This window comes from Chionomys nivalis, chromosome 13 (assembly GCF_950005125.1).
Source record: "Chionomys nivalis chromosome 13, mChiNiv1.1, whole genome shotgun sequence".
NCBI lineage: Eukaryota > Metazoa > Chordata > Mammalia > Rodentia > Cricetidae > Chionomys > Chionomys nivalis.
The window spans coordinates 56,956,865-57,028,443 of record NC_080098.1 but is presented as its reverse complement, the minus strand read 5'-3'; the positions used below and the strand labels follow the sequence as shown (position 1 = coordinate 57,028,443).

Genomic DNA, 71,579 nt, shown 5'->3' with positions numbered 1-71,579 from the left:
TTGGATAGGACAGGGCAGCCTTTTAACTTTGATAGTGAGGAATTTTAGAAGGATTCCAGGGTACACACCCCTTGATAATGGAGTATATGCAAGAAGGGTAACTACCAATTATTGAGATGGTTCATTTTGTATGTTTTATACACACATATATCTACAGAGAGAGAGAGAGAGAGAGAGAGAGAGAGAGAGAGAGAGAGAGAGAGAGATCAGAGTTAGTCTAAGAGTAAGCTAAGGACCTCAGTGGGAAATGACAGACAGGATACTGGAGGTTTGCACAGCATTCTGAAACCTGCCACACCACAGAGGCTATTAGGAGTGTGAGTTTCCCAAATGAACAAAAGAGTGAGCTGGAGGCCTGTAATGCACAGGCCTGCCTTTCCTTAGCTTGCCAGCTAAGGTCCCGATTCTCATTCTTAGCCTTTCCCCCTTTTCATTTTAGATGGTTAGGGAACTTCCCACAGCTGCGGGCAGCATCAAGAGGCTGTTTAAGTCGCTTCGGAATGGGGACTTAGAGAGAAATGTCTGAAGCTTACCCTACAGGCTTTTTCATAAATCAACTGATACATTTGTAAATCAAGTAGATTTAAAAATAAAATACAAATGCAAAGCTTTGCCCATGTTAAAGATTCTACGAAGTTGATGAACTGATGAGAACGTCTCTAATGTTGAGAGCTGGAATGTTTCAGGTCTGGAGCCAGATCTGAGACTTTATCCCCTTAGTTGCCATTTATTACTTATGGTAGAGTAAATCCTTCTGGGATGTACAAAGTGACCCCAAGTTTCCTCTGCCCCAAAGTCTACAAATGTTACCAAGTAGTATAAAAATACATTTCTGGGCCCATATAAGTACTTTCTGCCTTACTGTAGAACCTGCATACTGTTGTTTTCGCAAAGGTATTTTTCAAATACCTTGATTTATGCATTCCTTTGCTCGATTACTATAGAAACTTCATGAAACTGCTACTGCTCTGTTGGAACATGATATTGGGGGCAAAAAACAATGCTCGCTTGTATGTAGCTCCATAATAAATTATCTCTCACTTCCTTTGAGGTAAAAGCTGTGGTTTGTGTCAACGCACCCCTGTAATCCTAGCGCTCTGAAGACAGAGACAGGAGGAGCAACTGTGGCACTTTCTGCGGGTGGCTTTTCAAACATCAGTTTCCACCAGACAGCTTCTGTTTCGTGAATCACTTAGGACAGAAGTTCAGACCTGTAACTTGCTGCTAAAAGCAACTCACTACACAAACACATTGAAACTAGCACCTGTTTAGACACATTTCAACTAGCCCTACTGGTTTCTATGCTAACAAAACCAAACTTATTTGGATAAAAGAGTACCAATAGCACACAAAGTTAATCTACAGAAGCGTCTGTGTTTCCTAACAAATCTGGTAGGTTTGGTAGTCCTTAGCCCTGTTGCTAGTTATTCAGTAGCTAACAATATCCCTGTTCCTCGTGTGGAATATCTATGACTGTCTGCTGGACGCCCTGGAGATCCAGTTCTCCGATGAGGACACGTTAGTTGCCTTGAGTCTGTGAAATGCTACACTGCCAGGCAGTCACTGAACCAAGGGAGTAGCAAGCGATGACAGAATAATCCATGTCCCCAGTGACCTGCGTCAGTTTGTGCAAATGCCAGGAAAACAAATTCAAGGTGAGGCTCAGGAATTTGTCATAGATTGTAGATCAAAAGTGGTTGCTGACTGGTAATACCTCACAGTCTGATTTGACAATTTCTTGGGCTAGAGACATAAATTCCAAGTTATTTTCAAAAAGGTCAATATAGTCAGCAAAGGTAAAGTAAGAATGTCCAAAAAGGTAAATAATCCAACATCGTACAGACATACAACTGGAATTCCCCGTGACCAATGACTGATTGAATGTTTCCTAGAGGAAAGCCCAAATTAAGTAGAAATACATTCTAATATGTAGCTGTCCATTTTTACAAAGGGCAAATTCTCCAGTTTGGATTGGACATTTGCCATAGTGGGCTATCCCACTGTGGAGGACAATCCAACTGTCAATCAAGGTACCTAGGACCAAACAGCTCGAGTGATACTTTCTGCAAACCTCAACCAGGTAGGCAGAGGATTTACCTAAGTCATTCTGGCATCAAACCCAGCAGGCCCTAATTCCTGTGCCACTCAGTGGACTAGAATCCTGGACAGCTCAGGCCAGGAAATTCAGGGAGATTCCACATTGGAGGGCGTTGTCTGGAAAAACAGAACCAGTGGGAGACACTGCACATGCATGTGCACTCACACACACACACACACACACACACACCGGATAGTTCCCAGCTTACAGTGTTTTGACTTTACAATGGTGTACAAACAGAGGCATTCAGTAAGAAATATGGCTCTGTTTTCAATCTGTCCTTTTCCTGCCTCAAATACCTGGGGACTAGTTTTTATGACACTGAGCGATGACCTGAGCTCCCAGTAAAGCCACCTGAGGGTGATTTGCTGTCTTCTAGTGTGTTGCTAACCTAGGGTGCTCGGGCAGGGCATTGCCAGAACATTTACAACATACAATGGGGCTATTGGAGTATAAGTTCATCATAAGGTGAGCACCCATGTGCACATATATGCACACAGGTGTGTCGTGTTTATGTGTGAGTGATACACAAGCACAAAAAAAAAAGATCTTTTGATTTTGGTTTTGTTTTTTCTGGTTCAGATCCTTTGTTTTGTTTTGTTCTTTTTTGTAACTTAAAAATGACCGTGAGGCTAGCATTGCAAATGTCTATCACATTTTCATAGTCTCATTCTCCTCTTCATCATCATCCTCCTCTTCTTCTTTTTTTCTTTCTTTTCTTTTTTTTTTTTTTTTTTTTTTGGTGGTAACTAAATATCTGACAAAAAGTAATTTAAGATGTTAAAGGCTGCCGGGTGTGATGGTGGTGTACAGCTTTAACCCCAGCACTCCAAAGACAGAGGTGGAGGAGGAGGCAGAGGCCGAAACAGGAGGAAGTCTGTGAGTGCCAGGCCAGCCAGGGCCACACAGTGAGGCCTCGCCTCAAAAAATAAATGACGACAACAACAACAAAGTTGCTGTGTAGAGTTGGGAGCTGTCCCGGTCAGCAAAGTGCTTGCCACACAGCGTGAGGACCTGAGTTTGATCCCAACACCCACATGAACGTCAGGCATGGCAGTAGCATCTGCAGTGTGCACTGGGGGCCACCAGGGGGATTCCTGGAGCTCATCAATGAGTTTGAGGTTCAGCAAGAGACCCTGTCTCAAAGTGAAGGTGGAGAGCTGCTGAGAAAGACGCACAACATCCACCTCTGACCTCCACATGTACAAGCACACACTTGTACACCTCCACATGAACATGTATACACAGCACGCGTGCACACACACACAGAGAAACAGAGAGACGACAGAGACAACATAAGAATTGTTAATAACAAAATATAAAAGGGCTAATTTTATATTAGTGACTCAACTCAATTTGACGTATCCAATAAAAAGGAATCCACCCAATCACCCTCCTCTTGTTGGTGTCTGTGCTTGTCTTCTGTGCTGGAGAGGACAGTGCCTGGAGACCACATCAGCTTTAGGGCACTGAAATGTAGTGCCGCAGAAATCTCTGAACTGAGAATCGTTGATTTGGGGTGGTTAGATTATTATCTTTGAGGTTGACCATACGACTTAGATTATCCTGTAATCACCCCGAGTGTGGTTTCCTTGCCAGCAAAATGATGACAGCAAGCACTCCAACCACAGAATTGTTATATATCAAATATGCAAATGTTCATCAAAGTCCCACCCCCTCTCTAGGTGCCAACTAAGCTGCATCTTCAAACCTTTTTCTCTCTGTCTGTCTATCATCTATCTATCTATCAATCATCTATCTATCATCTATCATCTATCTATCATCTATCTATCTATCATCTATCTATCTATCATCTATCATCTATCTAGCTATCTATCATCTATCTATCTATCATCTATCTATCTATCATCTATCTATCATCTATCTATCTATCTATCTATCTATCTATCTATCTATCTATCTATCTATCATCTATCTTTCTATGGGGTTTCACTATGTAGACCTGGCTGGCCTGAAATTGACTCTGTGGACCAGGTTGGCCCTTGAACTCACAGAGATCCTCCTGCCTCTATCACCCAAATGCTGGATTAAAGACATGTGCCACCATGCCTAAGTTTATTATACTTTTGACACAAGCCTCATTAAATTGCCTAAATCAGCCTTCAACTCCCTATAAAGGTGAGATCTTACCTCAGAACAAAATGATAATAACAAACATTCACGAGTTTCAAATGAGTCACTGAGAGTAGAAGTGACTGCTGAAAACAAAAATCAGCTTTCCCTTAATTGAGAGAACCTGGGGCTGGGATATAGCTCAGCCACAGAGCACACACTTAGCCAGCTTGTTGTGAGACCCTGAAGTCAATATCAATATAGATGGGGTCAGGGTAAAACCAGTTCTCCATAATAGACAGCAGACACATTCCTAGGAATGTATATAAGTAGGAAAATAGCTCAAGACGACAAGGAAAAGCTGACAATAGAAAATCATCCAAGATGTCACAGATATTAGGAATAACAACAAGAACTTTGAAACAGCTGTTAGAAATATGAAAAGACAGGGGAGGGGTTGGTAGTCATAGCAACTAAAGATACAAGGGTTTTGGTGGGAAGCTATCTAAAATGGAAGTCCTTTTGAAAGTCCATCTAGAAGTCACAATGGGCAATGACTTTGGTAAAAGCACACTTGACAATAGCTGAAGCAAATGGAGGGGATGAAACCACACTAGGAGCCTCCAGCTGGGCAGGTGCCCAGCAGCGGAAGCCAGAAGCCGTCAGAGGAATATTTCCGCAGTGTGTCCCTCTGACAAGGATGCCCAGAACAGCCTCAGCATTGTAACAACTCAAGAGGGGTGGGGATGCAAGCCAAGCTGATTAAAGACAAGCAAATGATAAAAATTAACATTTCTCAAAAGCAGACATAAGAGTGGCCAATGTGTAAATGAAATAATATTCAGTATCAGAAAAATCCCAATGCAATTTCCTCCCACCCTGGGTTGAATGATTAGAAGCAAAACAACAGCAGCAGCAGCAGCAACAAAAAGAAATGTGGGCCAGATAGAAAGAAAGGAGAACTCATGCACATATATATAATATATAGGTATTATATACATTTATTATTATATTATCTATAATTATATAATTATATCCTTCTATAATCATATGTAATAATAGATGCCTATATAAAATAATGATATACTATATAAAATTATACATAAATTTATATATATCATAAACCATAATGTTGCTATACTTTATTATATAATGATATTGTATACTATTTCTACTTATTATATGCATTATGTTATCACTGTATATGTTTTATATATACATACATATATATGCATGGGAAGGTAACTTATGGCCCTGATGATGACAGTGTAGGCGATCCTTAAAAAGCTTAGTATAATGAAATTACCATTACAAGATGACCACACCATCCACCAATTCTACTAGCCAGTGTCGCCTCACAGTAAACAAAGTCAAAGTCAGCTCGATAGACCTGTACTGCTCTTTACTGCAGTGCTGCTCCCAGTAGCTAAAACATGGGATCAGACGATCACTGTAGAAAGACAGGTCGTGAAAAGGTGATAGCATACGTTGGGAGCATTGCTCAACCACAGAAGGATGAATTCCTGCCTTTAGTGGATAGAATGGGGTGGTATTACATTAAGTGAAATAAAGCATGGGAAGACCAAAACAAAAAACAAAAAACAAAAAAAAACATGCATTCTGGACTTGACTGGATTCCGGTGGTCTCTCGGGGGGGGTCTCAACTCGGGCACAACAATCTCCCAGGTAGAAAGTTAAAACATGGGCTTCATAGAAGGAAGATTATGGCTGCTGGTGTCTAAGGAGGGGTGGGGAGAGGGAAAATAAAATGGATCTTGTTGTTGGGGGATATTCGATCACACTGTGAACCCCGAGTTAGCATTTGAGTTAATTAAATAAAACTAACCCTGGATCAGGAGGCTGAGTTAGCAGCTAGTTGACAGAAAGTAGTCATAGAACATCAGAGGGTGTCTGGAAGAGACAGAGCAACATACAGGAAGTAGTAGGAAGGGATTTCCAGTGGTGGTGGTGGTGGGGTTTGTTTCTTAGCTGCAGTAACGAAGCCGGTGCCTGCAGGAACAGAATTCCCACCTAGCCCGTGGAATTCCCTGAGCTACGGGGCAGCTACCAGAGAAGCAACCAGAAACTGCCGTGTCACAGTCGCCAGCTAGAATAGCATAGATTAAGGTTTAGCCACTATGCCCAAGATAAAGCATCTGGTTATGAACCTAAGTATAGTTCTGACAAGGAAATGGTTCGAGAAGGACTTTTAGCAACGATTTAACAAGTGCTTTGCAAATAACTGAAAAGGAAGTACCAAAGGGCTCCCAGCATGAGGAAATGGCCAATATTTAAAGGGCTGTGTATGCCAGTTACCCTAACTCTGCTATGACACAGAGTGTACGTGAACCCAACTATCGTGCTGCACCCCCTAAATACGTACAGCCAGAAAACCCAAACAAAAAAGGCTAGAACTGAACATTAAGCTGCTGAAATGAAAGCAAACAGAAACCAAATGCCACCACAGGGCAGGTAGACAAAAGGTTGGAAGAAGTGTCCTCAAATGTGAAGTTCTTTTTATAGACATCACTCGCTTGAACATTGCTTTACAGAAAGCCAAGAACAATAAATATGTCCATTAAGTGAAATATCAGGCCAAGTGCTATCGATAACCAGGAAAATGTGAATTAAAGCAGGGATTTTGGGGTGGGGGGTGAGAGAATGGCTAATTTGTTGTAGTGAACAATGATGAATATTGACAAAGTGAAGGACTTGAACTCTTAGCATGACTGGCAGAGTCTCCCCACAATGCAGACATCTTTTTTTTTAAATATTTATTTATTTATTTATTTATTATGTATACAATATTCTGTCTGTGTGTATGCCTGCAGGCCAGAAGAGGGCACCAGACCGCTCTACAGATGGTTGTGAGCCACCATGTGGTTGCTGGGAATTGAATTCAGGACCTTTGGAAGAGCAGGCAATGCTCTTAACCTCTGAGCCATCTCTCCAGCCCCAATGCAGACATCTTAAACCATAAACCATTCAACCTATGCCCATCATGACCCAGAAATTCCAGAGACATCCCCCAAACAATTAAAAATATATTTTCACAAAATATGTAAAGGGTTACCATGGCAGCTTTGTACTAACCCAACACAGACCAACAAGAGGCAATTTGGACCAGGGAATTCAAAAATGAGCTACGGCTCACCGCAGCTATGCAGGTAACCTCCAAAAATCATGTGTTGGGGGAAAGTCATGAGACATAAAAGAGCACAGGCTCTATGAGTCAGCTCTTGTGAGATTATACAGTGAGTTGCCATGGGTAGAAAGGAAGAGGCACATGAGCGCTCGCGGGCTCCAGGAATGTCAGGGAACTGTGGCAAGTCCGCCTCCTGACCAAGGTTGTGGTGACCTGGACACACAACTATAAAAACACAACAAAGTCTGTACCCAAGATCTGGCATCTCATTGGACTTTTTATTTCAATTTTTTAAAACATGAATTCTTTGGGTTTCCCAGAAGGAAGCAGTAGCCTCTTTATGAACAGTCATCCTCCAGTTAAATGAGTCTAGAGAGGCGGAGTCTAAAGTCCTCCCATCCTATTCCACAGGTGTTCATGAGAATTCCTAGATGCCTGGTGAATTAATTTTTAATGTATTTAACTGGTCAAGTTAACACTATAAACTTTCTTCCATAAAGGACTATAAATGTCCTTAAATATTACAAACCTTTAAAACCTCAAAATGGTGTCCTATAGAAGCCACGCCAAAAAGGCTTGTGCAATGATTCCTTTTAATGTAAAAGTCAGAGTGACTTTCCACACTGAAAAAGAGCTGCATAGGTTTCTGAGGGTGCTTCCTTCAAAACGTATATCCCACAAATCCCATTATGATGCAACTCGAGAATTGTTCATTTTAAGAAATCAGAGAGGCTAAGGGTGAGAACGAGCATTTCATCCATCACTAAGTTTTATCACGTCCCTTGAGTAGATTTTAAATCGTATTTCAGAGCCCTTGAACTTTCTCTGGGGCAGTGACTGGATATCATGTTACTGTAAATTTTTCTAAGTCAACGAACAAAACCATAAACAAAGTCAATGGCCCTAGAAACACGTTGATAACGATCAGTTCCACAGTGTCCTTTTGACAGAAGCAACATACTTGACGTGATATAATTTATGACTTCCTCCCAAGCAGGACAGCCTGGGGACTGATTTGGAGATGGAAAGAGGTGAGCCAGACAACGATGCACCTGCTGCTGACAGGCGAGGCTCGGGTTCCCAGCCCTCACCTGGGGCCCCGCTGAGATTCCAGGAGTGTCCCTTACAGATGTTTTTGTCTGTTCTACCAGGTGTTTTGGGCTGTGTCTTTTGATCTTCTAAATATAGACCCGCTCTGACTCTACAGCCCTGGGAACAGCATAAGACAGGTGTGGAGGGTCCCAGTTCTGCAATGCCATTCAACAGGGATGCTGTTGACTTTCCTTCTTGCTCTTGTAAAAACAGCAAGTATGAACACCAGTAAGAATCAACATACTGTCGGTAGAGTGAAAACCCTCCTCAAATGGGGAAATGAAGTGACTTGTTTAGAAGTCCTTTGGGAAAGGTTTGCACTTTCTTTTAAACTTTCTAACCATTGACCTAGAACTCCTTATCCCTCACACCCCTCTAGCCTTGGTAAACCCGTTCTTCTTTCTACAGTATTTTAGACACACTATCACAGTGGAGTCTCATACACTCCTCCACTCCTGTGCACACACAACACACACACACACTCTTCCACCCCTGTACATACACACACTCTTCCACCCCTGTGCACACACATGTACTCCTCTACCCCTGTGCACACACATGCACTCCTCCACCCCTGTGTGCGCGCACACACACACATTCTTCCACCCCTGTGCACACACACATACTCCTCCACCCCTGTGCACACACGCACTCCTTCACCCCTGCATGCATACACACACTCTTCCACCCCTGTGCACACACATGTACTCCTCTACCCCTGTGCACACACATGCACTCCTCCACCCCTGTACACACACACACACTGCTCCACCCCTGTGCACACACACACTCCTCCACCCCTGTGTACACACACGCTCCTCCACTCCTGTGCACACATGCATTCCTCCACCTCTGTGTGTGCACACACACTCCTCCACCCCTGAGCACACACACATACTCCTTCACCCTTGCACACACACGTACTCCTCCATCCTTGTGCACACACGCCCTTCTCCACCATGTGCACACACACACTCCTCCACTCCTGTGAACACACACACACACTCCTCCACTCCTGTGAACACACACACACTCCTCCACTCCTGTGAACACACACACACTCCTCCACTCCTGTGAAAACACACACACACTCCTCCACTCCTGTGTACACACACACACACTCCTCCACCCCTGTGCGCACACACACACTCCTCCACTCCTGTGAAAACACACACACACTCCTCTACCCCTGTGCGCACACACGCACTCCTCCACTCCTGTGAACACACACACACTCTCCTCCACCCCTGTGTACACACACGCACTCCTCCACTCCTGTGAACACACACACACACTCCTCCACCCCTGTGTACACACACGCACTCCTCCACCCCTGTGTGCGCGCACACACACACACACACACACTCCCTCACCCCTGAACAATAAGTACATAAAAGGCTTTTTTATTTTAAGAAGAAAAAAAAAAGACATATGTGATCAGCCAGATAGCTCAGCAATAAAGGTGCTTGCCACCAAGCGTGGTGACCTATGCACCAGCCTTGAGACCCAAAGAGTGGAAAGAGAATATCAGCTCCTGAAAATTGTCCCCTGACATCCACACCCACTCATGGAATACACAGAGAGTAGGTGGAGTCAAAGAGACACCATGTTGCCACCAGAGGGGAAAGGCATGAGCTGTCAGCTGGAACCTTGCTGATAGGTCACGAGCCTCATGGTAAAATATAAAATAATGGAAATAGGTTAAATTAAGATGTAAGAGCTATCCAATAAAAAGCTAGAGATAATAGGCCAATCAGCGATTTAATTAATACAGTTTCGGTGTGGTTATTTCTAGTCTGGGTGGCCAGAAACGAACAATCAGTCTCCTACAACAGAAATGAATAAGTCTCTTAAGTCTATGAACACAAACAGTGGAAGGAAATGTTAAAACAGCTAAAGACCTGAAAGTGGAAATAGAATCAATAAAAAAAACCCAAGCAGAGGGACATCTGGAAATTGAAAAATTTAGGAATTGGAATAGAAGCCGGAGAAGCAAGCATCACCAACAGAATACAGAAAATGGAAGAGAGAATCTCAGTCTTTAAAGACACAATAAAATAAACAGATAACCTTGGTCAAGAAAAACTTTAAATCTAAAAATTCATGGCACAAAATATCCAGGAAATCAGGGACACTATGAAAAGACCAAATCTAAGAATGACAGGAGAAGGAACAAACCCAGCTCAATGGCCCAGAAAATAGTTTCAATGAAATCATAGCAGAAAATTTCCCTAACCTAAAGAAGGAGATACCTATAAAGGCACAAGAATCACACAGAACATCAAATAGATTGAACTACAAGAGTAAGTCCATAGTAATTAAAACACTAAACATACAGAGCAAAGAAGGAATGCTAAAAGCTTCAAGGGAAAAAGACCAAGTAACATAGAAAGGCAGACCTATTAAAAGTATATCTGGCTTTTCAGTGGAGACTTTAAAAGCCTGCAGGGCCTGGACAGAAGGACTACAGACTCAAAAAGACCACAGATGTCAACCCAGACTACTATACCCAGCAAAACACTCCATCACAAAACACGGAAATTACAAATATTCCAAATTTAAGCATTATCTATATACAAATCCAGCCCTACAAAAGTCATTAGCTGGAAAACTCAAACCTGAAGAAACTAACCACACTCGAGAAAACATAGGAATAAATCATTCCAGACCAACAAACCAAAAGAGAGGAAACACACACGCAGTCCACAACATCAACAAAATAACAGGAACCAACAAACACTGTTCATTAATATCTCTCAACATCAACAGTCTCAATTCCCCAATAAAAAGACACACTGTAACAGAATGGATGTGAAAACAGGATCCAGCTTTCTGCTACATCCAAGAAACACACCTTACTGTCAAGGTAGACATAACCTCAGGATAAAAGGATGGAAGAAGATATTCTAAGCAAATGGATCTAAGAAGCAAGTTGGGGTAGCCATTCTAACATCTGACAAAATAGACTTTAAACTAAAACTAATCAGAAGAGATAGGGAAGGACACTACATACTCATCAAAAGAAAAATCCTCCAAGAGGACATTGTAATTCTTAACATCTATGACCAAACACAAGGGCATCCAAATTCATAAATGAAACACTATACGGCTTAAATCACATATTGACCCTCACACATTGATAGTGGGAGACTTCAGTATCCCTACTCTTGCCAATAGACAGGTCATTCAGACAAAAACTATCAGAGAAATGCTGGAGGTCTCTGATACCATAAATCAGTAGTTCTCTGGTTTAGGATGTCCTGCTGTATATGTGTTGTTTTTATTCGTTAATGAATAAAGAAGCTGCCTTGGCTTGTGATAGGGCAGAGTAGAGCTAGGCAGCGGAGGGGGCTGGGGGTTCGACACTAAACTGAATGCTGGGAGAAAGAAGGCAGAGTCGAGAGATGCCATAGAGCCACCAGAAGAGAAAGATGCAAGCTGCTAGTTGGAACCTTGCCGGTAGGCCACAAATCTCATGATAAAATATAAAATAATAGAAATGGGTTAATTGTACATGTAAGAGTTTGCTAGCAATATGCTTAAGCTATTGGCCAGACAGTATTGTAAATAATACAGTTTCTGAATGATTATTTCGAGATTCTGGGCAGCTGGAAATGAACAAACAGCCTCTTACAACATTTCTCAACCTTCCTAATGCTGCGACCCTTTAATGCAGTTCCTCATGTTGTGGTGACTCCCAGCCATAAAATTATTTTGCTGCTACTGTATAACTGTAATTTTGTTGCTGTTATTAATTGTAATGCAAGTGTCTGATATGTGGCCTCAAAGGGGTCAAGACCCACAGGTTGGGAACCACTGTTATAAACCAAATAGACTGAACAGGTATTTACAGAATATATCACCCAAACACAAAAGAACTGTCTTCTCAGAACCTCATGAAACATACTTCAAAACTGATGGCATACTTAGACATAAAGCAAATCTCAAAAGACACAACAAAATTGAAGTATACCCTGCATCCTGTCTGATCAACACAGATTTAAACTGGATATCAACAACAGAAACAACAGAAAGATTGCATACTTATGCAAACTGAGCAATTCACTACTAAATGCAAAATGAGACAGAAATTAAGAAAGAAATTAAAGACCTTCTAGAACTGAATTAAAATATATACACAACATACCTAAATTTATGGGACACAATGAAAGCAGTTCTTAAAGGCAAGTTCATAGCACTAAGTGCATACATAAAAAAATTGGAGAGATCTCATACTAGTAACTTAACTCCACACCAAAAGTTCTAGAACAGTAACAACAAAAGAATTCCCAAAAGGAGGAGATAGCAAGAAATGATCAGGGCTTAAATCAATAAAATAGAAACAAACAAAAACAATAAAATGAATAGGTTTGTTCTTTGGGAAAATCTGTAAGTTGGACAAATCCTTATTCAAATTAACTAAAAGACAAAGAGAGACTATCCAAATTAACAAAATTAAAAATAAAAATAAATAACATCTAGGGCTATTTGGTGAGTTCCAGGTCAGCCTGGATTACAGAGTGAGACACTATATCAAAATACATATAATAAAAATAACTAGAAGAAGAGGTCATAAATTCTAGAGGGAGTTGGTGGGGGACAGAGGAGTAATTTGAGGAGAGAGAGGCAGGGGTGGGAATAACGTAAATACAGTGTACTCATATATGAAGGCTTCCAATAAGTCAAAAGAATGAAGAAAAGCAAAACCTCTCCTTAAATAAATCTGTGTAACTTTCCCAAAGAGAGAGAGAGAAAGAACAAAAGGAAGGACAGAAGGAAGGAAGGAAGGAAGGAAGGAAGGAAGGAAGGAAGGAAGGAAGGAAGGAAGGAAGGAAGGAAGGAAGGAAGGGAAGAAAAACAGGGGAAGGAAGGAAAAGAAAGGGGAAATTGTGTAGAACAGTGCCACCTTGTGGCCATCTGGGATATAGCATGTACATAATTGCCCAGTTTTCTTACAACTAATAATCTTCTAATAATTGTGACAGGTACAATTAGCTTGAACAATTCTTAAGAGAAATATCAATAACACTTGTACACTATGTAACCATAGTGAGGATGAACTCCTTCCTCAGGCAGGACTGAGCAGCCCATTTGTGAAACCATTTGTGCTACCGTTTTGGTTGGACACGGCTCTTCTAAAGGTTGGGATCCCTCAGGGCACTGAGGAGGTGGCTCAGGGGAGAGTGCTTGCTGCTAAAGCTCCAGAAACAGAGTTCAAATCCTTAGGACCCACAGCAAATGCTAGGTGTGGCCACACGTGCCCGTAACCCCAGCGCTGTAAGGAGTGGAGACAGGAGGACTGGGGCCACCTGTGGTTCAGGGTTCAGTGACAGACCTCCAGTAAATAAGTCAGAGAGTTAGAGAATGCAGCACCTGGTGTTCTCCTTTGGACTCAGTGTGTACGGGCGTGTGCATCTGCAGATACAAGTACACACACACGAGAGAGAGAGAGAGAGAGAGAGAGAGAGAGAGAGAGAGAGAGAGAGAGAGAGAGAGAGAGATTTAGAGCCCAGTGTGTGTCACTAGTGGAAGGCAGTGGAAGCTTTAGAGGTAGAAGTCCAGTGGGAGAAAGTTAGTGTTCTCTCTCTCTCTCTCTCTCTCTCTCTCTCTGCCATTGATTAACAGTTCCTTCAATGTGTACCTACTTCAGCACAGACCCCAAGGCAGTGAGACAGGTGGCCATAGAGTGCACCCCCAGAACGAGTTAGTGGAAATCAGCCTATCCCCTTTCCAAACTAAGTGTTCAGGGGCAGGAAGCTCAGCACCCAGCATTCATTCTTTTAATGAATAAATGAAAAGAGAAGCCACATGAGAGGAAAAAAATAGATCCATGAAATTGAGCAATATAAACCTGAGACGGAAGAGCATCTATAGGCACACACACCCAGCAAGCACAAGGCCTCTCTCCTGCTGTGCAGACTGAGGACCCAACTTAATGAATCAAGACTTTGCAGAATGAATCCAAGGAACACCAGAGTAAAGGGCGAGCCAAAGAAATTCTGATGCCATGATCAGAAAAGGTAATCAGGATTCCCTTTTCTAGGCCAGCCTGGGCTACATGGTGAGTTCCAGGCAAGTCTTTACCTCTCATCAACATCAAAACACATCAAGGTTCAATAATTAAAATTCATTATTTTGACGAACCTAATTAACATGCCCAATCAGAACTTACCAACACTCCCTAGTCATTCTAACACAGACCTCCCTTTTCCCTTCTTAAAACCGATGCTTGCAAAATTATTTGCTGCTCTTTCTGCCCGACTCAGACTCAGCCACCTTGTCTCTGCCTTGCTTAATAGAAGATCTCTTTGTGTTTGGTTTGTATTTGGAAACTGGTGCTTGAGTGTGGTCTGTGCCCAAACCAGAGTCCACAGGGGGGCACCCACAGTATGTAGGTCCCTTCAATGACTGTTTAACTATGAACAAGGACAACAACAATAGACTTGCCAAAGTGTACGGGGTTGGGGGTTGTGTGGGAGGATGGGCGGAAACCACAAGGCTTCAACACTACACAAAAGACTCCGGGTAACTAAGGGATGCTGAGAGTCGGGGACATGGTCCTCCCGGGGGAAGAGCGCATCTACTGTTACCTGATACCAGGCGGCCGGCACTGAACACAGACATAGTAACTTTACACAGATTGAGCAGGTTATGTCTAAACATATTCATGTGTATCCATGTATGCCTGCAACATCAATCAATGAAAAAAGAGGTCATGAATTTGAAAGAGCAAGAATGGTTATGGGGGGTCTATAAGGAGGAAAGGGAAAGGATGTGGTCAATATTATAATCTCAAAAGAAACAATTTAAAAAGAAATTGATTTTCAAGTGTCAACTTTCTCTTTGTGAACACTCTTTTTCTTCAGCTCTCCTCCACACCCTATTATAGGTGTGCCTGCCTACACACTCTGCCTTCCGGGATCTCCCCACTGTTGCGCCCTCTTCTGTCTTCAGTGCATTCATTTAGCTGCTCCTGTCCTGGTGTATAAACAACACTTCCTATACAGAACTCAGCACCTTATTTATTACAGCCACATGACTTGTAAGCTGTGCCAATTATGTCGTATAAGCTATGCAAATTACTTCATATAAGTCATGCAAATTACTTCATATAGGAGTAAACATTTCCCTTTAAAGATGATTTATCTCATTCTGCAGTATTTAATGGGTAATCTATGCATTTTAAAGAGTCTAACATTTGTGAGTCAATTCATCCTTTGATTTACATATCAATGTAAAGTCTAGTTCTTAACCTGTAGCCACTTAGGGTTTGTTTGTGGTGGGTGGACCACGTACATTTCTAGCACGCTAAGTCGTATGTACCCAAGTTCTCTATCCGGTGCTCTAGCTTGTCAGTTTCAAGGTATTTCCTAACAAGATCTGAATCACCTTACACATTGTGAAAGCCAACAACATCTAGAAAGGCCCTATTATAGGGGTGAATTATATAAATATTCATATTTTCAAGGTGACGATTGTATAATAAGAAATGTTTTAAGAATAAATAAATATTATTAGTCATTTAAAGAAAAAAAGATGAACCGGTAGAATAGACAGGCGGTACCTTCGCAGACGCGGTACTTAGGGTGGAGGGCGGAGCGTGTCGCGCTCGACCCCGCCCTCTGTGGGCGTGGTGTGAGCGGGGTTAGCGGTGCGGGCAGGCGCGCCCTGGCCGTTTCCTAGGATACGAAACACACACGGCGCTGGAGCTTCACAAGGGAGTGAACGAGGTAAACTGCCGGCGCCGGCGGGTAATCTCGAGCAGGCTGCGGGACCCAGCCCGACCTGAGCATCGAAGCCACCCGGCTTGTCGCCTCGGCGCTCCGTCCAGCCAGGGCCACTCTCCGCCGGGAGGCGGGACCTGGACGCCGGTACGGGCGGGCGGGCGGGCGGGAGGAGGATCCCAGGGCGGAGCGGTGGGCTGGGGAACAGGACGCGGGCAGGGGCCTGGCTCTCAGGGCTCCTTAAACTTCCCAGGGTCCCTCAGGCTCCCCAGGACTCCCAGGACTCCCCAGAGTTCTCCAGGCTCCCTAGGGCTTTCTAGGACTTGGAGCTGTCCTCCCTTAACACGGCTGCAAAGAGATCCCTAGGCTGAGCTGAGTCCCCTACACATCCTGAGGATATTCTGGATGAGTGGAAACTACATTTAGGAGTGAGGCACGGGACTGAATCTGAGGGGAAGCAGAGCCGAGTTCAGATCTCATAAAGTAGAAATGGAGGGAGGTGAAGGAGAAGGTCCAACTCCAGACCTGCTCGGAGCATTCAAGGTTGCAAGCAGGTGAGAGCTGAGCTCTTGCACTGAGGGGCGGTCTAGGTGTCCTCTCCAAGCCCAAGCCCGGGAGACCCACCCTCCAGGGTCAGAACCCCCTCCTTCCAACCCCAGTGACATCTGCTCCTAGAGATTTAGCTCACAAGGATTAAAGTGCGCCAAACAAAGACTGGCTCTTTATCGCACTTGGGCCTTTAATTTAGGCACAGATGTGGAGCACAGGGACTAATGTCATTTGTTGACACTATGTCATTTGCTAATAGTAAAGGATTCTCATAGAGGTGACCTATTTTAATCAAAACTGGCCTTGTGCAGGGTGTTAGAGCTCTCCATGCTGTGGGTTCATTCATTAATTAACTTTTAAACAGTTTGTGAATGTTAGCACAGAGCAGTCTTTGTGGCTTTACAATCTGAGGCAGAATCTTTTCCTGCCTGGTATGGTGGCTCAGTCTATACTAACACCAAGAATTCAAAGCTATCATGAGCTAATAGCCAAATTCAAAGCCAGCCTGGGCTACATGGGATTTGGGCTGGGGGTGAGGGAATATTCTTTTCCCGTTACAATAATCCCTTTTTTGATTTCTATCAATAAGTCTGCCACTTGACTAGTGTGGATTCTTTTCCTTTTCCTTTTTTTTTTAAATTCCTCTATTTTGTTTTTAGCTGATACAAAAATTCTTAAAACACTACGGTTTAGTTTAAAAAGTTAATGGTGGCTTTGGAATGTTATGATAATGTGTTCTCCTAAGACATATCCTAACCGTTTCTGTTGGGTGACTGGAAGGACCCATTTTACCCTCCATCCGCCCTCCACACTAATCCTTTCTAATCTTATCTAAATCCCGTATTAGCTAGTAGAGAATTGACAACTCCTGTGCATTTGTGCTGTGATGATACACTGGATAAAAGTAAATAAGAGAGAATGAAGATTTTTGCAGTCCTTTGGTTGGAAGTCTAAATGAATGTTCTTTTCAATGTCAGCATGGAATATGTGTTTAACCTGCAGGAGGGTCGATGAATGTTATGTCTGAGCTGTTGAAAATTCGGAGTCCTTAACAACTGTGTTACGTTCACAGATTTAGAGCAGCGATGTTGTGTGTGAGATGAAGACCCAGGGGCAGGGAGCTGTGCTTTTACTTAAATTAGATATACTGCTTATTTGAGTCGTAATCAGTTCAGGTCCTTGCTGTGCTCTGCTGGTAAAAAGTAGCTATTGATATGCAGTCAGCAAGGCAGTGCATGGAAATATTGATTTCTACCTTCAGGGATGGGAACATGCTTGCCCCACACCACACAAGCATGAGGTTCTGAGTTCAGTCTACGGAATTTATGTGAGAGGAAAAGAAAAAAGCAGACAGACACACACTTGTAGTTTCAAGGGCAAAGACAGATGAATCTTACTGGTCATCTAGCCTTGCCAAGTTGGCAAGTCCCTGGCCAGTGAGAGACTCCATCTCAGAACAAGATGGACAGCATCCAGAAGGACACAGGGGCTGACCTCTGGCCTACACACACGCTGCCTTCACATCTATGCTGCCTTCTATTGTGCCATTGTCCCTCTCTCTTCAGAGAGTGGGAGGAATGGGAAACACCTTCCGGCCCTGAAGACCTGCTTGTTTTATAATTCACATAACTCGGGAGAAAGCCTTGCTAAAGCTTTTGGTTTTTGTGTCTTAGGAAGTCTAGGACACAAGCACATTTTACCTAAAGAGTAGGTGAGGTTTGAAATGGATAGATTCTCATGGATCTGATCTTTTCAATATCTAGTGGCATCCACATAATCTTCACTTCATCCCAAACACACCACCAGGAAATGGCTATAGTCCCTGTTGACTAATCCTTACCTCTAACCATAGCCCTTGCTGTCACTGTCCCCAAAATAGACTTTTCATTTCCATTATTTATCCGGAGGTTGGTTAGTCTGCCTTAAAAATGAAACTTCTAGAATAGCCTTGTCAAAAACGGTTTAGCTTCCAGAGCAAGGCAGAGAGTCATCGTTGACTGGGTTGTCTGTTTGCTGTGATACTGGGCACAGAGAGACAAGGTGGCCCTCCCCTTCAGGGTGGTGGTGATGGTGGTTAATGGGCCTCGTAATGGAAGGATGAGGAGCGGTTGGAAAGTGGATGCAAAGTGGTTTTTGCTCCTTATTCAGGTACCCTCTTACCTTCTGTTTCTACTTCCTGAATACCATCCACCCCTGAAGCCCACCCTCTCCCCTCCACTTTGCTTACCAGTGTTGCCTCTTGTATCCTCTCCTAAAACAGTGTAGGCATCTTCTGGACCATGACTGTCCTCTTCCATGCTCTCAATGCTTTGTGCTTGGTCAGCTGTTTTCAGGAGAATAATCAAGTTAAACAATGTTGTCACCATGCCTTTATATCTGCGTGTGCGCTGTGTGCACAGGCTAGAGAAGAAGGCAGGTGTCCTGCTGTGTCACTTTCCACATGAGACAGGGTTTCCCTACGGAATCTGGACTAGGCTGGCTGCCAGGATACATCAGGGATCCTCCTGTCTCTGTCTCCCAAAGCTGTGGGGTCAGAGGCACATGTGACCACACCCAGGTTTTCCTGTGCTCGTTAGGTAGCCAGACTCAGGTCCTCGGGGGTCCCTAGGCCTTGTTCTTACTCACTGAGCCATTTCTCCAGTTCCCACACCAGCGTATTTTAGAATTATATTTTAAAATTTAAATTTTTAAGATTTACTTCTTTTATCATGTGTGTGAGGAGTTTGCTTGCATGTATGGCTGTGTCCTGTGTATCCTGTAACTGGAGTTGTTAACTGATATGCGGGGTGCTGTGACTCAAACTGGGGTCCCCTGAAGGAACAGCAAGTGCTCTTAATCACTGAGCCACCTCTCTGGTCTCAGAATTATGTTATTTTTATGGCAATGCTTCATGTAGATTTTTCTGCCTTAATCGTCCAGGTCCTAGTGTCTCGCACGTCCTTTCTTGTCGCCGCTTCAAAGGCTTTTCTAGTGTCGTTCCAGAGGTCAGGATGTTCCAGAGGTCAGGATGCTCCAGAGGTCAGGATGCTCCAGGCGCAGCTCCAGGTTTCAGGGTGGGGAGTGGCTGGTATCACAGACCCCTGTCCACTGACGGCCACAGGCCCGTGTCCACTGACTGCCACATGACCCTGCCCATTGACAGCCACAGGCCCCTGTCCACTGACAGCCACAGGTCCTTCCATTGATAGCCACAGGCCCTTCCATTGACAGCCACAGGCCCCTGTCTACTGACAGCCACAGGCCCTTCCATTGACAGCCACAGGCCCTTCCATTGACAGCCACAGGGCCCTGTCCACTGACAGCCACAGGCCCTTCCATTGACAGCCACAGGCCCCTGTCCACTGACAGCCACAGGCCCCTGTCTACTGACAGCCACAGGCCCCTGTCCACTGACAGCCACAGGCCCCTGTCCACTGACAGCCACAGGCCCTTCCATTGACAGCCACAGGCCCCTGTCCACTGACAGCCACAGGCCCCTGTCTACTGACAGCCACAGGCCGCTGTCCACTGACAGCCACAGACCCCTGTTCACTGACAGCCACGGGCCTCTTCTATTGACAGCCACAGGCCCCTATCCACTGACAGCCACATGACTCTGCTCATTGACAGCTTTATGCTTATGTTTCAAGGAGAGGAACTGGGCTAGGAGTCTTATTGTTGTGCTTTGGTATGGAGGCTGTGTAGCTTTGGAACAAAGGGGATGGTTCCTTTATGAAGTGCAGCAACTGTAAAGCCAAAAATGGTGGTTATTGTTGGACATCACACGCAGAAACCAAAGAGCTTCAAGCCTAACTTGAGCATCGAATGGACTCCATCCTTTGGTCTCTGGTTGATCACAAACAGTTCGTTTCATTCCCTGTGTGTTTGTTTTACATTCTTACTAATGGAGGAATGTTGTGATGTAGCTTTCTGCCTAAACAAATTCTCTAGCTGTTACTTAGCCAGAAAGGATCAGTAAACCTCTCTCTAGAGAACTCATTTCCTCGAAACAGGCGTGTGCCCCTGAGCAGGGGTAACTGGGAGACAGGGTAGCAGTCCAGTGTGCTGTCATAATCTGCAGAAGCAACTCAAATGCAAGCAAATGCCCTTTAGTCTGTGGGTGGCTAACCCAGCAGGGAGCACAGAACAGAACAAATATCCCCAAACACCTTTCCCAGTTGTGTTTGCTCATGCAGGAAAAAGAAAACTGAAGAAAAGTACATTTCAATTAAGAACCATCTTCAGTAATTTTTCTACATTAATAATACCTTGATATTTTGATTGGTATCTGAGTGTATAGTATAAATACAGTTTAGGAAAACTCATTTCTCCCCCCCACCAGGCAAACCAGAAGCCATTTGCTGGCATTCCTTAAGACATTTCACTTAGGTATACATTGAGGAAGATAAAGAAACCCTAAATATAAATGGCATTATCTTAGGGTTTCTATCGCTGTGAAGAGACACCATGACCACAACTCTCTTATAATGGAAAACATTCATTGGAACAGGCTTAGAGTACAGGGGTTTAGTCCATTATCATCATGGCAAGAAACCTGCTTACATGCAGGCAGACAGGGTGCTGGAGAAGGAGCTGAGAGTTCTACATCTTGATCCACAGGCAGCAGGAGAGACTGTGTACTGGGCATATATGAGACCTCAAAGGCCACCTCCACAATGACACACTTCCTCCAACAAGGTCACACCTACTCCAAGAAGGCTATACCTCCCAAGAGTGCCACTCCCCACGGACCAAGCATAGTCTATGGGGGGAGCATTGTTATTCAGGGGTCTTACAATTACAAGATCTTACCTTGGAGTTACACAGCCTGTTTCCATGTGTCTTTAAAGGAAATGTTTCCTGTAATGTCCGTACTACTTGTAGGTCCGTACTACTAAGTGTACTGTGCCTGTACTGAGGAGACGGTTGGCACTCCGTGTTCTATGCACTATTCACGCTACATTATGGTATGGTATGGGAGCCAGGCAAGGGGCTGGAGATTGAAACACACAGAGACACACAGAGACAGAGTCATGGGTCATTCTTAAAACAAGAATGCCAATCTGAATCAAGAATGCCAACTTTATTGTGTTCCAGGGCAGATTAGATAGGGCCTTCCCTGGCTAATGGCCACGCCCTAACACTCAGGATTCTTCGGCTGCAAGTCACCGGTACTCAGAGCAGCTGCAAACACAGGAAAACAAATTGTTTTGTTCAGAGCAGCTGCAAGCATAGGAAAAACAAGTTGTTCACAGGAAATTCAGGGTCTGGGGGTCCACAGTCCTCGACAGTTTACTCTCTGAAGAAGAAGTATTAAATGCATAGATACTCTTCTTATCTAAAAGCCCTAAAGCATTCCAAATACATCCCGGAAAACAGGGAACTATGTGATTTTTGCTGTGCATGTGTGTGTTCATGGATGCTTCTTTCTCAAAAAAAAACTTGCTTTGGTATGCTTTGGGGACTTTGACAGCTATGACACCTCGTTGTTGGGCCTCAAGTACCATCTGTCAGAGAAAAGCATCTCTTGAGTTCTACCTCATGAAAGTGGAAGCACTCTGATGGGAGGAAAATAATCCTAGAATGCAGGACCAAACCAGAAGGGATATTTCAAAGCAAGCTGTCTTCTAATGGTGCTATTCGGGAACCAAGCATAAAGTCTCTGTTGTGCACAAGTTGAGACCCCCACAGAGACCACTGGAATCCAGTCAAGTCCAGAATGCAAAAGCAAGGTTTATTTCTTTTGCCAGCTAGCTGGGAGTTCCCCATTACATACAACGTAGCAGTAGGGAGAACTCCTGTTCCTCATTTGGGGTTGACACGTATAGGCAAAAACCGCAAGCCAGGTTTACTCAGGGTCAAGGGGGTTGGTTTTGCTCAGTATAGGGTATGGACTCCTTCTGCATACCCTCTTCCTCCTGTAAGCAGCTACTTCTGCTTCTGTGCATGCCCCCCACCATCTCCCCAAGCAATTATTTCTGCTCCTGTCTAGACCACAAAGCTGGGTGTTGACTGGCTGCTAGGGACAGTTGGTCTGTACTTTTGCAAAGGTTCCTGTTTCCAGCTAACTCTTGATGCTGCAAAGTTTCTTGAACCCAGTGCCTTAACCAGCTCCTGATCAACCAAAGTTTCTTAAAATTTTCCATGTCCTTGCAGTCTCTAGCACAATGAGAGATTTCTGGAAGCCAAGAACGATCAAGAGACACCATTTAAAAAACAGTTACCCGAACTGAAAGTAGAACAATGGAGGGATTGTGAGTTAGGTTGTACCTTATTTTGTTCAATTACAGTAACAAAGTCAAGACCCGCTGGAGCCTAGGAGTCTGGCAGAACCATTCTAATATTTTCACATCTGTGGTTTTGAAGCCCACAAAACTCTGGAAAATGAAATTTTAAAAATAAAGTTGCGTAAACTTATTTGTGATAGCGGGAGCCGAATGGTCTGAGGCCCCTCCACTTTCCGTCTGCTTTGCTCTTTCTTTCCATAAGTTTGTCTACAGGTGTATGACCATGCTTCTTGAAGGCATCAGTGACATAGATATGACCACCATATTGCTTTATTAAAATCTGAAAATGTCTGTATTCCATACTCTCCCAAGAGTTTCACATAAGCATTAGTGAACTTTTGTTGGATTTATGTATGTCAATACACTTCTCATTTGACTCATTAACAAATGTAAATTAGCAAATAATCCAGAAATAAGGAGTCCATCATTTCACAAAAATCAACTATTTTCTTTTATTTTTTTATTATTTATTATTTACTTTATTTTTTTATTTTTATTGCACTCTACATTTTTCTCTGCTCCCCTCCCTGCCTCTCCTCTCCCCTCCAACCCTCTCCCAAGGTCCCCATGCTCCCAATTTACTCAGGAGAGCTTGTCTTTTTCTACTACCCATGTAGATTAGATCTATGCATGTCTCTCTTAGGGTCCTCATTGATGTCTAGGATTGTGATTTGTGGGCTAGTTTTCTTTGCTTTATGTTTAAAAACCACTTATGAGTGACTTCATGTGATAATTGTCTTTCTGGGTCTGGGTTACCTCACTCAAAATAATGTTTTCTAGCTCCATCCATTTGCCTGCAAAATTCAAGATGTTATTTTTTCTGCTGTGTAGTACTCCATTATGTAAATGTACATTTTCCTTATCCATTCTTCTGCTGAAAGACATTTAGGTTGTTTCCAGGTTCTAGCTGTGACAAACAAAGCTGCTATGAACATAGTTAAGCACGTGTCCTTGTGGCTCGATTGAGCATTCTTTGGATATATACCCAAAAGTGGTATTCTGGGTCTAGAGGAAGGTTGTTTCCTAATTTTCTGAGAAATCGCCACACTGACATCCAAAGGGATTGTACCAGCTTGCATTCCCACCAGCAATGCAGAAGTGTTCCCTTTTCCCCACAACCTCTCCAGCATAAGTTGTCATCAGTGTTTTTGATCTTGGCCATTCTTACAGGTATAAGATGGAATCTCAGAGTTGTTGAACATTTCCTTGAGTGTCTTTCAGCCATTTTAGATTCCTCTGTTGAGAGTTCTCTGTTTAAATCTGTACTCCGTTTTTTAATTGGATTATTTGTTCTTTTGATGACTAATTTCTTGAGTTCTTTGTATATTTTGGAGATCAGACCTCTGTCTGATGTGGGGGTAGTGAAGATCTTTTCCCATTCTGTAGGCTGTCGTTTTGTCTTATTGACCATGTCCTTTGCTTTACAGAAGCTTTTCAGTTTCAGGAGGTCCCTTTTATTAATTGTTTCTCTCAGTGTCTGTGCTGCTGGGGTTATATTTAGGAAGTGTTCTCCTGTGCCAATGCATTCAATTGTGTTTCCCACTTTCTCTTCTATAAGGTTCAGTGTGGCTGGCTTTATGTTGAGGTCTTTGATCCATTTGGACTTGAGTTTTGTGCATGGTGATAGATATGGGTCTATTTTCATTCTTCTACATGTTGATATCCAATTATGCCAGCACCATTTGTTAAATATGCTTTCTTTTTTTTTGTTTGATATTTTTTGCTTCTTCGTCAAAAAGCAGGTGTTCAAAGGTGTGTGGATTAATATCTGGGTCCTCAATTCGGTTCCATTGGTCCTCCTGTCTGTTTTTATGCCAATACTGTAGCTCTGTAGTAGAGTCTGAAGTCAGGGATTGTGATGCCTCCAGAAGTTCTTTTATTGTACAGGATTGTTTTGGCTATCCTGGGTTTTTTGCTTTTCCATATGAAGTTGAGTACTGTTCTTTTGAGGTCTGTGAAGAATTTTGCTGGAATTTTGATGGGCATTGCATTTAATCTGTAGATTGCTTTTGGTAAGATTGTCATTTTTCTATGTTAATTCTACCTACCCACGAGCATGGGAGATCTTTCCACTTTCTGGTATCTTCTTCAATTTCTTTCTTCAAAAATTTAAAGTTCTTGTCATACAAGTCTTTCACCTGTTTGGTTAGAGTTACTCCAAGATATTTTATGCTATTGCACAAAAATCAACATTTTTTTTGCATTGAAAACTGCACACTTTACCATCATGTGACAGGTCACACTCAAGCCTGAAGCTCACCAAAACATCACATAAAATTACCTTCAAACTGTGTGTTGAAGGTGTCCATGAAACATGCATGTATTTCAGGTTTAGAATTGAGTCCCATTCTTATGCTACTTCAACATATATATGTAAATATTCCAAAGTCCAAAAACATTTAAATCCAAATCACTACTGTTCCTACACATTCTTAGGAGAACTCCTGGTCTGAGGCCACACTCTGTCCCTTGATTGTTTTAATACATTTCTGTATTTTTGAAATTTAAAAAAAAAGGTGATATAAAGCAATTCTAATTCAGAATTTATTTATTTATTGGTTTTTTGAGACAGGGTTTCTCTGTGAAACAGCTCTGGCTGTCCTGGAACTTGCTTACTAAACCAGGCTGGCCTTGAACTCCCTTGAACTCCTAGAGCTGTTTGTGCCTCTTGCCTGGGATTAAAGGTGTGTGCCACCACTTCAGGGCCTGAGTTTATTTTTTAAATAATAGTTTTAAAGTAAATTTCAGTTACTCAGGTCGTAATGAAAAGCTCAAGTACAGTTACCACACACCCGAGAGTGGTTACCTTGTGAACTACTTCAAACTGGTCACTTGGAAACGCTCTAGCCACTTGACCCCTAATGCAGTAAGTTCATTTGCAGTAAGTAAGCCACACGACCACTAAATGCAGTAACCGACCACAGCCTGGATTCTCTCCTGGAGAGGGAGGTGCAATTCAAGGACATGATTGAATCAGTGGAGAGCATTGGAATAGGGCTGCCCAAGTATGGTGTTCATCTTCAGAAGATATGGAGGTGGCTGTTAGATATGTATGTTAACCTTAGGTGTTACAGAAAAAGAGGTCTGCATGTGCCCGCAGGATGTGTGTTTGGAGAAAGCCCTCAGATAGTGGATAGACCACCCAGTGCAGGGACAGGGAATTGTCAAGCGGCCTGTGAGTGTGTTGTGTGTAGAGTTCCTTCCACACCGCCCGAAGGCCTCCAACAATGGCCTTTCTATCAGCTCTAATCTTTCTGTGTCTAGGTTGTCAGTGAATGTGCTGTCGGGACTCTCTAATGAAGCATTTTGGTGTGCTTTTTCACAGGGTGTCCATAACAATGGAAGCAGTGTCTCTCGGCCAGATTCCTTATTGCTGTATCTCATGTGCCTAGCTGATCTCGAGGAAGAGCCGTATTTAATGATGACAAGCCTGTCACCAGTATAGCAACAAGAAGGGAAAGGACCACAAATAAAGAAGTATTTAGATTTCTATTGCACAAGGAAGATATCTCCGTGAACAGCCTCTGCTGCACTACCTTTTCCCAAGATGAACCGATACACAACCATGAGGCAGCTGGGGGACGGCACCTATGGGAGTGTGCTCATGGGCAAGAGCAACGAGTCCGGGGAGCTGGTGGCCATCAAGAGGTGCGTGCGCGCACGCCACCGCGGAGTTTCCGTCCAAATGTTGGGTGTTTGTTTCCCTTTGCTTGCCTGAGAACCTGCAGCATCAGGGAGAGGGTTTCAGTTCAGACCCCAAAGTAGTTTGAGTGGTGAGGGACACTATTCTAGGAAACAGAAAGTTAACAAAAAGGAGGAGTCTTACATGAAGGAAAAGTCTGCATGACTTTAATGTTCTGCTTTATTCTGATACATAAATAAACCGCATAAATCTGAGGGCTCTGCATTTTATGCCTGATGCATTTGGGATAAAACTGGAAGTAGTGAATATTTCTCAAAGTTAAACATGGGGAACAAAATAGAACTTTCTGTTTCTTTAAAAACAATTGGCATCAAGATAAGGTTGGACTTATAATGTCAAAGTGAATTCTGAAAAGGATACGCCATCTCAGCATCCTCAAGCAAGATCAGATACTTTCAAAATTCTGAAATCAATTTGTAAAGAATTGGCATCTCCTATGTACACTTTGGGATGAATGCAATCATTTTATTAAACTAGTTTTCCTGTATGGCTTTATTTCAATTGATTTTTGCTTTAAAGCCATTATGTTAGCTCTGTCGTTTGGGAAGTAACAACTTTCTAGAAACCCATCGCACTACAAAGTGCCTTTAGGAAAGTCCTGATCTTCACCAAACTCATTCCCAAAGCTTCCTTAGAGAGCCTGAAGGACTCTTAAACGAAATTCTAATTCAATGAGGATACTTTAAAAATAACAGCAATGATACCCTTCATGTCTCATGATGGTTCATAGAAAACTCAGAAACAAAAGAACATCCACTAAGTTTTCAATATGCTTTGTAATACAGTAGCACATGCCCCATGGGAAGGCATTTGAGCCACAGAGAGGCTGTGTAAGGCCATCCATCCATGAGCAGGTGAGCAAGGACTTGCACCTGGCTTTACAGTTCCACAGCCCATATCTTAACTCCCTCTCACTGTCAGTCCCTTACCTGGTTCCTCACGTGTGCGCTCTGACTTTACGAGGCCCTGCATTTTAGAAATTAGGCCACATAATCGAATCACTCTCAGTTTCCTGGTAGTCTACAAATCACCAGTAGGAGATTGTATCATTTTCTCCCTTCTGTGACAAAATGCTAGACAGAGGCACCTATGGGCAGAAAGGCTTATTTGTGCCTCATGATTGGAGAAGGGGTACAATCTGTCATAGCAGGGGAGGCCTGGCAATAGACTGGCCACACTACCTCGGCTGTTCTGAAGTAGACAGAGATGAACTCTGGCATCAGCTCACTTTTTCCTTTTTATTCAGCCCAGGATCTGTAGGTTGGGGTCACTCACATTCAAGGTGTGTCTTCCCCTCTTCAGCTGAACTCTTCTGGGAACACCCTCATACACACGCACTCAGAGGTGTGTCTCCTTGGTGATTCTGAAGCCTGTCAAGTTGACAATAAAAATGATCACAGAGACCATACTACTAAGTGCAGTCATGGACATAGTTGGGTGGTTAGGTTTAGGGGAGGGAGGTTTTGTTTTGAGCCAAGACCTCACTATGTAGTAGCCCTGGCTGTCCAGAACTTGCTATGTAACCCAGGCTGTTTGGAAGTCACTGTGTAGACCAGGCTGGCCTCATTCAGAGATCTGCCACCTCTGTCCCCTGAGCACTGGCATATACCTCCACGCTTCGCACGTTGTTGTTCTTGTCCCGTTCCCTTCAGTGACTAAAACTTCATTCACACAGAAATATGCTCCATCTGTTGTCTGAGCAGCGCAATTGCTTCCTATGCTAAGCATTCTACTGTGTCTAATAGGGTCCCGGGTCAGTCCCCAGCCACCCCGACCCCATGAGGAAAGCAGAAAAGGAAAGACTAAGTCTGGATCACCTGTGGGTTTGGTTTGGGTTTTGCTTATTTGTTTGTTTTCCTTTCTCTCCCTGATTTAAAGTATTTCATGACCCCTTATCCAAAGAACTAGTGATGTAAATGTTGTTAGATTAAGTCCTTTGCTGAATTTGCTGCCAAACTTTGTAACTCTCACCCTGTCCCGCTTCTGAGGTATAGGGTTTGGGTTTATCTTTTAAGTCCCAGAAAGGAAATGTACACAGGGGACTTTAAAAAAAAATAGTCCCAGTTAAAGAACTCACTGAGAAGGGAAGCTCAGGGCAGCAATACTGTGCTGAAACTGTAGTGAGGAGCTGAGGGCCACTTCCCGCCACCCGGCTAGCTTTACCCAAAATAATTACACGGAAATTGTATTCTTTTAAACACTGCTTGGCCTTTTATGTCTGAATCTGTCCTATTGTGAATCTGTAATTATTTACTGTCCAGGAGCACTTCTTAAAATGCTAAGCGCTTCTTTAAAAACTTTAGCTTGCGCCACATAGGGGTAATGCAGTACCGCCTGTTTCCTGCCCAGTCTAAACCTTAACTGCGCTATTATTATGGTAATTATGATAGTTCCTGCCTGAGGTCAGCACAGTTCAGCATGGCGGAGTTGAGCCGCTCCTGCCTCAGAGCCATTTGGTGTCCCTGAGCTGCGCACAGTTCTAGGCACATAGCAATCCACATTGCCATCAAGCAAGCCGTAGCACTTTACTCCAAATGCTCCATTCAAAAGCTCTGTCTCCAGCAGGAGCCAGACAGGGATCATGATGCAGCACAGCCCAGAAAGCCGGCATTTTAAAACAGCCAGTTTTTTCCTGCTGCTGAGTCAGGACAATTTCTTTGTGGTATGCAACCAACAAACAGCAAAAAGCTGTCTTAAATTGTCTTTCTCTCCTTTTTAAGCCCCCTCAGGTTTTACGTGGCATTAGTTAACCACGTTGAGCACCACTCTGTAGTGAGGAGCTGCAGGCCACTTCCTGCCACCCGACTAGCTTTACCCAAAATAATTACACGGAAACTGTATTCTTTTAAACACTGCTTGGCCCATTAGCTCTAGCCTCTTACTGGCTAACTCTCACATCTTGATTAACCCACCTCCAACAACCAGGAAGGATCCTAACCTGCATCCATCTTGGCAAGGAGAGCTATGGCGACTGCTTTACTCTGCTTCTTTCTCCCAGCATTCTGTTCTGTCTACTCCACCTACCTAATTTTCTGTCCTATCAGGGCCAAGTAGTTTTCTTTATTAATTAACCAATGAAAGCAACAGATAGATACAAGACCCACCTCCATCATGAAACAGAGTGGTGGCCCACCCGGCACACCTGAGCTCAAACATGGCACCATGAGGTGTAAACAGAAAGGAGGGGGTTTCCTTCTGGGGAGGAAGAGTGGTCTCTACCAAAGTGAAGCCATAATCAAGAACACCAGAGGTGGTGAAATTTGTTTCTTGCAGCCTTCACTCCTGAACACTAACTTTCCCTCATTTATTTCAGGATGAAGAGGAAGTTCTATTCTTGGGATGAGTGTATGAACTTGCGAGAAGTTAAGGTAAAAAAGTCAAGACTCCAACAGGACACCATCTCCAAGGACAGCAGCTGAGATCATTCCGTTGTAGAGCAGTGGTGTTCAGCCTTCCTAATGATGCGACCCTTTAATACAGTTCCTCACGTTGTGATCCCAACCATAAGATTATTTTCATTGCTACTTCCTAACTATGATTTTGCTATTGTTATGAATCATAATGTAAATTATCTGATATGCAGGATTTCCCATATGCGATACCCAAAGGGGTTGTGACTCACGGGTTGAGAAGCACTGTTTTTGACTCTTCCAAATGCCTCCTGATGATAACTGCATCTGCCCCTTCCTTTCCATTCCTTCTTGCTCCCATGTTAGTGGGGAACAGAGAATAACCAGGCCGTCTTCTACTTAAAGATGACCTTAAAAAGCTCACACTCCAAAAGGGAAGGCAGCTTTTGAAATCATGACATGCCTTTCCCTTGTAGTCTATGCTGTGTGGCTTAGGTGAGTTTTTAGATACTTTGCGTGGAGTCTGACATGGGTAAATCAGAAAGAGACAGTTAGACCTGCTTTGGAAAATGAGGAGGGAAAGTGGCCGGTGGACCCTCCAGGCAGCTACTGTCGCCTTGGTTGCCCCCTTTCACTCAGCACTCTTCGCTTAGATCATTTAATGTTTGCTTTAAATTGGTGCTCCAAGCACTTTTAAAATAATGCAGATATTAGCACGTAATGCGTTAATGAATCTAAGAGAAATGGACAGTTACCTGAGGTAACTAGCTAACACAAATGAGGTCCCGTAGATTTCTGTAAATTTGCTTTAACAATGGCATTGCTCCCTGTTTTACAGTCCCTGAAGAAACTCAATCATGCCAATGTGATTAAACTAAAAGAAGTTATCAGAGAAAATGACCATCTTTATTTTATATTTGAATATATGAAAGAAAACCTCTATCAGCTAATGAAAGACAGGTATGTCTTTATTTTATGAAAACTGTCTTTCCCTGTCATTTTCCCCATGAGTTCCTTGGATCCTGTCAGTGCATCACACTTGATGAAATTAATTGAGCTGATACAGTTATTTCATCACACGGTAGCATTTGACACTGAAGAACCAGCTATGAGGTCGCTCCACTCTTCCACTGTAATTCCTTAGCAGCTAACGTGAAGACATCATACAAACTCACCAGCCATTCCTCCCCTTTTGAATTACTGGCGTCAGTGGTCTTATATTCAAAAGTGAAGCTGGGTTTAGGTAAAAATGAGGATGCTGTCTTCGTTGTCCTCTTAAGCATCTTATGGAAGAGTTGTGGACAATGAAGAAAAAGGGTAGCTTTCAAGATAAGACAGGGGGAATGGCTCAGTTGGTGAAGGGCCTGGGGACAAGCATGAGGACCCGAGTTCTGATCCTCAGGGGCCACACAGGAAAGTCAGGTGGATGGCTGTGACCCCAACATGGGAGAAGGGAGACAGGGGGAGCCCTGGGCCTCATCTGTCAGACAGTCTGGCCAATGAGTGAGCTCCTGATTCAGTGAGAGACCCTGTTTCAAGGAAGAGGGTGTTGAAGGAGACTCCAACCCCGACCTCTGGCCTCTACAAGTAAATGCTCACACTCTGACATCCACCCTGCCCCCATCCAGAGGGTCTGATGAACTCATTCATTAGAGATACATGAGTGATGAAAATTAATGTTACCAGCCTGAAGCACATTCTCACTCTGATGTTCAGTTGTTGATAATTTTAGCTGATAGTCTGACAGAAATTAATTTTTGGGACCTTACCATGGATATTATCTAAAGACCACATCTAAGGTAGTAGCCACTGGCCTCATGTGACTTTCAAGCCCTTAAAATGATTAAATCGAACTGTGCTATAACGCAAAATAAAATTATACACCAAGTTTGGAAACTTAGTATAAAAATTATTGATAATCTTTATATGAACCAGGCATGGTACCTTCACACCTGTAATCCCAGCACTTGGGAGGTGGAGGAAGGAGGACAAGAAGATGCAGAGTCGTCTTCAGCTCTGCAGCCCCTTCAGGGGTATCCTGGGCTTCATTCATAAGACCGGGTCATCTTCAGCTCTGCAGCATCTTCAAGGGTAGCCATGGCTTCGTTAAGACAGGGTCTCACAATTCTAAGAATAACGCAGTATCAGCAACAACAACTGTGTGTTGAAATAAATGCACCTTTTAAACTAAGGTGGAAAGACAGAGGTGAAGAAAGACCAGTAAGAGGATACTAAGAAGTGAAAGGTTCTGGAGTTTCCATGGTATAATAATGGCTGTAAGTAACTGCAAATTGCATAGTTCAAAAGATAGAAGAACGAATTTTGAAGTTTTTACCATAAAGAAATGATGAGTCTTTGAAACATCAATATTCACTCTGATTGAACATTATATTGTATATACATACATGAAAATATCCCATTATATGCATTTTTTGTTTTATATTTATATAAATATGCACTTTATACTTATGCACCAGTCAAAATAAACTTAAAATAAATTTTTAATTAAGTTTAATGTTTCCTTTTTGTTAAATGTAGCTGCTAAAAAAATTAAACATGGCTTATATTTACCTCTTAACTGTATTTTTATTGGATGGTGCCAATATGCAGTAGAAACTGAAGCATAAAAGAACCTAATACATGCAGGCCCTACTTCTCAAAGTCTATGTAATTATTTTTTTGATACTGATAGTTTTCCAGGGTGTTTTTCTCTTATTGGGACAGTTTAGACTTTAGCTCTTGAGTGTTTATGTAAGACATTCGCTTTTGGATTGGAGGTTTTCTGAAACAGCAAAATAAACCAAAAAAATCAAAAAAAAAAAAAAAACAACAACGCTATTTTCCCATTTTAAACCTTTTAATTATGCCTTAGCCAGCAGAGGTTACAAGGCAGCAGAGTATCAGCCTTCTTCACTTCTGGTTGGTTACCAGACTCTTCATTTCTTCCAGAAACAAACTGTTCCCTGAGTCAGTCATCAGAAATATTATGTATCAGATACTGCAGGGGCTGGCCTTTATCCACAAACATGGTGAGTTTCCTTGTGGTCGCATTGCCCTGTGACTTTATTATCAGCACCACACATAGGAATAAGATCTCATCTGCTAAGTTATGCCTAAGCACACTGATGCTGTCATTTAAACATTATCATTTTTGTAATTGTATATAGATATCTATTATCTATAAGAGACTTTAAAGACGTTTGATCAATATCCTGCCTTATACCCCTCCCCCAAAACTTAAAAAAAAAAATCTGTTACGGTGTTTTGGGCAGGCTAGGGAAGGAATTCTCGTTTTAGACAGAAGTAGAAAGTAAACTGTTTTATTTGACACACTGCACGAAGAACAGCAAGCGCGGAGGTAGCGTGAAGGCGCTAGGCTGCAGGGGAGCCACCGTGGCGACACCCTGGGTGGTGTGCCTGCGGTGCCCTCTGTTTACTCACAGAGGGCAGCAACGTGATCTGGGGTTGTGGCTGATTTGTTTTTCTTCATTCGGCTGCTCTGTTTGTGCAAGATGGAGCTGTGGGTTTTTTTGGGTTTGTATTTTTTTTGTTGTTTGGTTTTTGTTATTTTTCTTCTGTGTGAGGGATGCACTCTGGGCCGGGCTTGCCCTGGAGGACCTGTTCCCTTCTGTTCTCTCAATGACAGTCTTCCCTCCAAACTTGTTCTGGAGAAGACTGAAGCCCTTGACGAAGCTGGGCTGCTCATGGGGATTTAAGAATGTGCAGTGCTGTGCGGTGTTTCGTGGTTGTCTTTGGCATTTGCATTTAATTATCTCTATTCTCTGAGTGGAATGGAAGCTGGCATTTATTTTTTTCTGAATCTCTTACTCATTTAGTTTTATGTGATTTTGTTTGTCCATCGAACCAACAGAATTATTGGCTCAGAAATCTAATATGTTTGCTGTTAATGAGAGTCTGTTTAGGATCACTGGCCATTTGGGTATTTCGTTAGAAAGATGTGTAGATTGTGTCATGGTATTGCTGCACTTGGAACCTAGGCAGGCAGTGGTTTAAAACACTGATGCTTAGAGAGCCAGGCCTCAAACCTCCACCAAATGTGGTCCTAACCACAGTTCTTCTCCATAGTGGGGCCTTTAGGATCTGACGCCCAAGACCACCTTAGGGAAGAATCCCCTTAAAGCTGATTTTCATGGAGAGCCCTCGCGGCTTCCCTTTTCCTGCCCGTTTCCACAGAGCTGCCCGTTAGCCCCTGCTACTGACCATTATTTTATATATTGAATTGGTAATAATGGGCATTTTCATTACTGGGTTCTTAGAGGCTTAGCCGCCAGGGAAAAGTGAACTATTAAATAAACAAGGAGATTAGTTAAAATATGTGGAGCTCTTTTGTCCAGTGGACCTTTCAAATATGTGATTAAACTCAGGGAATCTCGTGTTAAGCCGCAGAGTAGCAGCATGAACGAGACCGGCTGAATCAAGCCGAATCAGGAAGCGATAGCCAAGCTTCTATCCGTGCCTCTTCCTCCTTGTCTGTTACACAGTAGTGATAATAGTGCATCCCCGTTCCACAATGCCGTGGAATAATAGGAGGTAGTCCCATTGTGTCCATAGCTATCCCTCCTAGGCATCTACTGAAGTCACAAATTAAAAACACGTGTCACATGGGCAATTCTTTTTAATGACCCTCTGTGTTGTGTGCAAGCCCCCTCCCCCTGCTACTTCCTTCACAGAAAGCATCTCCTCCCCTAACCCCATGTTGCTGGTAGGAGGGCTCAGTGCTATTGATATAAACCCGGGGTTGTGTGATGGTGATAACCCACAAGCTGACTTACTGCCTTTCTCCTCTCTCCCTTGCGTAGGCTTTTTTCACAGGGACATGAAGCCTGAAAACTTGCTTTGTATGGGTCCAGAGCTGGTGAAAATTGCTGATTTTGGACTCGCAAGAGAATTGAGATCCCAGCCACCATATACTGACTATGTGTCTACCAGATGGTAACAATTATGTAGAAGTTTTTCTATGTTGAATAGTTAATGATCTTTCCAAAGGTTCCATATTTGGTTTTTAAAACAAAATATGGAGATTTTATGTTCTTAACAGAGGGGGATGAATTGGCTCCTGGCTATTCCAATAATGAAATAAGAAAAAGTAACTTTTCACTCAATTATTCATTCAACAAACATATCGAATAACCTACCATATGCTAAACATTACTGGACGCAGTGGGAACACAAGGCCGTGAACAAAACAGAAGAGAAGTTCTGTGCAGCTAACATGACAGCCAAGACACAAATACGCTAAACAGTATGAGTAACCAAAATCCATGTCATGGTCCCAACTGCCCCTCAACACAGGACATTCTACTCAAGGGAAGGCTATTCAACAGGAAAAAGGAACAGTCTACAGTGACATATAACACTGTGGCTACTTCTCAGAGGTCACACAGAAAGAGAGCTTCTATGGAATGCCGTCAGTTGTATGAAGTACGAGACTAGAGAAAGCTGCGGGTTTAAGTTAGAATAGTGATTGCTTGAGCCTTCGAGGATACCAGGAGCATACCTTTCTTGATCTGGTTGTTGGGCCCCTGAGTGTGAATCTGTGGAGACTTCACCAAGCTGTACCTGTGAATTTAAGTGCATTTTCTTGTGTGTATATTTGTAAAAGCAAGTGTGTATGTCCATCACATGCCAATACATTATTATAAACAAAATAACACACGGAGAGGTGATGGGAAGTTGGGTCAGTGAGGAGCGAAAGGATGGTGCTGTTATAATGGAGTCCCACTGACAACAGCCCTGAAGGAGATACTAAAAGCAGATGCTGAGGGAAAGGCCTCGGGCAGGAGTATGTCTTAATAAAATCTGCAGAGTAAAAAAAGGCAGTTGTGGGAAGTGAGGTCAGAGCAGCTGAGGGGTTGTTGGCCACATGGGGCCTTTTGTAGACCATATGAGGACTAGCTTTTTAAATGTATGTATATATATGTGTGTGTGTGTGTGTGTGTGTGTTTATTTATTTATTTATTTATATTGTTTTGCTTGCATGTTTGTGTGAGAATGTCAGATCCCCTGGGACTGGAGTTACAGTTATGGACTGTCATATGGGTGCTGAGACTCGAACCCAGGTCCTCTGGAAGAGCAGCTGGTGCTCCTAACAGCTGAGCCATCTCTCCAGCCCTGAGGACTGGCTTTTGAACCTACACAAAGCAGAAAACCATGGAACAGCTGTGTGAAGTGGTGTGCTGTGCTTGGCTGGGATCTACAGTGAAAGACTTTTAGGAAGTCAAAGACAAGAGTAGAGAGACCATCCGCCAGAAAGCAAATAGTATCGAGCTGGACCCTCCTGGCTGTGGAGGGGATGGGGTGTGTGGGATTCTGGGTCTGTGCTGTGAGAAGTCAGATGAGGTTGGAGGAGCTGGTAGAGAGGAATCAAAGACTCAAAGGTTTTTGTCCTAAGGACCTAAAAAGATGGCTCACCACGAAAAACTGAGATGAAGATCTGGAAGCTGACTGCTGGATCGAGGATTGAGATCTTGGGCAAGTGTTGGGCTGGAGTCCTCGGTGCAGAGCAGATGGTACAGCCGGAGACAAGAGGCGATCTGAGGACTGAGTCTAGACAGAGCAACTGACAATCCTGGTTTGCCCAGGTTGCTCCTAGCCAGTGCCATTACCAACTGCTTGGCTGAATTAAGCTGACGGATCTGGTGGACCTCTGCTGAGTGTGTGATCTCCTTGAAGATCTAACCTGTTGATGTTAGAGACACACGTGACACCTTGACACATGCCTAAACATGAAAGATGACTACAATTTCCCATCTCTCCTTGTTCAACATTTTCCCCAAGTCTGTACGACAGGAGTGGTCCTCCTCTAGCTCCTCTGGTCGGGTGTTGGCAGAAGTGCTTGATATGGCTACCCTCTAGCAGGCACACGGAATACCGGCCCCATGCCACAAGCCTTTGAAATGTCAGTTGGTGACTTCATGGCACTAAGTGCTGCCTGAATGTTCTGTCGACAAGCATGAATCTACTGCGATTTCATTATTTGGTGTTATAGGTTACGTTATGTTCCCCTAAAAGATACTCTGAACCTCTAACCCCATACATATGGCCTTATTTGGAATTTAAGTCTTTGTAGATGTAATTAAGTTAAACCAAAGTCAGACAGGAGTAAGATGTCTTCTTCACAGCCTGGATTTGCCTTTGCCCTAGACTCTTCTGCGATCACAGTCATTTCACATCTTGACATCAGAGCTGTCGCTCTGGGACCGTTAAGAGAATAAACTTGCTGTTTTCAGTCATTGAGGTTGCAGTACTTTGTAACTGTAGCGCTGTAGTGAGGGATATATGCTTTCTGAAGAAATTATTTGAGGAAATCTCACATCAACAACAGTTGCAGAAACAAACCAAGTGTTCCTCCAGTGAAAAGCTGGCACTTTCCTGTTTGTCAAAAGGAGCAAATGATGAACAACCACTCCTACTCGTTACCATCTGCTTTCTACCACAGGGGCCATTGTTGCTGACGTAGTGCAGACCAGAGTACCCCAGTGTCCTGGGTAGTGTCAGTATGCATTTGAAAAGTTAGTGAGGGGAGGGAAAAACTAAATATACACAATGGAGCTGTGAGTATTGCCGGGCGGTGGTGGCGCACGCCTTTAATCCCAGCACTTGGGAGGTGGAGGCAGGCGGATCTCTGTGAGTTCGAGACCAGTCTGGTCTACAAGAGCTAGTTCCAGGACAGGCTCCAAAACCACAGAGAAACCCTGTCTCGAAAAACAAAAAAACAACAAATAAAACAAACAAAAAAAGAATGAAATTATGTCATATTTAGGAAAATGGATTGAGCCGAGATCATTGCATTAAATGATAGAAGCCAGACTCAGGAAGATCGGTGAGGGTTGGGGAGGGTGTTGCAGGGCCTTGCCACTTGCCTTTGCTCCTGTAAAGTAAAAAGAGTATTGTCTACATAAGAAAGTATAATGATAGTATGGACATTTTCAATCAGATATTTTAAAAGGGAAGGACATGCACTATTGAAGGATAACCCTTCCAACTTTCCTTCCCTGACCTAAATGTGGGCACCTGATGGTTTTGTCCATGGTTCTTCCCAGATAATTCAGAGAGTACTCACCTTCCCGATTATCTGTATGAAGACCCACCTTAAGCCACATGGACATTTCTTCTACATTTGTTGCCAGTCAGGAAGTAGGTGTCACACAAGTCCCTTGGACACAGAAGGCACTTTGTCCTTGGGCCTTGCTGGAAGCTATGAGCGAGCAGCTAACCCCTGCTGCCCATCCATCTGTGACGTTACCCTGGAAACCACTTTCCCCACACTGTTTTCTGTTTTCACAGGTATCGTGCTCCTGAAGTTTTACTAAGATCTTCCGTGTACAGCTCCCCCATTGACGTGTGGGCCGTGGGAAGTATAATGGCCGAGCTATATACATTTAGACCGCTTTTCCCAGGGACAAGTGAGGTTGACGAAATATTTAAAATTTGCCAAGTGTTAGGGACTCCCAAGAAAGTAAGTATTCTCCTAGTTGTCATGACCTTTGGGGACCCCTGACTTGCTACTTTATTTTTTTTGTTTTAGGACTGACTGTTTCTCACTTTAGCAGAGATATGAGATATTTTCAGTTTCAAATAACTTCATACTTTAATAGCTTTCTTACAAATTTTTTTTTTATTGAATAACAATAAGGATTGGAAGAAGTCAGAATCCCACCGGATTTGAAGGGAGAAAAGGTGTTTGTTTTTCCTTAAGACAGGAATGGGGAGAGTCTGTCTAGATCTTCAGTTTGGGCTGATGTTCACGACTCCAAGATTGCCCACTAAGACTGTCCTGCTCGTTCTGTGGATGCCCTTCACCCCTTCACTAAGCCCTGGGACCCGAGACCATATTTTCTCTTAGCCTCTTTGTGGTTTCCATTTCTATCGCTACTGAATTCTGAGTACCTCTCTATGGCTATTGGCTTTGGGGTAGGCCTTATCGTCTAAGATGCAGTTAATAAATATAACGTGTAATTATAGCTTAGTGAAGCCAGCATTGGCCTCTCAGTAGACAGGTAAATGCTAAGGCATGAGGTTGATGGCCATTTCCCAACTATAAGTGCTTTAATGCTCTGTTGGGTGGTGGGGTCTCCACATGTTGAGGTCTCTTTGTAAAGCTTCTGTCTTTATTTGTTCAGGCACCAAGTTGTCACTGAGACTGAAAGCCAGAAAGAGTTTGATATTTTGAAACCTGTAGATGTAGTCTTTCATTTTTACCGCTTCTCAGTTCAAAGTCATTTCCATAAGGCGTAGGGTCTGGAATTTTTTTTGTACATTTGTTTATCTTACTCAGCAGTGAAGTTTCCCCACATGAATGGTTTCTTTGTCACTCCTGTGTTTTTATATTAATTACAAAAATTCATTTTCTCTTTGTGTATATCCTTAAACAGAGTGATTGGCCAGAAGGGTACCAACTTGCATCCTCCATGAATTTCCGCTTTCCCCAGTGCATTCCTATAAATCTAAAAACTCTCATCCCCAATGCCAGCAGCGAGGCTATTCAGCTAATGACAGAAATGTTGAGCTGGGATCCAAAGAAACGACCAACCGCAAGCCAGGTGAGGCAGTTCTCCCAGGGACAGCTTTTTACAGTTGTGGGGATTTTTAAAAATTATCTATTTTATGTGTATGTGTGTGTGCCTCAGTATATGGAGTGTACTACATGTGTATAGGAGCCTACAGAGGCCAGAAGAGGGCATCGGATCCCCTGAAACTGGAGCTGTAGAGGGTTGTGAGCCACTATGTAGGGACTTGGAGCAGGCTTTTTCTTGGACACCAACCAGCGCCCAAATCATGACACGGAGACTTATTATTGGTTATGAATGCTTGGCCTTAGCTTATACTTGTCTCTCTAGCTCCTATAATTTATATTAACCTGTTTCTCTTGATCTACATTTTGCCTCGGGATTTTCTACCTTCTCCTGTGCTGTATGTTCTACTTGTCCTGCTTCTGTCTCTCTGGCTGGCTGGCAGCTGCCTGGCTCTTGCCTTCTCTCTCTCTCTCTCTCTCTCTCTCTCTCTCTCTCTCTCTCTCTCTCTCTCTCTCTCTCTCTCTCTCTCTCTCCCTAGATTCCTCCTAAATTCAGCTTTTTATTAGACCAATCAGGTGCCTTAGACAGAGAGGGTAAAAACAGTAACACATCTTTACATAATGAAGCAAATGCAGCATAAACAAAAGTAGCACATCTTTATATCATTAAAGTAATTTTCTACTCCACAGCATGGGCTGGGAACCAAAAACCAGGGCTTTCGGGAGAGCAGTAAGTGTTCTTAATTAACTACTGAGCCATCCCTCCAACCTCTTAATTTGTGAAGTTTTGCAATTTTACAAAGGCATCGGTTCTCAACCCGTGTTTTACTAAGATGAACAAGCACTGCAGCCCTAGATGCCCACTGTGTGCAGCGAAGCAGGAGTGAGGGGTGGGCGGGTTTGGAGCGCATTGCAAGTGCAGTCACTGCATGATGGTGTCACGGTCCCAACGAGCCAGAAGGGGGCCACCACTGACGGCGATCCCATGTGACCTGTGAGGTGGGCAGATGCCTGCTCAGGGAACTTCTTTGGTTGAGGAGCATGATTCTTGTTCTCGGTGTACATCAAGAAATTGGACTGGAGTAATGGGGGTTTAACCCCTGACTCCCACAAGAGGGCAGCATTGTGGCACTTTGTGCCACAAATCTCAGGGCCTTTAAAATACCATCCCTTTATTTGCCAGAGGCTTAACAACTACCCAAAACAAAATGTTGAATTTTACTATCTTCTTTAAATTTAGTATAAATTCCATGTACAAATTACCCACACACACACTTTTAAAAAGAATTAACTTATGTGTTTTCTAAAAGCTAGATATGAAAACAAAAAGAGAGGAGGCTGTAGAGATGGCTCAGTGGTTAAGACCATTGGATGCTCTTTCAGAGGACCAAGGTTCAATTCCCAGCACCCACGTGGCAGCTCACAACTGTAACTCCAATTCTAGGAGATCCAACACAGACATACATGCAAGCAAAGCATCAGTACACATAAAGTAAAAATAAATGAATCATTAAAAAACAAAAATAAAAGAGAAAGATTAACCCAGGCAAATCTGAACACAGGCAGGGAATTAATTAGAGAGCAGTGAGATCGTAAAATGACCTGTGACGCAATCACCATAGCAACAGTCCTGTCATAAGAAGAAATCACAAGAGGCTGCGTGACTCCTTAAAAACCAAGCCATTAAACCAACAGAAGGTGTGTGTGAATACCTGATACCATGATGAGAAAAAATGTGGCTACAAAAGCAGTGGAAGAGGGGCCAACAAGATGGGTCAGCAGATCCAGGTACTTACTGATGTCCTGAGGTCAACCCCTAGCACCCACATGGAGTCATTTATAACTGGGCTGAAGAAAGCTCTCAATGCATTCACCTTGCGTATAGCTTATTTTAAAAGACAGGACAAAACCCGAAGAATGTGCACCTGTGGATTTAGCTGTGTGCTTCAGTTACAGGAGGCGGACTTTCTCCCGGGAAGTTTGTCTTCTGGCCTCTGTTCTCAGCATTGCCCAGCCGTGTATTTCCCACAGAGATCCTACTTGCTTGGCTCTCCTTAATACAGAGTTCATGGTTAGCGTATAAGGCCATGGGTTCAATACCTAGAACCTTGACCAAGAAAATCATTGTTAATAATGACACTATGCCCTACCTTAAGGATGCACACAATTTAAACTTGGAAATAATCTGATTAGCTAAACATCGCTGTGATGTGATGTGTTGCATGATATTTTCTTGCTTTTCCAGGCATTGAAACACCCATATTTTCAAGTCGGTCAGGTATTGGGCCCTTCCGCACACCATCAGGATGCAAAACAGATTTTAAACAAGCAGCTGCAGCCACTGGAACCAAAGCCATCTTTCTCTGAACGGGATCCTAAGCCTTTGCCAAACATACTTGATCAGCCTGCTGGGCAGCCCCAACCAAAACAGGGCCACCAACCACTGCAGCCTGTTCAACTACCACAAAACACAGTGATCCAGCCACCTCCAAAGCAGCAGGGTCACCAGAAACCACCACAAACGATGTTTCCAAGTATCATCAAAACCATGCCAATGGTGAGTAGCCAGGAAGGATCCCTTAGCTGGCATGACCTAGTGCAGTTTGGGTAGGAAGTGGCCAGAAACCACACATTAAATTATTGATGCAATTCTAACTATGGAGAATGTATGGAGTTTGTCCCAAGTCCCTGATTTCCTTGATTGAGATTCAGCAAGAGATAGGTAATATTTTAAGATGATGAGGAGAAATGTCCATAATAAAGGAATAACATTGTTTGCTGCAAGCTTCTTTTAAGAATTCATAGAAGGAGCCGGGCGGTGGTGGCGCACGCCTTTAATCCCAGCACTCGGGAGGCAGAGGCAGGTGGATCTCTGTGAGTTCAAGGCCAGCCTGGTCTACAAGAGCTAGTTCCAGGACAGGAACCAAAAGCTACGGAGAAACCCTGTCTCAAAAATCAAAAAAAAAAAAAAAAAGAATTCATAGAAGGAATTGGACACCCTAGAGCACTGATCCTAAATATTAAACATTTTCCAAAGAATTTCATACTGTTTTTCACTGATAATGAATACAAGCAGACTAGAAGGTTTTAAAGAACATTTTTATTTACTTTTAATCTTTGAAATTATGCTATGATTACATTATTTTGTCCTTCACTTCCCTCCCTCCAAACCCCCACATGTACCCTTCTTATTCTATTTTAAAATCATAGCCTCTTTTTCATTACTGGTGTGTGTATATGTGTGTGTGCATATTCTGAAATATATAAATACAACCTATGCAGTCTGTACCTGTACGTTTATGTTTTCAGGGCTGACTATTAGTATTGGACTGCTTCCCACACAGATCTTTTCAAATATTGTATCTAATTCCTGGTCCATCCCCAGCTCTCACCATTTTAATATGAGCCCTCCCATCTCACACTAATACCAAACCCGTCCTATGGAGGCACTAATTTATGTTTCTAGTATTGTTGTAGAGCATTTTCCCTTCTACTGGAGTGCAAGCTCTGTGACATCAGAAATAGGTCCAATTTGCTTATCAGAGTCTAGAAAGTGCCTACTATGGGAAAAAATTTAATATTTACTGAATAAATGAAGAGCCTTCAGGGTCCAGAAGAGTCTCCATCCAGCTCTGAATATTAGAGACTGTGGTTCTCTGTGGCTAGAATAGAAGAGAGAATGTGGTTCTCCATGGCCCGTAATAGAAGGGAGAATGTGGTTCCCCGTGGACTTTAATAGAAGGGAGAATGTGGTTCTCTGTGCCATATAATAGAAGATATCATTCTTCCGGAAAGGCAGCCCTGCAGAAATTTGAAAACAGCCCTGTATCATCTGCCCTCTGGGTGAAACATCCCCAAGTCCCTCTGACTCTTGTTCTGACAGGCTTCCAACCCCTTTCCTCATTCTGCTGGCCACTGAGAATGGAGCTTCCTGAACTAGAGGCAGACAGACATACCAGGGAGGGTAAAGCAGGAAAAATGGCTTCCCACCTCCCCAAAACTGAAGGGTCTCTCCGGTCCCTGAGGGTTGCATTTCCTCTTCCCCCTTCAGAACGTCACCGGATGCTGGTGCACACTGAGAGGAAAGAACAGTTTGTATTTATCGAGCAGTGTCTAAGAACTGTACACTGTGTTCAGCCCCTGGGCATATCCACCAAGTTATAACGCCTACAACTAACCCTTCATCTTTATGTAGCTAACGTATCCAGAACTGCGATGGAATGTTCCTGCCATGTTACTAGATGTTTCGGCAGCTCACATGTTCTGCACTTTGGTCTTGCATAGTCCATCTCTAGGGTTGAAAGAGTTTAAAAGCCCAGTTACCCCCAAACCGTCTTATTCTGACATCCTTATTTTGGCTCCAGGGTTTAACAGTCCTGACGTCTGTGGATTTATTTAGTTGTCTGTATCTTGTCCTGTATCCACATGATGAACAGAAAAGCAGGATGCTCTCGGACAGCAGCGAGAGAACCTTCTAGGCTGCCATCAATCTGCTGATCACTCGTTAAATTATTAAACTACATACTGATCCACATTCACTGGCCTCTAATTGCTTCATCGTTGGGGGCAGCGTGACATCTCGTGACACGAGTTTGACTGCTGCTCACGTGTACTTCCTGCCACATCCGATGGAGTTACAGCTCTCTGAAAAAATGGTGGCTTATATGACCCACCAGCTTCCTAGAATTTTTACCCTCATCCTATGACAAAGTATTGATAAGGATTGCAAACTTTCACTTTCCTTTTAAAAGCCTTACTTATATCTGCCCCCTTCTAGTCTTCCCAAACGTGCAGGGTCACTCTGTACTTACTGACGTGGCTCGGCAGGGGTCAGCATTCAGCTTCACACTAACAGGCAGTCCAGCTGAGGAAGGTCCAGACCCAGCTGTGTGGACTCCGTGGATCTTTTCACTCTGATTGGTTTGGAAAGTGTTCCTCCTGGCTGAGTAAATGACGGTGCAGAAGTTGGCAGGGACCAGTTCCTGCCATTGCCCATCCAGATGTCACCAGCTCTGTGCACTTGCGGGCCATTCTTCCAGCATCCTCATGCCGTGGCTCAGCCAGCCTTCCACACTCCACTCCTTATTTTGAGCTGCTTTTGTGGTTTTCAGTTCACAGGTCACATGCCACTCTATCAGTCTCTAGGAGACCAGCTTACTGTCTGTCCTAAGCTGCAACTTCTTCCTTGCTCTTTATCCCCATTAATAGAACGCTACTCAAAGATAATTAGACTTAATTTTTAAGATTTTAATACACGTATTTATTTATTTATTGTGGAGGGGTGCTCGTGGAGTTTCCAGGACAACCCACAGGCATCTGTTCTCTTTCCTTCCTGCAATCCCCAGAATGAAACTCAGGTTGTCAGGCTTTTCAGCAAATGACTTACATCCCAGCCCACCCCAGCCATCTCAGAGGCCCTAGCTTTAAAAGTCCTTGCTGAAGGACACAGGGACATGACAGCCTCAGTGTGCTCCATAAGGCAATTTCCACTTAATGAGAAGGGCAGGAAGGCTCACAACTACGTCCCGGTTTTCCAGATTCTGTCTATGAAGGGTCACCCCAGAACCTCAGACCTCTAGTACCGGGTGGTGACTAGTTTTAATTGTCAGCATTATACAATCAGCTGGGCCGAGAGTCTCAATTGAGGGACTGCCTAGATCAGGTTGGCCTGCACGTATGTCTGTGGTGAATGATTGCCATTATATTCACTGATGCAGGAAGAGCCAGCCTGAGACTAGGTGGCACTGTTCCTTGGTTTGGGGTCCTGTACTGTATTGAAAAAGAAGAAGCAAGCTGAGCAGCCTGTAGATGTGCACGGTTTATTCTCTTTCTGCTCCTGAATGGATGTAGTTAGCTGCTTCAAGTGCCTGCTGCTCTTCTCTATTTGTGTGTGTATGTGGAAGGGGGGTGTTACCAGGTAGCTGGGTTGGATCTGGGCCCTTGTGTGTGCTACAGATGTGCTCTACCGCTAATCTGTATCCCAGCCTCTTGGCAGTACCTTGTCTACGTTTACGTATGCCTAGATACACAAGTAGTAACCATCCCCCACAGTTCCCAACAGTACTCAGAATAATACATTTGGAACACATTTGTTGCCTGTGAATTAAGAGCTGCATGGTGGAGCAGAGCACCTAGGTTTTTGTAAGTACATTCCATGATGTCCGGACAATGACAGTTACCTGTGGATGCATTTCTCAGGACATGTCCTGTCCTTAAGGGACATGTAATTGTAAAGGGAAGAGTGACTGAGAATTGAGACACTTGATGTCCAATTGCTTGTGCAAATCTTAGATAATTTAGGACTTTGGTGGCTCGTCCTTTTTCACCACAGAAGTCAGTCAGCACACTGGGCCATAAAGGAGCTCGGAGACGCTGGGGCCAGACGGTCTTCAAGTCTGGAGACAGCTGTGACGACTTTGAGGACTGCGACTTCGGAGCCTCCCATTCCAAAAAGCTGAGCATGAGCGCCTTCAAGGAAAAGAAGAAAGAGTCTTCATTTAGGTAAAATTGCACATTCCCCAGAGAAATGTATTTTTATTGCGCATCAACTTTATTTCACCCATTAATGCAATGACAAAGATGAATACTTTCTTCTACAAACCCCAGAAACCTTTATTCATACCTCCAGAAAGGTGAGAATCTTGGCTTTCACAGTAATGAATTAGCGGTGTGTGTACATGTGTGTGTAGGGCAAAGTTGTTTTGGGGCCTTTATATTTTTTGTGGTTTTTCTCTTTTTTTTTCCTCTCTCTCTTCCTTCCTTCCTTCCTTCCTTCCTTCCTTCCTTCCTTCCTTCCTTCCTCCCTCCCTCCCTCCCTCCCTCCCTCCCCCTCCCTCCCTCCCTCCCTCCCTCCCTCCCTCCCTCCCTCCCTCCCTTCCTTCCTTCCTTATTTATTTGAGACAATGTCTAGCTATTTTGCCCAGGCAGGTCTCAGACTTACAGACTGGAGTACTCCTCCCACCCTATCTCCGGAGTAGCTCAGACCACAGACCACAGGTACAAACCAGCCACATCCAGCTCACTCTAGTGACCTGTGACTGCCTTTATCCCCACCTAAAGTTCACATTTCTGTGTACAGAATGCAGAGAAGCACATACATAGTTAATGGTTTCCTCTGATGATGTTTAGGGTTAATTATTAGATTGCTTCCTGTTCAAACATTTGAAACTCATTTTCTGACCCTTTCCTGCAAGTTCAGTGTCCAGTGGGTCCTTGTCTTCAGGGCTTAGGTCGTCATCCAGGCATTATTCGGCTCTGATCAGGGTGGGCTCAATTGTGGTGAACATCTTGGAAACATACTTTCATTTTCTTTTCTGCCTGGAACAGAAGCAGTAAAAGGGACAACCATGTCACAAGTGAAGAATGTTGGTATTGCATAGTGCAGACACAAGAGGTCATTCCTCTGAAGACACACAGAGGCTGTCAAGGGCACACACTGGTGGTCACCCCTCTGAAGACACATAGAGACTGTCAAGGGCACACACAGGTGCTCATCCCTCTGAAGACACATAGAGACTGTCAAGGGCACACACGAGTGGTCACCCCTCTGAAGACACACAGAGACTGTCAAGGGCACACACGAGTGGTCATCCCTCTGAAGACACACAGAAGCTGTCAAGGGTACACACAGGTGGTCATCCCTCTGAAGACACATAGAGACTGTCAAGGGTGCACATGCATAGATTCCTCTGGCTCCCAATCTAGACTCACACGTTTTCTTCCCTACAGCACTTGAACTTGGGAAGAACTCCATTCAGTCCCATTAAGCCAAGTTACACAACTCTGTCACCATAGGTTTTATGTGGTCCTCGGATGGAATTCTGAGGTGCTAGAAAAGGCAGAAGTGAGAAGCCCAGCATAGGCCACTCCAGAGGCTCGGCTGGAACTCCGTATACATCCTTCTTCTAAGGGGAAAACCTATAGGAGGACATTTTGCTGACACCTATAGTCCCAGCTACGCTGGAACCTGAGGAAGAAAGATACAAAAGTTCAAGACCAGCCTGGATTACATAACTATATAATCTATATAACTATAGATTGGTCTCAAAAAAGAAACAAAACAACAACAAAGAACCATCCCATAAAAGAGGCTAAAACAATAACAACAATGAAACGAAACAAAAACAGGCATGATGACACATACCTCTAATTCCAACACTTGGAAAGTGGGACAAGGGTATCAGGGATCAGAACTTCAAGGTCAAAAAGCCACATCTTAAAATAACAACACCACACACATACACACACACACACACACACAGAGAGAGAGAGAGAGAGAGAGAGAGAGAGAGAGAGACTCCATATAGTACACACTGTAGTTCCAACTACTCCAGAGGGTAAGGATCACAAGTTCAGGGCCAACCTGGGCAACTTAGAGGCATCCTGTCTCTAAGTGAGAAAGGGACTGGGGTGTAACTCAGTGTAGAGTGTTTGCCTTCTATGTACAAGAGCTTGAGTTCAATCCCCTGGGAGAGGTGGGGGGAGGACAAAGCATGAGTAGACCTTCCATAAAGAGTAAAACTATAGTAGAATAAGGGGGAAAGAAGCCAGGAATGGTGGCCCACCTCCAATAAGACAATGCCGCCTGTGTCTAGAGCTCCCCCAGAATAGGTGTCCTGTGTCCTGCCCTAAACAACCTTCCTAGAGAGAAACAACTTTAGTAGGAGGCAGAGATAGCCGTGGCTGCCATGTGGTCTTCCAACCTTATTAATCCACGACTGCAGCAATTCCAGAAGAGGCAAACTGGATTACAGACCCACAAACCGCTATAGAGGCTCTGCCACATCTCGTCCAATGTCAGCTATGACCCTGTGCTGGCAGAGATGTGAAGGGAGTTATCACTTAGCAGTCCTGACAGCAAAAGGCCTCGTGGTTTGGCATCATCTCACTCGAGTCACTGAAGGAGGTGGGGAGGTCTGCTGGTTTTCACGCTGTGACTGCTGTGTTGTGTTGACTTTCAAGGCTCCCAGAGTCGGGACCCCCAGGCTCCACCCACTCCAAGGGGGAAAACAGGAGTTTACACGCGGCTGTTTCCCTGAAGTCCGATACAAACTTGTCAACCGCTTCAACTGCTAAGCAGTACTATTTGAAACAATCAAGATACCTCCCAGGTAAGTGGAGAAAATTGACCACTTAATATTCACCACTCAATTCCAGCACTCAGAAGGCGGGAGCAGGAGTATTAGGGATCCCAGGCCAGCCTGAGCTGTCTGATACCCTGGTCCAAAACAACACAAAGGGTTAATGTTCATCAGAGTCTTGATAGGGTAAAGGGCCACGGTATCTCCGAAAAGAGGGGCCAGGGAAGGAGAAAGTAGTGTCCCAGGACTCTGACAGCTGTGCCTATTGCCATGAGCTTCCTGTCTCTGTGACCAATGGAAGTCTGTTCAAGTAATACAAAGCTGGAGCCGGGCGGTGGTGGTGCACGCCTTTAATCCCAGCACTTGGGAGGCAGAGGCAGGCGGATCTCTGTGAGTTCGAGACCAGCTTGGTCTACAAGAGCTAGTTCCAGGACAGGCTCCAAAACCACAGAGAAACCCTGTCTCGAAAAACCAAAAAAAAAAAAAAAGAAAGAAAAGAAATACAGAGCTGGGAGCTGGGCAGTGGTGGCATATTCACCTACTATGCCCAGGCCCAGCTTCTATACCCAGCCCCCAGCACCATCAAGAAAAAAGAGAGAAAGAGAGAAAAAACACAGAACACCAAATGATACGCCTACTTCCCCAAAGCCTCTCCAACCAAAGCTGTCATTTATTTGGTACGTGCTCAATTTTATTAAAGCAATTGGGCACCCTCATCCCAAGTTTTTACGAAACATAAATTTTAAAAAGTATTGTTTCCCAAACGATGTGTTGTGTGTGCTTACAAGCTTCTCCCAGCCGCTAGGAAGAACAGGCTAGAGGCCCAAACAGATGGAGAGACTGTCAGAATGCTATTGCCTGTGTCCACAGCAGAGGCAGCAGAGGGAGAAGCGGGTATGATGTGGATGTGAGGGTGAGCCATGGGTCTTGCTGGTAGCTGAGCCATGGGTCTTGCTGGTAGGTGGGCCTGGGTGAAGATCCTGAACACGACGAAAGAGTAGGTTTGCGTGTAGGAGGATGTGATCCCTTGCAAATGTAGAAACTGATGATGGGGAGAGGAGGAGGGGATGGATGGGGGCTGAAGTCCTTCAGAAAGTGAGAGGAGCCGGGACGAAGTGCAAGTGCTGAGGTTTGCCTTAGAGAGCGGCACAGCACTGGAACCCTCAGTGCTAGCAGCTTTGTAAAGCTTGGTGCTGGAACCACGAGTATCCCAGGCTGACAGCAAAAGCACGGAGGCAGCGGGCGTTCCAGAACAGACTCACGGGGAATACTCCCCATTGGAAAAAGTATAAAGTGGGGTGGTGGTGTCACATGCCTTTAGCCCCAGCATTTGGAGGCAGAGACAGGTGGGTGCCTGGTCTACAGGGTGAGTTCCAGGACAGCCAGGGGTACACAGGAAAACCCTGTCTCGAAAAACCAAAATGAAAAATAAACAGAAAAGAAATACACACACACACACACACACACACACACACACATTTGGCATTTCAATGACTGAAGTTTAGCGCCCTCTGGTGATCTCTCACTCTGTAAGCCTTAGTCCTCCCTTACTGAAAGGCAAAAGTATGTAGCGCTTTGTCTCTCAGTGGTGCCCTCTGATCTCACCCTGAAACTAAGACTCCGTGCAGGAGCCAGTGTCTCCACGGCTGGACATCAGAAAGACTCATTCCATGGTACTTTTGAAATCCTGTTCCGTGGAACCTTCTTTCTCCCACTGTTCACTCGTCATCCTCCCGTGGAGCCTGTTAATTCTGTGCCCTTCGACTTTCCTGTGTTGCCCCCTTGATCCCTTTTAACACAGGCCACAGAACCTGCTCCCTCTCCATCACTCTGTCCTTGCTGCCTCTGGACTGCGCATCTCTTAGCTCTCTCCCTGGTTAGATCCTTGGCTGACCCAGATGACTCACCCAGGAGCATGCCACCAAACCTGGTTGTGATCGTGGTTTAGCTTAAAATTGCTTTCCGCACTATTAGTGTGATTTTTTTTTTTTTAGAGTGTGCACATGTGTGGGTTCCCTCTTTCCACCTAGATCAGCTTCAGCTCTCCCAGCTTACTTGGCAAGCCCCTTTACCCACTGGGCCATCTTGCTGGCCCAAAATTGCTTTTTTAAAAGGAAGAGTCGATTACTTCTGTTATCAACCTTCTTGGGACCATTTTTCTAAGAAATTTGGCTTTACTATCCAATGAATTATAAGAGTCACCTTGATGTGGGTGTCCCCTTTGTGTGCTGTGATTACCATTAATAAATAAACTGCTTTGGACCTATAGCAAGGCAGAACTTAGGTAGGCAGGGAAAGCTGAACTGAATGCTGGGAGAAAAAAGGCCAAAACTGGTAAGCCACTGCTGTGTGGTGATACACAGATTAATGGAGATGGGTTAAATTAAGATGTAAGAGTTTGCCAAAAAGAAGCTAGAGCTAATGGTCCAAGCAGTGATTTAATTAATACAGTTCCTGTGTGATCATTTTGGGTCTAAGCTATCCGGGTGGCCAAACAAGAGGCCCTCCATATTAGACTGTAAGAGCCAAAAGAGCAGAATCTGGTCTGTCATGCCCAACACTTTCACCTTGTCCACTTCTTGGTACATGGTATGGCTACATTTGCTAACTGACTTCTATTTATTTGTTTGTTTATTGTGTATACCATGTCCTGCCTGCACATATTCATGCCTGCAGGCCAGAAGAGGGCACCAGATCTTATTACAGATGGTTGAGTCACCATGTGCTTGCTGGATATTGAACTCAGGACCTCTAGAAGAGAGGCTGGTGCTCTTAACCCCTGAGCCATCTCTCCATCCCTACTAACCGACTTCTTAAGAAATCACTATGTAATGATATATTGTATCATTAGCATAAAACTGTATTTCTGCCTGTTTGTAGTTGGTCCATAGATATCCAGTCAAGGCTCATCTACTCATAAAATTACAATTCTAGCTGGTATCTGTTTCCAACAAAATTAGAATATTTATCCTAAGAACTGAATTAAAATGACTATCTTCACTAGTAGATGTATTTAGTCACTTTAAGAAAAATACCTGCCCAGGGCTACTGAAGTCAAGGCGGAGAACCTAAAACCACACTTTCTTCATCCATCATAATCTAATTACACTCTACATATTTGCCTTTCTACCCACATATACGTGTAGTCCTCACCCCTCACCAAGGAAACCTCTTTGCTACAGACAGAGACCACTCCAGAAAATCACAACCAACCAAAACACTGGGAGCTCAGTCTCAGTGCATCCACCTGCAACACAACCCCCACGTGGAAAGCACAGTGTCGTGTGCTCATTGCTATTTATACTACAGGTGGTGAAGCGTGTGCTGTCAGTATTCCAGGCTTGTGTGAGGGCTCAGGATCATGATAGGGTTCACTGAAAGGAGCAAACCTTGGCTGTGCTTCAGCTAACCTACGTTTATATGTAGACTTTGGTCCCCAGGATGTCTAGGTCGTGTCTCAGCGTTCATCTTCCTTTGGGTTCGCAGTCACACTCTAACTTTGAACATGACTGCTTCGTTATTTTTTCTTTAGGTGTGAATCCCAAGAACGTGTCTTTGGTAGCCGGGGGCAAGGATATTAACGCACAGGCTTGGAATTGTCAACTATTTCCTAAGTCGTTGGGATCCATGGGGACGGAACTTGCCTTCAAGAGGAATAATACAGGTAAGAGATGCATGCCACCTGTCAGTGTCTGATGTCTGTTTGTAAACAGACCACAGGTGTTGCTGTCCAGTGACCAGCTGTGTGACCCTAGGGGAGCAGGAGGTACACAAAATCACCCAAATCATTCTTGAGCACAGGTCATCTTTGGTTCGTCAGCCCCTCCCTCCCTCATCCAGGGTCCTTCCAGGATGCTTTCCTAGGTGGCCATGCCTTCTTAACAGATATCCTTTAGTTCTCCCTCCTCACAAATGGAAAAGACTTCTCACTGACCAAGTCGAATTAACATTGTCCAAGGTGCCCGTCAAAGGGACAGTTGGACATGTTGAAAGACAAGGAAACCCTCAGGAATGGGGAGCTAATCCTCATGGAAGTTGTGTGGCTGCTGGGAAGATCCAGAGTTCGAGGCCATCCAGGGCTACACAGAGTACGTCACCTCCCCTTCAAAGTTAAGGGGGTTCCAGTCTTTAGCCCTTAGAAAATTAAAAGAGGGCCTCACTGAACTGCCTGCTGACAATTAATTAAAAACCATTGTCACAGATCACTATGCCATTATGGTCCATAAAGCTGGAGTGCATAGAATAGTAAGAAAACCTCAGCCAAGCCGGGCAGTGGTGGCGCACGCCTTTAATCCCAGCACTCGGGAGGCAGAGGCAGGCGGATCTCTGTGAGTTCGAGACCAGCCTGGTCTACAAGAGCTAGTTCCAGGACAGGCTCCAAAACCACAGAGAAACCCTGTCTCGAAAAACCAAAAAAAAAAAAAAAAAAAAAACCTCAGCCAAGTGTTAGCATCAACAAGGTCTCCCCAAGCTTCTCTCTGCAAAAGTGAAAGACAAGAGAACAGAGCTATGGCTGAGGCCTCGCCTGCCCCTCTAACAAATACTCACTTGCTGGAACACAAACAACTTGAGAGAATACACATCATTAAACTGTGTTCCTAGCAATAGTTACCTTCCATGCTTAGGCATCAAAATTTATAATGTTATAATGTTATCTTTTTATTAGTTATATGCAATGAATCATTATAATTTAACAATATACTAGTATTTACTATGGTTACAGAAAGCTACATTTTTTCTAACATATACAATTTTTGAATGACAAGTTTATACCTTTAAGTCTATTTGAATAGAATCTGGAAGCTAAAGTATGATTTAGGAGTAAGGAATGGAGATGAGACTTTAGCCCATGAAAGGGTGTCTGCTCATGTGCTTGTCCATCAGAGCCAGCAGACTTTTATTCAGGTGACATTTAGATTCCATTTAAAAGAGAGATAAAATTGGTTTTATTTATTTATTTTTTGATTTTTTTGATTTTTTTCGAGACAGGGTTTCTCCATAGCTTTTGGTTCCTGTCCTGGAACTAGCTCTTGTAGACCAGGCTGGCTAAAATTGGTTTTATAAGGTCCATGATGGTGGTGAAAATTTTAGTTATCAACTGAAAAGTGGGAAGTTTTAAGTTCTTTAAAATGTGAATAGTGCTGGTGTCCTAGTTAGGGTTTCTACTGCTGTGAAGAGACAACATGACCACGGCAACTCTTATAAAGGAAAAACATTTCTTTCTTTTTTTTTTTTTTTAAAGATTTATTTATTTATTATGTACAGTGTTCTGCCTGCATGCGTACCTGCACCCCAGAAGAGGGCACCAGGTCTCATTATAGATGGCTGTGAGCCACCATGTGGTTGCTGGAAATTGAATTCAGGACCCATGGAAGAACAGTCAGTGCTTTTAACCACTGAGCCATCTCTCCAGCCCCAAGCAAAAACATTTCTTCTTCTTCAGAAGTTCAGTGCATTTATCATCATGGCAGGGAGGATGGCAGTGTGCAGGCAGACACGGTGCTGGCGACATCTTGATATGCAGGCATCAGGAAGTAGACTGTGACATTGGGAGTAGCTTGAGCATCAGAGACCTCAAAGCCCACCCCCCACAGTGACACACTTCCTCCGAGGCTATACATCCTCCAACAAAACCACACCTCCTAATAGTGTCACTCCTTATGAGGCTGTGGGGGCCAGTTACATTCAAACTGCCACAGCTCGTCAGGAGAGTTTGATGGTGGTGATCACAGTACCTGAACAGTCTAGTAAGCACCCTGACGTCACATCAGCACCCTGGACGTGCTCGCATGAAACCCAGCCCTCACTTCAAATGCAACAAGAGGTAGTTTATTCTTGACCTCATATGAGTAACCATGGCTGGGAAGCAAATTCAGGTTGCCTGGGTAACACGTTCCAATCTAAGAGTGGTTACATGAGACTTTATCAATTACAGAAGAAATTCACAATTCAAGGCATTTGCCCAATACATTGGTGGGATGACAAGTGTGTGTGTGTGTATTTTTGTGCATGTGGTAGCAGTTGAGGAGGATGGAACTCTGCAATAGGTTTCACGTGCTGTTGGTGACATCTTAGCTTTTGGGTTGCTAGATACTCATGATCTGGTAAGAATATGCTTTATGGGTTTCGTTACGTTTAAAGGATGTTAGGTCAGACACTGAGAGTGTGCAATAACTGGCTTTTAAATGAACTAAAAAGAGACAAAGACCCTTGGCTCTGGATTGTAAAATTCTAACTCTCCACAATCTAGAAGTTCTAGTCAGTCATTCACGGTGTAGAATCCTCGGCGTAAGTGTGGTTTGGGTTTTGTGTTTGGAGGCAGTTGTAGTTTACAGACTTCTGTCAAGTTATACTGCCAGTTCTGCTTGCCCATTTAACAAGGCTGGAGCACCAGACTACACCTCTGTAATCCATTTATTTCATCTCAGCGATTTCAAAGTCGTATTTCCAGAGGCTGTGAGTCATACAGATCCGTTCAGATGACGGTGCCAAAGTTCCGAGCGTTGTAATTCAGTCAGCACTGCAGGGAAGCTGTGACGGCGCACGGGGACATTTCTCATTGTAGAGCTCTTTCTGGGTCTCTCCACTAACCATCTAACAATTTTCCCTCTGCTCTCCTTTAACACTCCCCTTGCGGCTCTCTCTCTCACCCACCTTCTTTTAGAAGAAAGCATTATTAAACCGATTGAACACCTGTCATGCTCTGAAAAGTCCACTGAGAAGCTAGAGGACCGGCAAGGTAATTTCTGGGCACTGTAAAGGAACAGATGGCTTTGACTCACTGTCTCTCTTCTCAGCCGCAGGCCCAAGCCTCTCACAGAAGGCCAAGGTGACCTGCTTCAGGGTCAGGTCAGGGCCGAGGGGAAGAGCAGCTTTCTCGAGCCATCCAGAGCGCCTTCTTTCCTTTCAGATTCTCTGTGCTCGCCTTCCTAATTATGCCATAAATTAGTTATGGCCATGTCTAGGAATCAAAAAAATCACTCTGTTGAAAGTAAAGAATAGTTTCTTGTTTTGTGATCAATATTTCTAGGATTTAGAAAAAAAATCCTGGTGTTCCTTTCTTACACATGCACAACCATTGTAAAGAAAACCAGCATTAATGGCAATGGTGGATTTCGGGGGGCGGGGTATTGATTGATATTAGCTGTTTCTACAGCAAATACTAGAGACTAGCTTCCAGTCTAAAAACCTTTCCAGTCTCACATACATATAAAAAGCCTGCAGCAAGCAAGCACCTCACGTAGTAAGACAAAATAATTTAAGAATTGACTGCCAGGGGCTGGAGAGATGGCCCAGAGGTTGAGAGCACTGACTACTCTTCCAAAGGTCCTGGCTTCAATTCCAGCAACCACATGGTGGCTCACAACCATCTGTAACGAGATCTGGTGCCCTCTTCTGGCCTGCAGGCATACATAGAGGCTGAACACTATGTACATAATAAATAAATAAATCTAAAAAAAAAAAAAAAAAAAAGAATTGATTGCCAGGTCCAGTCATTCTTTGTAAAGTCTTTTGGCAGCAATACAGCAGTAGATAGCTGTCTAGTGCATGGTGGCTTCTAGTGTCTACCTTGTTTCCATTTTGCTTATTTCCCATTATCTTTATTCTCAGTTAGTTATTAAAGCCATTTTCTCCACCTATAAGATGGAAGAAGTACCATTTCCTTAGCTATCACTCATGCCTAGTGCTTGTGACATCTAGTAGTTACTGCGTTTACCATGGTGAAGAGGAGGTGAGCAAGGGCTCACCATGCTCTGAAGTGGCTACCGGATGTTAGCATGGCTTTGAACTTCTTTGCAAGTCTTTTGAGGCGTTGTGGGATGGAGTTCAGCTTGTCTAACATACACGACACTGCAGGCTCAAGTCCCAGCACCACACAAACCAGGTGGAGTGGCACACACCTGTAATCCCAGCACTCAGAGGAGGGGTAGGGGGAGGGTCAGAAGTTCAAGGTCATCCTCTACTTGTCTCAGACCCACCTTTTGAAGTGATCCTTTTGAAGGATGGATTAGTGATTCACAGTGAGCACCGGGGATGAGAAGGCTGGCCAGTGTCAGCCACTGTACTTGCTTAAATGCATTAGTGTTAAAAATTATACAGATGCACCAGTCATGGGATGGCGCATCTTCTGGACGTCACTCATCTCCAAGTCCACTCCCTCCCTGACCCGAATATCCTCCTCTACACCTCCTTCCCCTAAACCCTATTCTCCTCCCACACTACCCCCTAATGCATGCCATCCGGTCACCTAGGCTACAAACATAGAGACTCTATCCCCCCTCCCTCCCCCTACCGTACACACTGTAAACCCACCCGGTTCTCTTCTCCAGCTTGCCTCCAACCTAATTTCTCCAATACCAGTGACCTCATGGCTGGGCTGTGCCTTTAGATCCCTCATCAGCCACCTTCAGACTGATCTAGCTAACAATGATGGCGATCATTTATTGGCTGTAGATTCTATGAAAGAGCTTTCCTACATATTCATAACCTAGATGCCTATAAATATCTTCAACACACACACGCATGCACGCACACACACACACACACACACACATCCTAAGAATCAGTGTCATCAAAAAGTCTAGTGTGTTCAGGGTTCAGATCCTGGCTCAGTTCTTTACTCACTGGGAGCTCAGGCAAATAATTCAGAACCACAGGGCATCAAAACAGTGCTTCTGAGCTGTTCTGGGACTGAGCGAGGGTTTCTGGGATGGTACAGCATGGTGCCTAGAACACGGTAACTCATAAAACAGCAGTTCGCAGTAAGAAGGGTAGTATAGTAGTCAGAGTCGCTCTGCAGCACCTTAAAAGCCTCCTTCTGACCCGAACCCCCGATGCATCGGCAGGAACCCTTGGAAGCTACACCACTTACAACCAGACAGGATACATGCCTTCCTTTCTCAAGAAAGAAGTGGGGTCAGCTGGCCAGAGGATCCACTTGGCACCTCTTGGTGCGACGGCTTCGGGTAAGAGCGATCTCCTCATACAGATTTGGTAGTGGAAGAGGCTTGCCCTTCTAAGGTTATGAGGTCTGTTTTCTTGAGTGAGGATGGTCAGTCTCACGGTATTAACACTTCTCAGTGGGCCCCCTCCTACCATGGTTTCTGTCCGGAGCTTGGCCCCAGAACCAAGGAGCATTAGCATTGAGAAAGGAAGGCACAGAGCCCTGTAAGGGGAGAGAGTGAAAGAGGAGGGGGCGGGAAAGAAGAGCTAGGGAGGTGGAGGAGCCTGAAGTGCCCAGCCCTGCCCTGGGGATATGGCTACTGGATGGGAAGGCAGCGGACACAGCAGGCTCCAGCGGGAGCTGCTTCAGTGACACGAGACAGACTGACAAAAATGTAGTTTGTACACATAGTGATTTCAAGAGCTTTTTAGAGTGAATGGTGTGGTCACCGTCTGCCCTGCCCTCACGCTTGCCTTGTGATGGAGACTCTCCTTTGTGGATGAGGAAGCCAGCAGTGTCTAGCAATGTCACCTGTTGATATTGGCCACAGTTGAGCCAGGGAAGACAAACACGGAGCTGCTCCCTCCCAAGAGCCGCTTTACCCTAGTGAGGTGTGGGAAGTCTTCAGCGCTTTCTGTCTGGTGCTCCGCGGCTCTGTTTAAGAGGCGGGATTCAGGATGCAGTTTCTCCCCCTTGGTTTTTGCTAAAAGAAGCAATGTCAGATGACAGAACAGTTGGTCCCTCCGCCTCTGAGGTCGTGGTTAATTGGAGTTGGTCTGTGCTGTCACAGCACAAGGCGTGAAAGCCACACGCGGAGGTGTGCTCCAGAAAAGGAGGGTAACAAGCCAGGCAGAGTAGTATCTGCCTCAAATTCCAGTGCGTGGGAGGCTGAGGCAGGAGGGTCAGAAGCCCTAGGCCTGCCTGGGCTGCATAGTGAAAACAGAGGAGAGAGATGGCAAGTGTTGGCTCGGAGCCCTCCAGATTTGATGGTACATAACATTCTCTAAATTATTTTCATTTAAAATAGATATCCTCCGAGAAGCATCTAAAATAAACAGTAAGGCAGATGACCGCAAGTTTGGTTTAGGGTTCCTTGTTATTTGTAAGTTCAAAATGCTCTTCCCACTGCCCCAACAGGACCTTGCGCTGAGGTGACTGTTTAGATTTGCCGTCTTTTACAGGACAAGCAGCCGAGGTCGCTCCCGCCTGTCCCCCGTGGGCTGTTTTCACGGTACTCATTTGCTGTAGCAGGCTGCAAAACATGGTCGTTCCAATATCTTCTAAACAACATACACCCATGTCGCAAGCACATTATATCCAGCGGTGGATTTTAGGAAGCCCCGAGAGTTTTAGGCTAGTCTTACAGTGAGTCATGTACCATGACTAAACATCCGTTTTTGATACAAACAGCAAAATGTGATGTTTAGAAAAACTTTGCTATCTGGGTACTCACTTTTTGTTGTAATATGAACAGCGGGGCTGCGTCCCCGGCACCCGGCCGCCCGCATGGCTAGCTTATGCCCCGAAATAATTACACGGAAACTGTATTCTTTTGAACACTGCCTGGCCCATTAGTTCCAGCCTCTTATTGGCTAGCTCTTACATATTGATCTAACCCATTTCTAATATTCTGTGTAGTACCACGAGCTGGCTTACCAGGAAAGATCTTAACCTGCGTCTGTCTGGAGTGGGAGAATCATGGCGACTCCTGACTCGGCTTCTTTCTCCCAGCATTCTCTCTGTTTACTCCACCCACCTAAGGGCTGGCCTATAAATGGGCCTAGGCAGTTTCTTTATTATTTAACCAATGACCTTCCTCCATCAACTTTTAGAAACCGAGAGCAGGTCTTTTATTAAAAAAATAAAAGGCTCTTCTGTGTCGAATCTGTGAGATCACCAAGCATATTCCTGCTTTCCCTTTTTAAGGAAATTGCTCTCACCTCTTCCTTTACTATGCTTATCAGCTTTCCCTCCAGGTGGTGATAGGAGAGGCAAAAAAGAGAAGTAAACATTGCCGGCTCCCAAATGGTGCACGCAACCCATTAGGAAAACACTGCCTTCCTGGGCCTCACCAGAAACACAGCCAGGTCGTTACCGTAGTTACTCGACTATTCATTCCCTCCTCTCTATAGACGCCCTCTCGCTCTCTTTCCTTACCCTCAAGGTTTGCAAGGAAAAAAAAAAAAATCAAGCTAATGTCTTCATATCCTCCCATTTAACCTCTCCTTTCAAAGCCCTAATATTTCCTCATTCCCTGCCTTGACAGTAACAAGACCAGGGGGCGTGGCCTGTGAATACAGCCACCCACAGAAACCACAGGGCTGGGTGATTGTCCTGAGGAGTCTATTCGTACCCAGACAGAGAGAGCAGCCACAGATCCAGGATATGATTCCATCGAAGTTGAGCTTGGGGAGTTTATTGGGGGTGACCATTGAGAAGGCCACCCAAGCACAGGTGACAAGTCACTGGGTTTCCTGAACAAGCAGGCCGCTGTATGACAAGTCCCTTCCCCCATCTGCCTCCCAGCCCCCCAGCTGCCATCCCCATCCCCTCCTCCCACCCCACAACTGTTTATTGCTTACATGGCCTCTGGGAAGGCCTGTGGGTCAATTTCCAGGAGACTCCAGAGTCTTACACCATTAAAGTGCTTCCTCAGCCTCTCTGCTATCCGTTCACAGGCTCTATACTCATGGCTCCATTTGGACCTGAGACCACCTGTGTGAGCTCACTACCATATTCCAACAGTTATAGCTTCCTGGAAAACACAGTGCATTCATTGGCCCTTCTAGATACATAGAAGCTGACTTTTGTTAGGCAGCTGATTCACTCTGAGTCCAGTAAGAGCAGTATGAAGTTGCCTGCCAGTCCACTGACAGCATGCCCCCCCAACCCAAACACTATCTATAGCAGTCAAGATGCCAATCTGGCCCAGGGCCTTGCTCATGAAGATGGAGGCCAACACCTGTTGACCACAGGCCCACGTGGTTCCCTCCTCCACTCTTAACATCACAGTGTCGTGTAAGAGAGGCTGGGACACCAGACCAACAAATGCATCAGAGCTGTGGAAGGGGCGGAGTGACCGGGTGCATCTCAGCACTGATGCTGAGTTTACTCTCCAGCATCAGCGGTGGGAAAAGATAGATAAAGCCCAGTGCAAAGACTGGCACTCTCCTCACGTAGACGGCCCGTGAAGCCTGACTCGGCATGGAGTGAGGAGGAACCAAAGAGGACATTGTAGTTCCCTGGATAATGACTCATGCCTTGGTCACTGGAGATCCTCAAGCAATTTCAGCTCGTTCAAGTGTTTAACAAATTTTAAAGCTCTCAAATCATGGATAATAACCCACTAACACTGGACCAACCTCTCTCACAAATCATCACACTGTCAATTAGATGAATAAGACAAACCTTGTGATTAAAGATTTGGGCTCCTCTAAAAATTACTGATTGGAGCTGGAGAGATGCCCAGTGGCCAAGAGCACTTGTTGCTCCTGAAGATAATCCAGGTTCAATTCCCAACACCCACATGGCCGTTCACAACTACCTGTAGCTCAGCTTCCACGGATTCGGACGCCTTCTTCTGACCTTTGGGCATTCAACACACATGGTACATATACACAGGCAAAACACTCATACACACAAAACAAAAAGATCTTTTTAAAAGACTGCTCTTTAAGAGTTTGTGTGATCACACATGGTTTTACCAATTAAAAAAACAATTAAGTTTGTGGATTTGGGTTCTGGTTCACTGGCAAAGCTCTTGTCTATCTATGTGTCTAATGCCTGGTTTCAGTTCCTAGTACTAAAAAAAAAAAAAGATAAAAAATGGAGGGAGGGAAGGGAAAAAAAGAAAAGAAAAGGAGGGGCTGGAGAGATGGCTCAGAGGTAAAGAGCACTGACTGCTCTTCCAGAGGTCCTGAGTTCAATCCCCAGCAACCACATGGTGGCTCACAACCATCAACTATGAGATCTAGTGCCCTCTTCTGGTGTTCAGGCAAAACATGCAGCCAGAATACTGTATACATAATAAATAAATAATATTTTTAAAAAAAGAAGAAAAGGAAAGGAAATAGTGGAGCCAGATGTGCTAGCACACACCTTTGATCCAGGACTCAGGAGGCAGAGGCAGGCAGAGCTCTGGGAGCTCTAGGTCAGCCTGATCTACATAGTGAGTTCCAGGTCAGCCCGAGCTATATAGTAGTATCTTAAAAAATTAAGAGAAATCAAAGTTCTAGATAGTACATTTTCACAGAACTTTATATGTACAGCTTCCATGAAGCCTGGGTTCCACACAGTTCCAAGTATGTCTTTAGTGGTAATACTATGTTTCATTGTTATTAGGATGTAACCATAGCGTGAGATTAATCACCACACTAAGTGCTGCTGCTCACTGACTAAGGAACCACGGATGTCTCCTGGTCAGTTCACTCCCGTTTAGCTATCTAAGAGTGGCAACATCTGAGTAACAAATCAGAAATGCAGGCTCTTATGCCATGGGAAATTCTAGTAAATATCCGTGTAATACCCTACATCAGTGCTGGGAGAGCAAAGATGAACTGACCCTGACTGAGGCCAGCCTGGGCTACATAGTGAGTGTTCCAGATCAGTCTGAGCTACATAGTAAGAACTTGCCTCCAGAGGGGGGGGGTGGGGAGAAAAGAGAAAAGAAAGCTAAATGCAAACCTTCACATTTGCTCCACAGCTTTCAAAGATAAATCCACACTTTCCCACAAAACAAAGATGAATTGGTTTATCTTGAATTTGATAATCAAATAAATGAAATTCTGATTTCTTTCAGAATATGCCTGGAACACAAAACCTAGCAGTGGCCCGTTTTCAGGACGAACTTACAATCCCACAGCAAAAAATCTCAATATCATGAACCGCACACAGCCAGTCCCCTCGGTGCACGGGAGGACAGACTGGGTGGCTAAGTACGGAGGCCACCGGTAAGAGGGGTGGACACCCTGAAACATCACTCCGCAGAGGACTGTCCAGCCCCTGACCCTGGGAGATGTCTACAGAGTCTATTTCTACCGAGTTCCCCAAGAAACACACCACTGTGGGTACCTCAAAGAGCAGAAGTAGGCTCCCGTTTTCTTCCTTTCCTGGAAATACAATGCGTTTTCTTAACTCATGGCCCACAGTGCTGATGCAGCACTGTGCCGAGGACTTTTGAGCGGGATTTTACAGAAAATTGAATAAACTATTTGCCAAAGTATCAAGTATTTGATCTACAAATTACTAGACAAGTGCATAAGCTTTTATAGCTATGACTCTGGGAAGTAAGGGTAGAGAATTTCACTCCTGCTTGCTGCCTGATAGCCTAAGCTATTGTTCTGGTCACTGCAGAAACCTAGTGGCCTGAGCAGTTAGCATAGTTTGAGGCAAGCCTCTGGGTGGACTTGGCAGTGGCTCTCTCCACCTTGGCAGTGTCAGGAAGATGGTGGCTACCTTTAGGTTTTCTACATTTGGAACTCGGGAATGAGTGACGGGGCATCTCTTAGTGGGAAACCAGCTTCTCTCCAGCCTCGAGAGATGAGCAGAGTGTGCCAGGCTGACGTGAGCCCTGTTGCCAGACCTTGAGCAAACTGAACTCAAGATGACCACCAAAATCACTGTGCAGTAAACAAAAAGCACATATGTTTAGCTAAGATGTGCCTAGGATATGCATGAACCCACATTTGAGCCTTAGCGCCACAAGCAATATTCAAGCTGTGAATGGTGGCAAACACCTGTAGCCCCAGGTACTTGAGAGGCTGGGGCAGGATTACTTGAATTTAACTGAACATGGCCAGCCTGGACAACATGGCATAACCACACTCAAGTTATTTCAATCTGATTCTGATTCCCCAGAGAATGGACCTACACTATGCACCACTCAACTGTAAATGATTTTTTTTTTTTAAATTGCTGATGTCAATTGACATGGAAGGCGGTCACTATGACAAGGGCTATAGAATCATTTCATTTTTTTTTTTTTTGTTTTTTTGAGACAGGGTTTCTTGTAGCTTTGGAGCCTCTCTTGGAATTAGCTCTTGTAGACCAGGCTGACCTCAAACTCAGAGATCCACCTGCCTCTTGAGTGCTGGGATTAAAGGCATGTGCAACCACCACCCAGCCTCGTTTCAGATCTATTAAAGTCTTCAAGGCAGCATCATCAAGCACCTGTCCTTGATATGACTACAGCAGTCACTCTACAGCAGGACGTGAAAAAAGACCCAGGGTCTCAGATGAGAAACGAGTCAGTGCTCCAGTCCTAAAACATGCAGTGCACAATACAGTGCCCTGGTCAGCTGCACAGAATTCTGGGCAATAAACTTCAAGAAGGCTAAATCCTGTAACACCATCACTCTAGAAAATGAAACTGTGAGCTTGATGCCACTGCAGGGTGTATAGAAAGATCCTGTCTTTTTTAAAGACATGCATGTCAAGACATATCCTCTATTATAAACACAGTGCAGATAGCAGTGAGCAGAGGGAGGTAGCTCAGGCTACAATGGGAGGTTGTAGTTGCAGACACCAAGCCTGTTTTCAAGACACTTAAGAGCAGATGTGAGGCTAAGTCCCTGTTTGCATGACAGTCCTACCTTAGAAATTCCCAAAGGGTTTTGTGTATTTAGGTTTTGGGTTTTCTTTCCTTTTTTTTTTGTTTTTGTTTTTGTTTTTGTTTTTTGAGACAGCATTTCTCTGTGTAGCTTTGGAGCCTGTCCTGGAACTCACTCTGTAGCCCAGGCTGGCCTTGAACTCAGAGATCCACCTGCCTCTGCCTCCCAAGTGCTGGGATTAAAGGTGTGTGCCACCACCACCCAGCTCACAAAATTATTTTTAAAACAAGCTTCCAGACAATGTCCAGTCAAACAATAACCTTCCTTGGTCATTCCAAACGGGGAATCCCTAAGTATGACGCTCACGGATCCCCTCACGGCTCTTCACTGTCCTGCTCTCCACATCTCAGGCAACATCCCAGTCACTCCGACAAAGAACACCCGAGAAGTGTTCTTAATAGCAAACTTTATTTTCACTGGTATTTCACAGTGACATGATTTCACAGCAGACCTATACAAAAGATCCCACATCACAAATATCACCGAGAGATCTCACACACTCTGGGCAGGACTTGTGGCTCTGGGGGCCCCCATGTTGACACCTTGTCTACTGATCCAGAAAGGAGACATGCCATCACACAAGAACGAAACTGCACGAAGGCAGCATCTGCTCTCAGGCTGGACACTCGCCACCCCTGACCAGTTACAATAGCAAAAGCTCATTGTCACCTCTGCGTGCTCGGTGGACATTTGTAAAATGTCAGAATATGTAAATACGCTGCACTTTTTCTTCAGACATTGTAAATGTGGACATTTGGGGAGTTTCAGGTCTTCAGGAGCCCAAGCACAGGTGTGGCTACTACGGATGAGAACCCAACACACTGATTCCAAGCTTCGCAACCATCAGCAAACTGTTCAAAAAAAAACAAGTGATCAGGCTAAGGACATACAGGTGACTGTTGTTTTGAAGAATCAAAGGCTGCAGGTCCTGCTCAACTGTGTGTGAAGGGAGGTGCTGAAGTAGAGCAGTCTGGAAGAAAACATCTTCCAGGAGGCAAAGAAAAACCACAGAAGTCTCACAGGGGCACACGGTACCCCTAGACCAATGCCAATAATCTGGAAGAGCTGAGGATATGAGGGGAAGAGAGAACAAGGCCTCAGAGGTCACAGGGTTGGCCAATTAATGGCAGGTCTCCTGCCTCCCAGTCTAGTGGTCGTGACCTTGGCCTATGTTCTCTTTCCAGTGTTTAAGACTTTGGTTAACAGCATAAACATAGCCAAAGACAAGCAAAGTATCTATCTTCCTGAGACAGGTTTTGTTGTTGCGTTTGTGTTTTTTTTTTTTTTAATTCTCCTACCTCCAGCATGTGCTCATTATACTTAAGAACTTGTCAATTTAAGACAGTTTCGCAATTAAATAGAAAATGGAATTCAGTAAAAGAAATTTCGTTTTAGCAAAACTTTTAATACAAGACATTCAAGTAACTAACAGAAAACCAACACAGACAGTTTCACACAGCTACACCCAGGGGTTTGCTCGGAGGCTTGTGACATTAGTAGTGGAGTCTAGGGCAGTCCACAGAGCAAATTCAAGACCATGTCTACAATGAATGAATATACTTAAGTCCTAAATCAACTATGAAGGCTTTTTTTTGTCTTTTCCACTTGAGGCGAAAACTCCCTCTAAAAAATGGGAGTTGAAGTCTAGGATCAGGCACACTGAAGTGAGCACATTTCTGACCGAATGAAATGTCTTGAGCAAAAAGCCAACCACAGTCTGGGTGAAAAGAAATGGAAAGGCAAGTACCTGGCACCTGCGATTAGACCTGCAGGCATGAATTTCCCGGAGTTGTAGAACCTCATCCCCATAATGCCAGCCAAGGTCCCGGATGTAGCTGAGAAAGAGAAGTCCAACAGTCAGCACATCCTCCATGCAGGGGAAGAGTGAAGTCCTGCCTCCTTTTCGAGGTCCAGACTTCACCCTATAATGGTGGGGGTGGGGGGAACACTGAGCTTCACTGCTGGCCACAATAGTCAGGTCTAAGTACAAATACTGGCCACATTCTGCTATAGTTGACTCTGGACTGTTCCTTGAAGCTGATATTCCGAGTGCTTGGTTCTCATCTTAGAGTTTATGGAGTGGACAGAGGTAGATCAATGGAGCTTTGAAGGCTACATCTACCCTAGGTCTCCAACCTATTTCCTGACCCCTTGAGGTGTGAACACACCCCTACCGCAAAGGGCTGGCCACTCCCACCACCGTGCCTTCGGTCTCTAAAACACAAGAGCAACTGCGCTGTCAGGTATTCTGTCAGGTGACAGTGACCTCCCCAAGCCCAGCCTGCCAGAAAGGCCTCATTTCCACAACTCTTCTGCAAAACCCACGCTTCAGTCCTAAACACTTCCACCTCCTCAAAAACACCATGCAGTTTCTTTACCCTACATGCTGGCTACCAAGTGTTTTGGCAGAGAAACGTTGACTGCATTTGCTAAGCTAGAGACTAACTACATTCAACAATACAACCTTTCAGTGTTTTGAGGCCCAAGATGCAAGCTAGCTTAAAGAATCGCACACAAAGTCTAATTTGTTCTACAATGATTGCTACACACACGACCTGACAGGGAGCAGGGAGCTGATTCAGGAACTTTACGGAAGGATGAACTAGAGAAGCAAAGACTTAGCCAGTATCGGCAACCACAGCAGGTGGTGTGTGTCTGTGGTCTCAGTTCCATGGAGACTGAAGGAGGCCCACAAGTTCAAAGACAGCCTTGGCAACTTTATGAGACTCTACTCTGCTGCGTAATAATCCTTCTGTACACTGTGAATATGTATTACTCCCATTGGTTAATAAAAAGCTGACAGGCCTGGGCAGGAAGTTAGGTGGGAAGGCCAAACTAAGAATGATGGGAAGGAAGAGGGTGGAGTCATAGAGATGCCTGTCAGCTGCACAGGAAGACATGCTGGAGGAAATGTAAAGCCACAAGGCAATGCATAGATTAATAGAAATGGGTTAATTTAAATGTAAGAGTTAGCCAGTAATAAGCCTGAGCTATCAACTGAGCATTTGTAATTAGTATTAAGCCTCTTAGTGATTATTTGGGACCAAGTAGTCAGGACAGGAAATGTCTACTTATACTAGTCTCCAAATTTGAAAAAAGAAAGAAAAATAAAAAAGATGATGCAGCTGCAGACACAGCTTAGTAGAGAGTGAGGATTAGAAAGGTGGTGGCCAAGGAGATGGGGACAAAGACAGCACTGCTGAGGCCAAGGGCAAGAGCACCCCAAAGCTGAATACATGAAGACTGGGTGCTTGTGAAAGCATTGGACCTGGCAGATGTGCTGAAACACCTGCATGCATGAGGAGCTTAGCACAGAGTTCTCAACCTGTGGGCCCTGCATATCAGATATTTACATCAATACTCATAACCATACCAAAATTACAGTTAGGAAGTAGCAACAAAATAATTTTATGATTGGGGTCACTACAACATGAGGAACTGCATTAAAGGGTCACAGCATTAGGAAAGTCGGGAACCGCTGATTTAGCAGAGAAACTTTTCGTTCATGTCATGAAAACAAGGCATGACCTTCAATGGTGCTGCCAAGAGAAGAGCTGGGAAGGTCAGAGATGCCCGTGTTCTTACACTGTGGGGATGAGGCACACAGGTGCCACGCCCCCGACAAAAGCTAGCACCAGGGTGGAGACAGAGAAAAACGTGTCAAAGGTCACTGTGAGAGGCAATCATCTCCCCCACACCCTGAGTTTCCTGTGAACAACTTGGTTTCCTACGCTTGCAGCTGCTCTGAGCAAACTTGTTCTGTGCTTGCAGCTGCTCTGAGCATAAGACAGGGGAGTGGTTTCTGGTGGGCTTGCAGCTGAGTTAGGGCGTGGCCATTAGTCAAGGAGACCCTAAGTTGGCCTGGAACACAATAAAGTTGGCATTCTTTTGTTTCAAGGATGACCCTTGTCTCTGTCTCTGCTTCAATCTCCAGCCCCTTGCACAACTCACAAACCGTAGCGCGCAACACGCAGAACAGGCACTGCGTTACAATTACCTGCCTTCCCAATGAACTTGAATGCTCCCCAAAGGCAAGGTCTGTGTCTTACACAATTAACTGTCCATAAAAGGGGAGAGACGAGGATGTGTGAGATTTCTCTTAAGTTTCAAGCAGGCTGTCTTGAGTGTGAAACCTCAACAGTTAAACACACACTGTTTAAAACACATCTCACCGGGAAAATTAAATCCATGTAGTATGAAACCCTTCTGCATTCTGTATACGAAAGGGAAACAACCCAGGGTTCACCACCGTGAGGCCCACCTATACCTTGGCAGAAGCAGGTGACTTGGCAGGAAAAAGAACCCGCCACACCTGCCCACCAGCATGTCAGAACCAAACAGTACACGGCTGCAGAGTCTGAGGCAAACCTACCTAGGAAAACCCACACATTCCTGGGATCCTGGGACAGCTGGTAAGCACCAAGGCCTGCGAGGCCCCCGAAGAAGAGTCCGGCAGCCAGGGACGGCACACTGCCTGGGGAGAAGCAAACAGGCATACATCTGGGTTGTAATGTCACACATTACAGATGGAATCTACGAGACTTCCCTCCCCTCCAGAGTAAAACTACAAAAGAGAGTTCACAAGGCTTAGAGCCACAGGCCTCCCAGAAGAGGGGAGTCTGCCAGAGAAGATGGGATCTTACCATCCCTGTTGGGAGCTACGGGGGCTGTGGTTCCCTGGACCCTGGGTTCCCTGTGAGTGGCTTGTTTTTCCTATGCTTGCAGCTTGTTTTCCTCTGCTCGGAGCAGCCTGCAGCTGCTCTGAGCACGAGACCCTGATGGCAGGCTGGTGGGTCTGCAGCTGAAAGATCCCAAGAGCTGGGGCGTGGCCAGAGCCCTATATAAGCTGGCCCCTGGGCACAATAAACTCAGCACTCTTGTATCAAGAGTGACCTGTGTCTATGTCTCCATCTCTGTGTCTGTGTTCCTGGCTTGCTACCAACTTGTAGGAGCACGGGAGCTATGGTGTAGCCTCCACGCAGTGCGGACTGTGTTCTTTACAAGCAGAGGGAGGCCCTCAGCGAGATCAGGAACTACGGATCCCTGAGAGATCGCTCATGATTATACAGAAAAGGGGCATTCTTGTATCAAGAATGACACGTGTCCTCGTGTCTCTGTCTGTGTGCACGTGCGATTTTAAGTCTCGAGCCTGGTTCCTGTATCGCAGGCGCTACAGGACGGTCAGTTTTTACACACCCCAGCTCTCGCTCCTTCAGGAGGGGTGACTCAATACAGTGCTTGTCTAACCCACACAAGGCCCTGGCTTCAGGCTGGTGTTAAACAGATAACACAGACTGCGTAGAGACAAGGTTTCCCTCTTGAGGAGCTGACAGTGCACAGGTCTGGTGTATGGCAAAGGGTGATAACAACCGCCCACTACCACCTCTGCCTATCTGTAAACAGAAAAAAAAATGCCTGGCTTAACTTATCCACATAACCCAAGGCCAGCGCAGGAAGAGCCAGGAGCCTGGCTATGCAGGCTGCACTCAGGGGCCTAGCAAAGCCAAGTCGCGCAAAACCAGGCTTCGAGGACCCTGGGGACCCCCATTTCACTGGACTCAATGACAGTTTTAAGAGTAACAGGAAAGGCTTACCTGCTTTTGCATAGCCAATAATCCCACCAGTGGCAACCAAGGCTGCATAGCCGAAGCCAAGATAATGTAAAGGCACCCTGGAACGGCAAAAGGGAGAAGCCAGTGACAACCAAGTTTAAAACACAGCACAAAAATCACAGTGTGAAGATCAGGCTGGCGATCCGAGTCTGACTGGATTACAGGGCAGAAGGAGAAAACCAACTCCGACAAACTGTCCTCTGACCCCTGGACATGCAACATGGCACCTGTGCATCTTAAACTATGTTAAACATAGTTTTTAAAATCACTGGCAGGGATAAAAAAAAAAAAAAGTCATTTCTAGCAAATCTTGTTACTGTATGGACAGAAGTAGAGGCTGAGTGACATGCCAGAACTAGCCAGAGGCCGAATTCGATTCAAATCCAGGTCAAAGGCCACTAGTTCACGGATCATGCCACAACCCATGCCGCCCTTAGGCTGTGGCGGGCTGAAGGCTCCTGTCACATGCTCTGGTTTTAGAAGCTCTGGGTGATTCTATTCCCACACAGTGGGCACTTACAGTGGGCCACTGTCCTTCTGCATTGTTCAGTCGCTTTGGAGATCACACCAGGCCTGCACCTGTGGGGAGAGGTCAGAGCAGTTAGAACACTCACGCCTATAGCAGTCAGAAAGAAATGAGTTCAAAGTACAGCTCTCCGTAGTGGTGCAAACAGGTCTTTGGGCACACAGCCTCTGGTTGCCCTAGAGCTGCAACCCAGTGAAAGCAACTGGGTAATGGGTAAAGCCTTCCTTCCGTATGAACGGAAGTGCTGGAGAGGCACCAAGTATTTCTACAACCTTCGGTATAGCACAGGCCCACGGAAGGGACTCCTTCTCCTGCTTAGTACCTGTCCACAGCTGACTGTTTCAGCAGTTAATTGTGGCTAAATCAGAAACCAAACGGCCTCAACTCTTCTAATCCTCTCCGAGGGTCAGAATGCTGCTTCCTCACAGATGTCAACACTCATCTTTACAAACTTTTAGAAACCCTTGGATCCGGCACTCAACTCCTGTTAGGCTGGAGCGAGGGACAAGAAAATGCCCGGGAGCCCGAGTCACAATTGCACAGGACGCCACACGCCTACAAAGTAACTAACTCCTGCTCTCTCACAGAACAACCCTCTGCAGCACCGAAGCAGCGCAGGCGCGTTTGGGTCTCCACTCCCGGAAGGTTGGGAACCTCCGGGTCAGAACAAAGTCGAAACCGCAGAGTTCCAGAACGTTTTAGAGGAGCGGAGAGCGGGCCGGTGAAGCGAGCTCAGCAGAGGGTGCACCGGAGAGCCCCCCGCGCCTGCGGATCAGGCGGCCGTGTGCGGAACAATTCCCGAGTGGCAAAGGGAGCAAAGTAAGAACACACCGGAATCGGAGCTCGAAGGCCTGCGCTGAAGGACGAGCGTGCGAGTGCACAGCGAGGGAAGCAGGTCCAGAGTCGGGTCTGCAGACGTCACGCGCGCGCTGCGTCAGGGCGGGGCTTGAGGCGATGGGCGGAGCCTAGGGGAGAGGATGGGCGACACCTAGGGCGGGAGAGGGGCGGGGCTTGGTTCCGGGCCTGTTGTATTTTGCATTCTTGGGAGAGGTGGGGCTTGAGGAGAGGTGGGTTTGGCTTCCAGGTCTGGGTATCTGCTTCGAGGCAGGGAAGAGATGCAGTGCCTGGCCCATAAACTGCCATTGGGAGGATGAGTTGGAGGGGGTTAGTTTAGCAAAGAGAAATATCAAGACAACACTCAAAATCAGTAGCCAGTGTCTCTATTATTAAATCAAAATTTTACATCTAATGTTTTTATCTGCATAAATGCCTCA

The 71,579-nt window shown here is 44.7% G+C and overlaps 3 protein-coding genes across 4 annotated transcripts in view; 2 read left to right on the top strand and 1 right to left on the bottom strand.

The window, feature by feature from the left end:
- Positions 1–48, top strand: part of Gcm2 (glial cells missing transcription factor 2) — a 6,784-nt gene extending 6,736 nt beyond the window's left edge. Inside the window, exon 5 of the mRNA XM_057788159.1 lies at positions 1–48. This exon is cut by the window's left edge and continues 885 nt beyond it. Within this exon, the coding sequence (XP_057644142.1) occupies positions 1–48 (48 nt within the window).
- A 16,073-nt stretch (positions 49–16,121) lies between these two features.
- Positions 16,122–62,724, top strand: Mak (male germ cell associated kinase). Of its 2 annotated transcripts, XM_057788109.1 has the most exons (14): positions 16,122–16,279; positions 26,273–26,595; positions 29,964–30,018; positions 30,839–30,960; positions 32,950–33,029; positions 34,821–34,953; positions 38,308–38,479; positions 39,396–39,563; positions 41,781–42,092; positions 45,867–46,036; positions 48,497–48,645; positions 52,148–52,279; positions 57,462–57,581; positions 62,358–62,724. In XM_057788109.1, exons 2-14 carry the CDS (start codon positions 26,495–26,497, stop codon positions 62,510–62,512), a joined length of 1,869 nt encoding a protein of 622 aa, XP_057644092.1. In that variant the 5' UTR covers positions 16,122–16,279; positions 26,273–26,494; the 3' UTR covers positions 62,513–62,724. The 2 variants fall into 2 exon arrangements, with proteins under 2 accessions (XP_057644092.1, XP_057644094.1); XM_057788111.1 differs by lacking the exon at positions 57,462–57,581.
- A 1,822-nt stretch (positions 62,725–64,546) lies between these two features.
- Positions 64,547–71,228, bottom strand: LOC130885894 (transmembrane protein 14C). The gene is made up of 6 exons (XM_057787731.1): positions 71,137–71,228; positions 70,300–70,358; positions 69,762–69,838; positions 68,540–68,641; positions 65,915–66,002; positions 64,547–65,018 (listed from the first exon to the last, which is right to left on the bottom strand). Exons 2-6 carry the CDS (start codon positions 70,320–70,322, stop codon positions 64,967–64,969), a joined length of 342 nt encoding a protein of 113 aa, XP_057643714.1. The 5' UTR covers positions 70,323–70,358; positions 71,137–71,228; the 3' UTR covers positions 64,547–64,966.
- Positions 71,229–71,579: the final 351 nt, after the last annotated feature.

Bases quoted from the DNA above. Each gene is read 5' to 3' on its own strand.
- Mak (XM_057788109.1), top strand. From the start codon at position 26,495: ATGAACCGATACACAACCATGAGGCAGCTGGGGGACGGCACCTATGGG. The intron at 34,954-38,307 runs GTAACAATTATG...CTGTTTTCACAG, and splicing joins GACTATGTGTCTACCAGATG to GTATCGTGCTCCTGAAGTTT. The intron at 38,480-39,395 runs GTAAGTATTCTC...ATCCTTAAACAG, and splicing joins TGTTAGGGACTCCCAAGAAA to AGTGATTGGCCAGAAGGGTA.
- LOC130885894 (XM_057787731.1), bottom strand. From the start codon at position 70,322: ATGCAGAAGGACAGTGGCCCACT. The intron at 69,839-70,299 runs GTAAGTGCCCAC...TTGCCGTTCCAG, and splicing joins CAGAAGGACAGTGGCCCACT to GGTGCCTTTACATTATCTTG. The intron at 65,019-65,914 runs GTACTTGCCTTT...TTTTTTGAACAG, and splicing joins GGTCTAATCGCAGGTGCCAG to TTTGCTGATGGTTGCGAAGC.